Consider the following 66,981-nt stretch of genomic DNA (forward strand, 5'->3'; position numbering starts at 1 on the left):
CGTATTCTTTTCACGTTGTAAGGTTTTTTTTTTTTCCAAAATCTTAACTTTATTTCCAGCTTTATATAAATTGTATATCTAAATGTTGAAACAGATTTTCAGGGTGGTCTCAGAATTTTGGATCCCACCGTATAATTTGAATTATTGATTTTGTTTAGATATTTTGTTCTAAATTCTCCAGTCTTTTATGGTAAAAATGTTATAGTAAGTTTGATTGACATGTTTCAGAGTTCACTGAATATAAGTAGACGGTTACTCTGGTCTACTCAGGGTGTCCGGAAGCCTCTCGATCTGATTCTGTACACATCCTGAATGTTTGAAAAGCGAATTTTTTCAACATTTCTCTTTTTGTTTCCTGCTGTCAGAGGCACGTGCACCACCCCTTGACACGTTCTGGCCCTGACCCCTGCTGGGTGGAGTGGGGTGAACTTCCTTCCTGTGGAGACCCACGAAGGTTCTTCGAAACAACAGTTCTTTCCTGACATGCCAATGTTGTCAGGAAATTAGTGGATACACTAAACAGAGTTTGAGACGTTTCCACCCGCATAAGCTGGAAATGAAAACGGAGACAACAACACTAAATCACCTTCATTCTCTTTCCTCACTACTCTCACCTTTATCTCTTTATGAGATCATGACTATAGAGACTGAAGACTGTCATGTGTACATGTTCACCTACCACAACCTTCAGACTCAATGTTGCTGGCAGCTGAAGTTGACATAAATAACAAGTTAAGTTGATGCAATGTTGATATTCTTTCTCCTATCCTGGGATATCGTGAAGAAATCCCCAAAATATGTAAACTCAGTGGTCTGTGGCACTTTTAGCATTGCTCCATTTGTGCCAATTTGTGCTCCATGCAAAATCGTGTGCATTTATTGGTGGTAATTGAGACCTATGTGGCTTTAAAATCCTGTTATCGCCATTTTACCATTAAGTTACAATGAGTTCATTGCGGTTCAGTAGTGAGCTTGAACTGGTGCCAAACACTGTCCTGCAGTTCTATATGTTGGGAAACATCCCTCTCTTAGTTTCTCAACAATATATTCTTTCCTTTTTGTACTTTTGGTCTCCTGTACAGGCTGATACATTTATGAATTTGGCGTAGAACAGCGTATATGATGCAATCAGGGTATATATTTTATACTTGCATGCATTCCTTGGAACTCAAAACCATGGCTGTGGCATTGTTAGCGTCATGCTCTATTGTTTGAACCACTGGAACACGTCAGAGGCGTTGGTCAAAACATGAGAAAGGCTTTTCATATATCAATCTACCTGAGCTTTCTTTTTGTAATAATATTTTTCAGAAGTATCTTAATTTTTTGTTTCGATTTTTTTTTTTTTTTTTTTTTTTGCTTTGCCTTTCTTTTGCCTTTTGGTTTGCTTTGGGTTTTATTTTTTAAATGTATTTATTTATGCTATTTTTATTTTGTGTACCGGTAGTTTACATTTGTTTGTATTGCTTTGATTGGTTTGATTTTGCTTTACTTTTGCTTTATTTATTTTTTTAATTTTAGGTACACACTTTTTAAATTTCATTTATTCGAGTTAATTTGATTTGTACACACTTCATGAGCAAAATTAAACAATCATTTTCCTTTTTAGCAGCCAAATTCCAGACATTAGACAAGTGCCTCTCACGACCCATGTGACCAGTTTTATCTATTTACTCTGCTACTACAGGGCTTGAATTACCCAGCTGGAGCTCTGGAAGGCCTGATTCCTGACCCTTAACATTTGCACTGTAAACCTGACCGACAGCAGGAGGAGACACTGACTGGCTAACCGGCCGTTGGCAAACATCAAGCACACCTCGAGGGTTCCAGTGCATACTTTGCCCCGCTGGTTGTTAGGGGTGATTGTCATGGCATAGGGTCTGGTTTATGGGCGGAGCCAAACATCTGGTGTGTAATACTGTTGACTAAAGATTTGAAGGATTTTCAGTTCCTTAAAGAGAGAGTTCACCTAAAAATGAAAATGCTGTTATTGCTACTCACGCCCATGCCGTTCCAAGCCTGTATGATGACTTCTGTGGAACATACAAGTTATTCTAAGAAACAATATCACACCTCTATGCTTCTTTAAGTGTGTGCGTAATCTTGATTCGTCTTTGAGCATTGTTTATTTCATGAGCAATAAGACTTTCTGCCATTTCACATCATTGGCCTCTGCTCAGAGTTGCCTCTCTGTTCACATTATATAACCTGATCTTAGTGACGTCTGTGCGATTAAACGCCAAGTTCAGGCTTGCTGGGCACTTGTCAGATGATATTGTTTTGCAGACGAGCAGGCTTACATTTCTTCAGCACTATAAATATACACAAGTCCACCAATACTGATACTCAGAACTTTCACACACGTACTGTAATATACTGAAGATACCATACTGCTCACCACACTCTCTCAGGCATGAGATGGGGAGGTTGCACTGTGAATTTAGGCCTTGTCTAGTGGGTGTATTTATAAGCGGTGAAACCCGCCTAGTCCTGCGTGCCGTGGATGCCATGGGTGTTACCAGAGCAGCCACCAAAGGCCACATACATTCCCAAAGCCTCTGGCATTAACGAAACTCGACAGCCATCCATGTCTTATGTTTATTGCTTAGACGTTAAAGGGATAGTTGACTCAAAAATGAAAATTATGTCATTAATTACTCACCCTCATGTCAAACCAAAACCAAAACCATTTGGTCATCTTCAGAACACAAATGAAGATCATTTCAATGAAATCCGAGAGCTTTCCGTCTCCGTCCATTGACAGCCTACGCAACTACCACTTTCAAACCCAATCTGTTGGTTTCTTCCTTGCCATATCTCTGTTGAAAAAGTGTAAAAGTGGTAATAGACATTATATTGGGACCAGGTTGCACATTGTGTCCTCTTTCTCTCTCTTACACAAGTTTTTTTCCATTAAGCTTTCTGTCTCAAATAAAAGCTGCATTCATTTTGGTTATTTTTAGGGCAAGTATCCATCCTGAAACATCATTCCTCTGTAATTCTGCACAGGATAACAGAGAATCGGAAAACCTGAGAACACTTTTGAAATGGCAACAGGAAACAAGGAGAAATGAAGTGAGATCCGTGCCAGGGACCCTTTAAAGGTCCAAGAGCCCCATCAACAGTAGCACAGAATGGCCCATAAACCCAGCGTTCTCCACTCAAGTTTCCATCTGCTAAATTCTAGTCTGGTTAAATGAGAGACGGAATCTTTTTTTCCAGAGACTTTTATCGCTTGACATTTCCTTTTGTAAAATGGGCATACCATCAGAACATCACAACAGCATTCGCTGAGCATGCAAGAGTTAAAAGACACTATACATCTAATGAGGTATGTGCAGAAAGGCATTGGCACTGTTAAAAAAATGTTTTAAGATATATTTATAGATTCTGTAACATTACCACAGTCAATAATTTTGAGTCATCTAACAGTTTTGTATACAGTAATTAAAGGTCACATTTAAAACAATTTCACTTACAATGAAAATCAAGTCATTGAGGCAAGGCATTGAAAAGCAGAAATTTTAAAAGCTGAAAATTATTGGAGTAGTAAAGTTTGTTTAAATTATCCTTTTTTTATAAGTTATACGAGATTCAACTACATTTTAAGTCAGTTTAATGCCATTTAAGTTGTAACGACTTAAACATCCCAAGTTGATTGTACTTAAAACTTTAAGGAAGCAACTTTTTTAAAGTGAAGAAATGGGATAAACTTTCACAGGTGAAAATGTGTTGGTTTGTGTTTTTATATGTATTCATTCAATATTACATGTTTTTACTATGGTACTGTGTTTACTTAAAATATAACTTTTTAATATTGCGTATTGCGTATGTATATTCATACATCCATCTAACTATGATTCCTGACACTCAGTCAACTTGCTCTCGATTGTTCACAGACCGGCTTTGACCGTTCCAATATGGCGGACGACTTGCGCGTAGCATCTCAATGAGTTATACAGTACACTGTGAGAATTGGCTTCACCATTTATGACCTTCAGGGATGTCAGCCCACATACACATGCTTCTTGGCAAAGCAAGCAGTTTGTGATAGATTAATCTTATTTTATTGCTTGAAATAACGAGAGATTTGGGAGAAGGTGTGACAAATCTGAAGTTTTAAAGAGCTACTCCAAAAGAAAACCTTGAGCGGTTTATATTTATGTGTGTCTAGTATGAGTGTGTGTGTGATGGTGACTGAACTTTATGGTCTGTATGTGTTAGTTAATGCAAGGTTCCAGTGTCCTCTTAAGAGTATCAGAAGACAAGCGCTGTCCTGTCAAACTGAATCCGCTCAATCTCCTTTAGTCTGGGACAATAAGAATGTCTCCACTAAGATCCTGGATCACTGACAATCAAAGCACCGCACCAGCGTGACAGAAAAGTGCTGACAGACCAGCTGTACCCCCTTCTGGTGCGTGACTGCGCTTGAGTTTGATGCACATCATTCAACTTGTCTCTTTATTTGATTTGCTTTCAAAGGCCTCTCTCTTGTCTTCATTCCCTAGATTTGATTTGCTTTCAAAGGCCTCTTTCTTGTCTTCATTCCCTAGACTTTTTTTCCCATAGATATTTTAGAGGAGATGGAAGATGGAATACAAGCCCTGAACAGAATTGTCCTTTCTTTTTTTCTTTTCTTTTTTTTTTTGGTTTCCCGCATCTAATTTTGAAGACAGTGGATATGCACACATAGTAAGAGTTTCACCGAAATCAATGTAGGATGATGGTATGATATCAATGTTTGTGGTAGGAGGATGAGTGGGCAGAACAATATGGCTGCCCTATCTTTTTTTTGTTTGTTTTTTTGGCATTGTTGGTTGAAGCTGAGTGGACAGAGTTTAGAAAGGGACTGGTGCTGTCCGTTGAACTGTGACCACTCAAACATAGAAAGCAAGAAAGAGATTGTTTTCAGTTGAGGGTTGTTTCACTTTAATTCCTGTTATGTGGGTGGAATTCTTTCAGTGAACCAGAAGTATAAACAGGACATTTCCGAAACTGTGCTCCTCAGCGTTTAATCAGCTTTATCACACCTCTCTGTATGTCTGAGTAACGCGTGACGACAGAGTTCATCCGAGGTTTTGGAGAGCTCACACCACAGTGACATATTCTGCAGTGAGTTCATTTAGGAATGGCACACACGTGAAACAAAAAATGATTTCCTTTCAGCTACACAGTCTACAACATTTATGCAATGTTAATGATACCTGCATTTATTGATTAATTATTAATGTCAATTGCATTGCAATCTATTTCACTTTTGTGGAGTGTTTCAGAGTGTTTTTAGTGAAAAAGTGGACATTTAAAAAAACAAATTGCTTTTATTCACATAATTTAAGAGATTGTCTGATATATTCCAGGCCTTTAAATGATCAGTCAAAGAAAGAAAGTCATAGGTTTTGACTGTGGTTGAGTAAATGATGAGTGCAGAAAGTATCTATTCTTGTCTTTATGTCGCCTTTATTGCTTTTATCATTGATTATGATTTCACTTTTTTAACTTAGTTAGTGTGTAATGTCGCTGTTTGAGCAGAAACATCATCTGCAAAAGTTATGAGGCTCAGTTTAAAGGGAGATATCTACTTTTACAGAAATCCATTTTTAAGGACAACAAACGGCTGGGACTACAACGAGCTTCTTCTCGGGTTGGTGACATCACAAACCCTAAAATTTACATAAACCCGCCCCCGGGAACATGCAACAAAAGGGGCGAGGCCATGTTGGGCTGCTTTAGAGAAGAGGAAGAGTTGTTGTCGCTGTCTTGTACACCCCAGAAAAAGTTTTGACCTAAGGCTGACGAACTTAGAGAGGTTAAAAATGTATTTTTAACGCTGTTCCTGAACATTATAACTTCAACGTTTGTCTGTGCGCTGCACATTTTATGGAGAACAGCTTCTCGTAGAGAGTACAATGCACAAAAGCTTCTCCTGAAAGACGTAGCCATTCCCATTTTGTCGAGACAATCTGTTGTTTATGGATCACAACTTGTATGTCTTATTATTTGTAGTTGTGTTTTCTATTAACAGTTCCAGTTATACGTTTTATGTAGTTGCTAAGCTATGATGTAAAGGAAGCCTCCGTTAACATTACAGTATTGATGTAGTGTTAACTTTAGCTTTTGTAAGTTCTTGTTTTTGTAAGATTGTTCACCGCCCCTTAGGAAAGTTATCCATGATTTTATGATCGATTACTGTTTGTATTACCATAGTTTTCTGACAAATATAATTAAATGGTGGGTTACATCCTATCTATAAGAAAGAAAGAAAAAAAACATAGCACTCTGAAACGTCCTGTGAAATCAGTGCTTTTGCAAAGTCCGTGCTTGAAATCCGTTCAGCACAATCCTCTTGTTTGATAATGTTGTCAGGGTCTGAATCGGGCTCGAAATGGTTTGAAATTGACTCCATCATTGATATTTACATCCGAGTAGAGCTTGGGGTTATGAAGTGTCGTGACATTTCTCGAACACGCGCTGAGTGCTGCCAATCGCGTCACACTGGACCAGCTAACCAATCACAACACATTTCGTATTTCGAAAAGAGGGGCTTCATCGAAAATGACGCGTTCAACCGACTAGGGAGAGAGGAGCTGTAATAATGTAAAACATGGGGAAATAATGCGTTTTTTTAACAATCACGCATGAAAACATAGTCTAGTACACCCCAAAAACATAATCAAGACTTTGTAAAAGGGCATAATAGGACCCCTTTAAAGCAAGCATACTGTACTTGGCATGTGGCTCCTGTGCTAGTGAGAGCATTATTAGAGATGATAGGGTGTGTAATGTGGCTTGGAGGATCAGTCTGCGTGATAGAGTTTCATGCACAGCACCAGTAGACATATGAAATGGACTGCAGGAGAGTTGGCAATACAGTATACAGTGTGCCATACAGGGACAAACCACAACTGACCCAGGAGACCACGTTCCTCCTGAGCACTCGTCTCCATAGATGGAGTGAATCCTGCAGCTGCTTCTAAGGGCGGGAACTCCTCTGAATTTCAGCAGGTCATTAAAATACGGCCATGATTACGCCCCTGCTATCCCAGGCAGCCGCGGGGCAGAGGTTAAGGGAGGGCTCTCTGAGGGAGCTCCATCGTGGGAGGCCCGGCCCGACTCGTGATGGGCACGCGGAACAGGAACGCAGACCAACAACTGAAGGTTCACCGCAGCAGTTAGTGTTTCACTCCATTCCGAGCTAGAGGAAGAACCACACAGGAGGAGAAGGAAAAGAGAGGGAAAGAATAACAGTATTTTAGCACAGTTCAGTCTGGATGAAATTATGGCAATATTTCGGTTTCCAGATGCGACTCCGTTGGAAAGGCCAGTGGTGCTGCATGGTCTAGGACCAGCATTGGCATGAAATTCACCAGAATAAAATGTTAATCATCTAAAATGTTCTTTCTGATCAAAGTGGTTTGATTTCGTGGTGTAGTAGGTTGTTAATCTGACATCTGGTTGTCAGTGGGTTTACATGTTTCCTGGTAGAGGTGTACAGCACACGTTCTCCTAAGGTTTGCGTTCACATACTGGAGCTCTGCATTCTCAGCTGTTGAGATTCTGTCTGTCTGCACACTATGAACTAAAACCATGAGCTAAAGTGGAGACCCAAATTATCTTACAACTGTAAGGAGCAAACACCTAATGCACAATGTTCCATTAAATCCGTGTTTGACTTCAAACATGGATTTAATCAACTTCAAAGCTTTAAGATTATATATGTAAAATTAGGCTATATATATCTTTTTGTCTTTTTTTTTTATAACTTTTTTTTTTTTTGGTAACATCACCAGGTTAACAGATGTGTGACCCTGGAGAACAAAACCAGTCACATGGGTCAATTTGTTGAGATTGAGATTGATACATCATCTGAAAGCTGAATAAATAAGCTTTCCATTGATGTATGGTTTGTTAGGATAGGACAATATTTGGACAGTATCTGGAATCTGAGGGTGCCAAAAAATCTAAACATTGAGCAAATCGCCTTTAAAGTTGCCCATTCACGACTGTGCTGTATTTACTCACAAAAATAAATGTTTTATATATTTACGGTAGGAAATATCTTCATGGAACATGATGTTTACTTAATATCCTAATGATTTTTGGCATAAAAAAAATCGATAATTTTGACCCATACCATTTATTGTTGGCTATTGCCATAAATGTTCCTGTGCTACTGCTACTTGTGACTGGTTTTGTGATCCAGGGTCACATATAAGTCATTAAAATATATAATTAAATATAAAAATTAATATATAATATATGAAATATATATATAATTTTATATGAATTAAATTAATAATATTTTATTCCATTTTTATTATAATTGTATTACATTTTTTGACAAAATTCAAATATATAATTTGATCTGGTGAGAAAAAATATATAATAAACGTATATATAAGAAAATATTCTGTTTTATGTATATTTAGGGGTTAAAAACATCCATAAAACACGATAAATTCATCTTTAAAATTGGTTAATAATTGTTAAGCATTGATCTAACAACATTTGGTTAATGCTGTTTATGCTCAAAACAAGAAACAAATAAACAAACAAAACAAATACATTTTTGTCTTGTTTAATTTATGTTTACATCTTTACTGGGGGAAAAAACATACAGATTAAGAATTTATTTATTATTTATTTTCCTGTTTCTAAACGGAAAGTGACTGAGCATATGGCAAGTTTCCCTCATCCAGCTTGATGATGATGTGAGATATTTGGTGTGTTACAATTGCCTCCTGTGTCCCCAACTACCGTTCACTGTCCTCACAAACACTCATCCTTCATTGTCCAGTCACCTCAGAGAAAGCGGTATCAGGACGGGATGGTGAAACAAAACACTGTTTTAATGAACCAGCCCTCCCTCCCAAATTTCTGTCCTCCCTTCTGGCTGAAAGAGAACCTCTGTTCTGTACCGGACAGCATGGTGCAGATCCAACAGGAAAAGAACAGAGACACATGGCATTTCAGAATCATAGACTGAGTGGGTGGATGGATGAAAGGGTGAAGAGGCTGGAAAATTGTCACCACACAAATAGAGACAGCTACAGGCTCAAATGTGTTGTCCCCTTAATGGACCACAGACATGGACATTCTTGTCCTTGGATTTTGACCAGAACTGAAGAATGTGAAGGGAGTGCTGGCCAAAGTATAGCATAGAACTGAATCTTTCCAGACAATTGATGTCTGTTTTCTGGCTGAGAGATATTTAAGAAGAAAAAAGAAAAGTTGAATCTTATTCATATAGGTCACGGAACTATGACGCACGTGTGCAGAGCTATATATATATATATATAGTTTGGAATAATCTTCTTTTTTTTTTTTTTAAGTGTCATTCTCAACAAGGCTGCATTAATATGATCAAACATACAGTAATACTGTTTTCTATTGGAAGGTATTTTAAAATGTAATTTATTCCTGTGATGGCAAAGCTGAATTTTCACCATCATTACGCCAGTCTCCAGTATCACGTGATCCTTTAAAAATCATTCTAATATGCAGATCATGCAAGGACATGGCATTTGTGCATTTTGCATTTTTCACATTTATAAATCGTCATAGTTTTATTTACAGCTCTAAAAGTCTATTATTAAATGCAATGTGCAATAATAATGCAACCTAAATCCTAGCAGGATCAAAAAAGCCACAGCCATAATTCCAGATGCCACCTAATTATCAGGTTTGATTGACAGACGCACGGGGTGCTGTCTGGGTGTGTCTAGGGGCTAATTTGAGATCATGCTCGTAAATTCATCCAAAGCGTTAAACGTGACCTTCTGTAACGTATCCTGCCACTGTTCGCTGTCAGTTTTGGTGGGTGTTTAATCTATACATGCATAATATGTCGAGTACGTTTCGCCTGTATTTTGTCTGCAGATGTAAAACTGAGTTTTCTTCTCAAACTCATTTATACACTCATTTGACATGGTCTGGCACTCTGTGTGTGTGTGTTGGGGTTTGATCTGGGCAGCCATCCAAGCCTGTGTGCGGATGGATGAGCAAACCAGACCATGATCTGCTGAAGTCAGCCACTGACCAGTTCAGCAATACATACCCCTGCTGTTTCACTGTACAGTATATTACAGTAGTTTTGCTCAGTCACATGGGTTTGGAGAAACAGCCAATATCACCAGCACAGAACTATGAATCTGACCAGTGGTTCTCAACTGGTTTAGCTTCCCAGATTAGACTCTCAATATCTTTTAGGCCCAGCTATTTACACAAAGTATAGTTGCAGATGCTATTTGCACCAAGTATAAATAGCAACAAATGTGTGTTGTTTACACTAAGTGCAAATAATGATGGATGCTATTCACACAACGTGTAAATATTTGTACAATGCTACATGTACTAAAGGAAAAATATTGAGTGGGTGGAGTTTGTAAAAGTTGCATTGGCCAAAAAGTTTGTCTCTTGCACTGACTGTTAACCTCCTGTTAGGCCTATCATATCAACAACCCTTTTGAGTGACTTTTACGTATGGTCCACAGATGTGATTTTACTTTTTAATGATTCATACACAGACATTTTGGTGCTTTCCATGAGTTATGATGAAGGTATTGCAAAGCTCAGTCCCAAAAAATGTGGACAGAATTACTCACATTTACACACCAAATAGTTTTCTCATGTACTCAGAGCGTTGGGAGAGCGGTCCACACCCCTTCCACGGTCACACCAGCCCACAGTCCAGCTCGAGAGAGAAAACACCCACCGTGTGTCTGCTGAGTCAGTATGAGTTACATACTTCCATGACAACCATAAGGATATCCCACTCGATGCTAATTTCCAGGAACTGAGTAAGATATCCTTCCTGAAAGTGAAAAAAGCAAGCTCTAATTTGATATTTGGTGACAAATTGCACAAAGCAATGCGTTTTTTTTTTTTTTTTTTTTGCAATGCGATTAATTTGAGATCTGTCATTATGATTCTGTCAGTAAAAACAATAACAACTGCCATGCTAGAGTAACAGTTCGGTTTGAGAGACATCATATTACACATCATTAGTATTTTTGGAATTATGTGTAATATAGTATGACTGTAAATCACATTAAGAGCTCAGATTATCTGCTCCTCTTTTGCATGTAGAATTGTGCTGGATGACTCACTCCTTCCACAGCTGGCTGAGATCCAGTGATAAAACGGAGTTGCCCATCCCTTCTGTAGTAACACTCACTCGCCACAGAGGGCAGAGTTCCTGAAACAAAAACCAGACAGCATTGATTTCCTGTGACAATTCAAAACTGCTTGGTTGCAATGCAATGCCAAAACAAGATAGCCCTTCCTCATTTGAATGCACTTTAAGGCAGCTGAAGGGAAAAGTACCGCAAGATGGACACACCCTCCAAAATATACTCAATTCAGCATTTTATCTGATGTAGTGTGCTAAATGTTTTGAGGTGGAACACCCATGCATGACACTTTATGGGGGGGTTTATGCACACAATTAAAGGGCGTTAAAGGTCTAAACTACATCATCAGATATTTATCTTACTTGAAGGAGAAAGTTTATGGGGACACAAAACGTCTGACATGTAAATCCTGTATACAAATCATGGTACACATGTTAATCATTAGGCCTACTGGTCCATTGAGTCAAAAATCAAAAGGCCATGAAGGAAACACAGAGCATGCTATAAAAATGCTGCATACATTTCATAAACAAATAAACGACAAGTAACACATTAAATTAAACATGAAATAGTTAAGTAGAGAAAAAAAAAATATATATATATATATATATGTGTGTGTGTGTGTGTGTGTGTGTGTGTGTGTGTGTGTGTGTGTGTGTGTGTGTGTGTGTGTGTGTGTGTGTGTGTGTGTGTGTGTGTGTGTGTGTGTGTGTGTGTGTGTGTGTGTGTGTGTGTGTGTGTGTGTGTGTGTGTGTGTGTAAAATATACATAGTCTTTATCTTTCAGGAAGACAAAGCAAAAACTGTACATTTTAAATAATATTTGATATAATATGATATCATGATAATATATTAGAATTTCTCTAATGAGAATGCCCCTCCGCCTAATGATCATAATAATATAATATAGAATCAGAAGTCAGTAGCTTGGTCTACTAGGAAAATGCCAGCTGTAATATTTTGTCCATTATTTATTGTCTGACTTTTACTGCGGAACATAAAACACTATTGTAAGTCTGTTTTGTAAGTTTTGCTGTAGGCCTATGAATCATCATGATTCGATTATAGCTACAAAATTTCTCAACATAATGTCTATTCTGGTTAGTAAAACTACCATTTACCATGATAGTTTAATCTCAAAATGAGTGTTTAGTGACCAAGTGATCCCTGTAGACTACAATGCGCTTCACACCTACGTCAGAGACAAACCGCCGGACAATGAGCTGTGACATTTTGGGAGCATGACGGGGTTGTTGGCAGGGCCGTGTGCAGACTGGATGTATTGTAAGGCAGATTCTGGCCGGGCTCCACGGCTGCTGCCCTCTCCTCCGCTGGGCCGTGTGGCTCTGAAGGAATGTGATGACTGGGACGGGGAACAGAGCCCTGCATTCATGTTCAGCAGGCACAGGAACTCTGGCTCCCTGACTCCTGCCCGAGCGAGCTGTCAGACATGTGTGCTGGGCTCTGTCTGTCTATGCTTGATATCCATCTCTCAATCGGATTTCTTTGTCTGTCTGTCGGATCTTCTTCTGTAGCTCTTTTCTCCGTCTGTTGTCAAACTTTGTCTGTGTCTGTTTACATTTGTATCTGTCGGCGAGGTAAAGATCTGAAATGTGCAACCGAACAACCGAACTGAAACTGATACTTCATTCACATATTCGATATTCATTTTTTTTTTTTTTTTACTTTTTTTAAAGGTAAATATATTAGGTTAAAACCTTTAATTAATATTTAATATTTATGTTATTTTCTTTCATTACGTTTTATATGATATTCCATATTTTGATTTGCTTTGCTTGGAAGGAATCAAAATTATTAGGCCTACTTTACAGCACTTAAATACTTACCATAAATATTAATTAAAGTTTTTAATTAATTCAGTCATACAGTGATCATATTTAGTATTTTCCTTCATGAAACTAAATTATATTTGACTGAATTTTAATCTTTTTATTTGAATAATTTTTATTTTATGTTGTTTTAAGCTTTTGCTACAATAAAAATAAATGTAAAATACATTTTAAATACATAAACAAACAAACAAAACTTTTTTGTGTTTTTTTACTCAGGTCCAGTCCTCTGATTTCAAACTTATTTAGCTTTTTCCTCCATGGAACAAAAATGTTTTGCAGATTTATTTATTTTTATTTATTTTTTTAAGCTTTTACACACAATAAAAATACGGTAGTCATTTTCCACATACAAAAAATATACTGTATTGTACCCACAAGTGGATAATAAACCATTGGTAACATGAAACCAGATAAATATTGAAGACATGCAATTTTATGTTAAATGTATTATTAATAATATTAAGAAACTATTATCTGCCATATATATATATTGCTCTACATGTTGTTTATGGTTGCCAAGCAATGTTGCAACAATAATAGAATGCATGGGGAAAAGTTATTGAGATTATTATTAAATCATAATTTCAATTGATGACAATTGCTAATTGGTCACGCCTTTCTGTGGTCCACCTGCATATAAATGCTCATCTTATAGCATAAATATAGGGAAATATATATATATATATTCTGTCACGTAGTAAATCTGGTTAATTTGTTCTTCTTTTTTGTTGGCTAGTAGAAGTCCTGAATGGCCGGTAACTTAAAAATGTAGTAGCCGGTGGGTGAAAAAGTTAATTTCAAACCCTGAATATGAATATCAGTAATGCTCTGAACAAGGAATAAGTACTTAGCAGGGACCTGCAGTTCAGATATGCAGTATTTTGATGTATATTGACCATGACAAATGCTATATCATCTCAATTTATATGCATTATTTACACTTACATTATTTACACAACTAGATGTCATCTTCTGTGGTCCAGATGTATGTCTAGACCAATTATTAGGACCTGCACTTTTCAAAAGCACAAATGCATCATGCTAAGGTTTATCTGCCATCCCTTTCCCATGTGGTTTAACCTAATCTGATCATTGGCGCCTGTGCTGTTCCACTATGTAATCCAATACTGTACCATTCTTGGTACCTCCACAGATTTTCCAGCAGACCTACAGAGAAGAATGCAAAACTACTCCAAACATTAACACTGCATGATGGTCTAGACAGAGGCCTATCTTAGTCTATGAGCCAAATTAGGAGCACTAATGAGCCATTGCTTGCCAGCTTTCTGCTGAAAATATAAAACATGTAAGATGGGAAATTGATCTAAAGAGATAGCAAATGTGCTTTGTTATACACAAACCTTAATTAGGATCTCCTCAAAGTAGGAAGAGGCTTTGGCTTACTATGCCATTAAAGAGACCACCCATTGAGAATATTTATAGGAGATTCACTGAGGCTTAGAAGGTGGCAGTTAAGTATCTACATGGCACATGATCCAGCACCTGAACTGTGACATTCCAAACATCACATAATCACATAATGCGTATCACGTCTTCACTACGTTTTCCTTTCAAGACGTTTAAGGGTTTTTTAATGCATTGCTAAGAAACAGATTTATCTAGACAAAAGCAAACACGCCAAATAAAGAGCAAATAGTAATTATGCAAGAGCTCAGCACTGACTGTCATTGTTGACTTTTATAGTATACCAGATTCCTATGTCTCAGTATGGGGCTACTATTGGCCAATCAGATTTAATGCCTCGTTTACTCTCCTATTCAGGTGTGATGGTAACCCATAGCAACAGTGAGAAAACTATGGTTGCCATGCTGCCAATCCAATCACTGATTCAGAGATGTTATGGGGGATATTCGCATTCTGTAAAACAGGTCGCATCATTTCCAGGTCAGGTCTTTTGTATGTGCTTCGTTTAAAATAGAGCTTTTTTTATACTCAAGATGCCTTCAAAAGAGTGAGCAAAAATTTGCATTTCCATCACATATGCAGATTGATAACTGAAAAAAAAAAAAAAAATCTTCTTCTCACTAACATTCGGATATTAATACTGAATAAAACGCCAACAATAAAAAAAAAACTAGCTGGGTTAGCTTAAAGGTTAACTGTTGCCAAAATTTAACCTAGGCTCTTTTTGTTAATCTACCCGAGTCAAAAGCATAGCTAGAATGGAAACGCCACTTTTAAGATTGACCGTATTTTCGTTTTAGCTCAAAATGCCTTTTGAACGGGAGTGCGTGGGGCACTTCTATGGTACCATCAAAATTGCTATTTTTAAAACACTAAGAAGCCTCGACACAACATGAAACTGTGCTCGAACTATCACCAGGGGGCTCTACACATGAACTTGAGCATTGACTACATTGTTTGTGTAAACAAAGTCTACTAAAAACAAAGGTTTTGTACGACTCACTTTATCAGTTAGTGTTTCCGGTGGCTAGAATTTTGTCAGTCAAAAGTAGTCGATCTCCGAATGCAACGTAGTGAACTGACTCCATATGAGGAAATGTCATGAACTTGAAAAGCATGATAACTTAGACACTTAGAATTTATATGGAAACAAGCTTTAGGAGCTTTCCATCTTTACTCTCCTCATGTTACGTTGCATTCGGAGATCGACTACTTTTGACTGACAAAATTCTAGCCACCGGAAACTAACTGATAAAGTGAGTCGTACAAAACCTTTCTTTTTAGTAGACTTTGTGTACACAAACAATGTAGTCAATGCTCAAGTTCATGTGTAGAGCCCCTGGTGATACTTCGAGCACAGTTTTATGTTGTGTCGAGCCGTTTTAAAAAAAGCGATTTTGATGCTACCATAGTAGTGTCCCTAGCACTCCCATTCAAAAGGCGATTTGAGCTAAAACGAAAATACGGTCAATCTTAAAAGTGGCGTTTCCATTCTAATTATGCTTTTACACGAAAGTTTGACTCGGGTAGATTAACAAAAAGAGCCTATAGGTTAAATTTTGGCGACAGCTACCCTTTAAATGTCCATATATATTGCCCAGTTCATCATACTGCTGTTTACACTTTCTCTGACAAGCAGATCCAATGGGACATGTTTTCCTGTTTGTTCATGTGACGTTCGACATAAAGCCTGTTCCAAAAAGATGTACACATATCTGGGAGCAGCTTCCTCCCAAATCAATATTTTGTTCATAATACTGAATCAATACAAAGCTAGAGAGGAAAGAGAGGCCCCTAGTTTAACAAAGCAGGATGTTTAAACTTCCGTGACTGACACTTGATGGAGTCAAAGAGGAAAGGTAAACACAGACCCTCCCAAAATTTCTAGAGACCCGACCGAGCCCTTTCCTCATGCAATGTCCCTGAATTTCAATGGTGTTTAAATAGTAAATAGCATGACTTCCTCTAAGCCAGAATTTCCAGACTTCACGTGTTCTGTGTGGAAGTTCATGGAAGAGGTGAATTACGAGTTATGTGGCCCTGTAACGAAAAGGAATAGATGGAACGGTTCATCCTTACCTCACCTCAGATAGCCAGCAGTCAAACCCTCTGCGGCATGGAAACCTGAACCCTGCAATGCCGTCATTTGAGTGATCAAGAGTCAGTTCTCTCTCTCTCTCTCTCTATTCATCTGATCCTCTGGAATACCAGACTGTGTCAGGTCTCATAGTGTTAGCATGAAAACCAACCTGCCTAACCCGAGAGCATTGATTCATAATAAAAGCACAGCATTTTATCCATCAATATCAATTTTGCATGCATGTTGCAGTTTAAATCACTCCTGTCAATTATCATTGCAAATAGTTTTTTGATGACCCAAAAGAATAAGAATCAGTAGAGGCAGCTCATAGCTGTCAAGCTCAAAAAGGACCAAAAAACACCAAAAAAATGGTGTGACAGCCAAGTCATGTGACAGCCCCCCCTCCCCACTACATTCTCAAAGACATACAGAGACATGCCTAATGGTAAGTCCGCCTATGCATATAGATCTATCCAGAACACTTTGAATATACGACACGTATCACATGGGATCATTCTGTGTTACTCTTTTATATTTTTAAAAAAAGCTTAATGCTTGTCGCTATTTACTGCCATTACCGATATGGATGAGTTCGAGCGGTGCATTTTCGGCATTAGAAGAACGCAGGGTGAATAATTTATGACTTAAGTTTCATTATATTGTGAACTATCCCTTTAAGAATCGATATTGGTTATTCAAAATGAGAATTGCTTAAAATAAATCAATATTATTTTAGCCCATCCCTGATGATTACATAGAAAATTGATAATACAAACGGTAACAGTGAAAAAAACACAATGAACAATGTAATTTTATATATCTCATGTGTAAGTTGCCCCTAAGAGTTCATTCTGCAAAAACTATAACCGCAATTCAATCTGCATTTCACATTCATGCAAACTCAGAATACTCTTTGCAAGACTCCAAAGTGTTCATAAAATGGGTTTGCCCTCTCAAGCATTCAAGGCATGCAGTAGTACACCGCAGACCCTCCAGACGCACAGTACTAGGGTAAATATAGGATACTCTAAAGTTACACTCACGTTCTAGGCTGAAGCCAGTGGGCACTGGGGAGGTGTTTGCTGTTTAGAGAGCAAAGGACGTCAACGTGGGTTTGTTCTTCATGCCTTTGCAGGGCATATTCAATATGAGGAGAAGCAATGACATGAGGTCTGATGTGTGTGTGTGTGTGTGTGTGTGTGTGTGTGTGTGTGTGTGTGTGTGTGTGTGTATTTATATAATTTATTAATTTATATAAACTGGGAATTCATGCAATGGTATTTTAGTAAAAGCACAGACATCAGGAAGAAAACCACAGTGGGATAACAGAGGGGGGCTCCGCTTGGGGAGGCTCACGTTGAGAAACTCTGATCCGTTGGCAAAGAGAGCAACCGGAATGGAGCTAAAGTCAAAAACATGTCGCATGTGTGTGTGTGTGTCAAGAGATACAGTAGATCGCTGGCACAATGCCCTTTTGAATCTCAGCTTACTCTGTTGACATAGAAAACCAACGGTCGGGATATTAGACCACCTGGTGAGAAGCTGCGACTCAACAGCACAAAGTCTAAATGTCTTTATGCTCAAGTTAGCAAAGTATAGAAGTCCGTTTCAATCTCTGAGTAAACAAATGCTCATTGAAATAAGAAAACAAGTCATGTGATCTTATTAATTGTTAATTGTTAACTCACAACAGTAAACTTTTGTAGGCTAATAGCTGGCCTAACTGGGAATTCATGCAATGGTATTTTAGTAAAAGCACAGACATCAGGAAGAAAACCACAGTGGGATAACAGAGGGGGGCTCCGCTTGGGGAGGCTCACGTTGAGAAACTCTGATCCGTTGGCAAAGAGAGCAACCGGAATGGAGCTAAAGTCAAAAACATGTCGCATTACAGCGCTGAGGCTGACAATTGTTTGACTTAGGCCTACTGAAAATGCTAACTTGCTGAAATGCTTCTCCTGACTCTAAAATGTTGGACTCTATCTCGCTTTAACTCTACGTCCTCCAAACTCGGGTCAGACCCTCAGACTGTTCTGACTCGGGTTGCTACATCTTTTGCTATCTAACTGATCCGACTTACGGTTTTCCTAAAAATTAGCGTCAATACATTTATTCTAAAAACAATCACTACATTTTCCAAAAGAAACGCTATATATATATTTTTTTTTTTATTGCTACATTTTTCAAAGAATCCCTTTTTTTTTTTAAGAATCGCTACATGTTCATTATTATTATTATTAATGTTTTAATTAATGTTTTCAAATCTCCACCTTCATGGAAAACGTCTACAGTGTTTCGGCTGTAGCTACAGGAGCACATTTAGCCAGAGAGTCCCTAATTCGGAACATCCAGTTATATAATTCATCTCTCTTTTAATTTTTAATAATGTATTATTATTTTAAAAATCATGTAGAATTTACATTCATTTAATTAATTATATAAAGGGTTAATCTAGAGAGAGTGTATAATGTTTTTTTCAAACCGATCGATTGCACAACAGTCCAGTCCAGTAGGTGGCAGTAATGCACCTTTAAGCTAGTTGCCAACCACCAATCAAATCAAAGCACGGCATGCATAACAAACTTTAGTTCAAGCGGGACAGGCAGAGACGTAGACGAGGCATACGGGCAGCGAAAGAGTGTATTTTTTTTAGAGGTAAGTACAAAAAGATGAATGAAGGTCATTGCACGTTTTAATCTTTATGTCTTGCAACTTGTGTGCTTTTCTTGGGCGACTCGAGTGAACTGCTGCGCTAATAGAGTCACGCGCGCCGTACACAAACATACTGTCTATGTACACAAACCAGCGATCAGGATTTTCCTTAAAAGCCCCCCCTGTAGTGAAAATCAAGTTTTTAATGTTGTATGTCTATGTGGGTGTTTTATGTGCATCACGACAAACCATGTGCAAATTCATGTCTGAGTATTTTCTGATTTTTCTCCTTAAAACAAGGTTTGAAATCGACGGTGTCATAAACTACCTAACCAATCCGGGCGGGCTTTAGCTTAGCATACTCTGGGGGTAACGTTACGTTTACACGACAACGAAATACTACGTTTTTCCTTTTCAGTTTTTCGTGTACCGCGACAATATTGTCAAACGATCCCCATTCACACGGATTCGCGAAAACTAACGTTACTACAAACATGTCTAAACATTCTGCCATTAGATGGCGATATAGACTGAAATGATAATATTATGCATGTTCATGACGTCATCGTCTTCAGATATTCGCGTTTTTTTTGTTTACACGGAGACCGTTTTCAAAAACTTGCACTTTGAAACCTGTTTTCAAAAGTTAGATTTTTCAGGCACTCAAAACACCGTTGTCGTGCCAAACGGCCAAAACGCTTAAAAAGCTTTACGATTTTAGTTGAAAATGGTGCATTGTAAACAGCCCGTCTGAAACCTGGTTATCCTTGTAAGTTAACTTATGTTTCTGTTGATATGAAGTCGGCTACATTTAGCAGTATAGCAGTGAATTATGTATTTAATGCACACATCCATAAGCAGCATATTCTAAAAAGATTATTTGTTGTTTCACTGTATGAAAGTCAGAGTGCCTGACTTTTAACATCTACAGACTTTTTTTTGATAATTTTGCCTCTGTTATAGACAAGTCTTTTTTTTTTTTTTTTTGTAAAACGTGTAAAACCATCAATATACAATCAAACATTTATTAGACAAGTCTGGTATAGATTTGACTCCTTGAGTCAATACGTCACCACAATTACAATCAATGTTTGGTTCAAAAGCTAATGGCTGTTTTTCCCCTCATCATTTTTCCCTTTTTGTAGGCTCATCAGAGGGACATATTTCTCAGGTTTGCTCACATGGTAAATACATTTCTGCCAATTGGTACCTGTGACAAATGTTGTTGAATATTATTAATTTTTTTTCTTTTTATAATTATAGGACAGAGAATGGAATCTCCTGAATCAGTGCAGAGAGTTAAAGGCAAGTAATTAAAGGGATACGTCACCCAAAAATGAAAATGGTGTCATTAATTCCTTGTTCCAAACCCGTAAGACCTTCTTTGTTTATCTTTGGAACACAAATTAAGATATTTTTGCGGAAATCCAATGGCTCAGGAGGTTGCTCCATTGACAGCTATTTAATAATAACTTTTGAAAGCCAAAAAGGTAGAAAAGGCATTGTTAAAATAGTCCATGTGACTACAGTGGTTCAACCTTCAGTTTATGAAGCGAGGAGAATACTTTTTGTGCACCAAAATAACGACTTTATTCAACAATTTCTTCTCTTCCGCATCAGTCTCTGACACGCGTTCACGAGAGCACCACTGCTTGCATCCTCTGCTTGTAAATGCAGCCCTGCGTTTCCGTGAAGGAAAGAAATTGTTGAATAAAGTCGTTTTTTGCTGCAAAAAAAGTATTCTCGTTGATGACATCATGTAAAAAAGTTAATACGATTTGATGATATTATTTATTTTAAGCTGTAACGGTAAAAAGTCCAATCCTCAGGCCCCCCTCCCAGAATGTTTTGGATGTCTCACTAATTAAAACACCTGTTACGTTCCACGTGTTTTGTATTTTTCTCTTTTGTGCTTTTGTTTCTGTTTGTTTCCTCAAATTATTCTTAGGTTGCGATCATTGGACTAAACGGCTGTCCATCATGACCGGCATTTGACCAATCCACAGACGTTCTGGCAGGAAGGACAAGGAGTGAGCAGATCAGCGCCAGATCATTCAACACTCGTGCTTTGAGCTGAAATGTTAATTAAGTCATGATCATATTATATTTGTTTATGCGGTTTGTTTATTGTTGCTGCTGATGTATTATTGCACTATTAGTTCTGTCTGAGAGAATGCTCTATTTCAGCGCTTGATCACTCAAGACTGGTATTAAGTGTGCGTGTGACCTTGTACTTCACGCGGATAATCTGATTCAAACGCGGTGCGTTGTATGTTAGTAGTAACCTTACTACTTGGCATTTTGATTTGATTTCCGTTTGTCTCTTGATTTTGTACAATTTCTACTGATTGTGGCCTTTATAAATCCATCTTTAGAACAACGGTAGATGGCACTATTTATTGTTAGGTAGTTGAGTGTTTGCCATCCGCTGTATCTTTTTCTGTTTTAGTCAGCGTCGTTTAAGGCATCGTATACGTTGAATATATCGGGTTTATTTCTGCATTTTTGTTTTTGTTATGATTCTTTCATTGATTTGGCGACATTCTTGTTTCTGTTTATTTTTGTTTTATATATATATATAATGTATTTTGTAAACTCTTGGCACCTTTTCAATTAAAACATACTTAATGTTATTTTTTCTGCTTATTGGTTGTCTCTGCTACTTGCACACACTGCAACTGTTATTACACTTAAAGGGATAGTTCACCTCAAGTAGTTTCAAACCTGTATTCATTTATTTCTTCTGCTGAACACAAAGAAAGATATTTTGAAGAATGTCAGTAACCAAACAGTAGTCTGTACCCATTGACTTCCATAGTATTTTTTTTTTCCTACTATGGAAGTCAATGGGTACAGACTACTGTCTGGTTACTGACATTCTTCAAAATATCTTTCTTTGTGTTCAGCAGAAGAAATAAATTAATACAGGTTTGAAACAACTTGAGGGTGAGTAAATGATGACAGAATTTAAATTTTAAAGTGAACTATCCCTTTAAATGTTGCGCTATCATCCCATTAACATCAAGCACGTAACAACCTGATTAAACTTAAACATTCTGGGAGAGGAGCCTGAGGACCAGAGTTTAGAAACTCTTTGTTTTAAAGTTTATGAAAAATGTAGACTGTGTATCATAGCAGTTGTTGACATACTGTGCCTTTTTCAAACCGTTTCCCTTTCAAGACATTGCTTCTTCTAAAAAGACAGAAACACTGGCTGAACTAGTGTCTGAAGTGAAAGAACTGCGTCTAGAGATCCAGGGGTTCATGAGACTGCAACTGCCAATCATTGGTTGATGGTTCGAAGAAGCTGAGCGGATTCTTTGAAGTGAAGATGCCATATGTGCGATGGTAATTTAACTTAAGTTTTTTGAGGAAAGCTAGTTTTTCATTCAACATGACAGGCAAATTTTTTTAATTTTTTTTGCAGCAGGTAAAAAATACATTCCCATATAGACACACTGCATTTTTTGTAACCTATTTGTTCTATGCAAATTCATAACCCTGACTAGGTTGATTGTTTTGCTGTTGTGGGAGGAGCATCAGTTGAGGCGTGCATTAGAAGGATCCTGAGATGTGAGCTGGCATCTCAGATGAACGGGCAGGTAAGAAACTGAAAGATGAGCATAAAACAAAAAAACTGCTTTTAGAGTAGGGCTACAAGATATTGGAAAAAACGTACGTTGCCATATTTGTTTTTTCCTACGTTTGAAATTATAAAACCTATAATATATATATAATATAATATATATCTGGTAAAATCATACCAGATAATATAATATATTATTAATATAAATAATTAGTCATTCTAGAATAATCAGGGTGGTTTTGTAGGGGAGTGAATCTGCATAGAAAATAAACAAATTACAAGCTACGATATACAATAGAAGAAATAAACAATTGAAATAAGCAGTGCTTTGTTTTTCAGGAAAATTAACAGTATTCAGGTATAGAAATGTGTTACTCAAATGTAGAATAACAGTCTTCACTGTATAAATGAAATAGAATTAATACAATTTATCTTTGTCTAAGTGATTTTCTCTTTTGTTATTGGTGACACAAACCGTTGCATGCACATTAGGCTGCTGTCCCTTTACGACGTATACACAGACCTATATAAATGACACGTGTCACTTTTCTTTCTCTGTTTACAAAACCGACTGTTCACGAGGATACTCTCCGAGACGGGCATTTTGACTTTATTTTGCATGCACGTGTCCGTTTAAGCTCAAGAGAAAGAGATCTGAACTCGGCGTTCACGTGCTGTCTGCGCAGCTCTGTGTGTGTCTCTTGAGTCCTCTTGTGCTTCATGCCTGACTCGACTTAAAAACACATGCAAGTGATAAACTTCACTCAGTGATGGTTAAACTTTGCAATTAATCCGCAAATCGCATGCGTTCCAAACCGGGAGACAGCTCGTATGGATCAACTAGCCCTACAATGTGAACCTCAGTGGCGGGCCGTGCATCTCACACCTAGGCCTCCAATCTGAATTAATAACTTTTATCGTTATTGCCTGCTAGATGGCCCTGGTGCAGTCAACTCGAAATCTGATTGGCTGATTAAATCTGACTGATTATCTGATTGGTTAAAGCAAGTTTCATTGCCATTCATTGTAAGCTACAGGTGCCCGCAGTATCGATTCTGAAGGCCTCGAGGCAGATATATTTGACCCTGGCAACACATGATGGCTGAAATATGATTGGATAAAAGAGCTAAATAAAATATACACAACTGGAAGCAGCGCAACCAAAAGAAAAGCTATGAAATTAAGAGAATGTACTAATTGGGAATAATCTAATACTCATTCATAAAAAATATATATATTAAAGTGCAAGTCAGTGATTCTGATAGTGTTTAGGCCAGCAGAGAAAGCCTTGCTGGCCCACCACTGGTGAACCTTATACCTGAAATCACACATCCTGCGATATGACTATCGCGGATGCGCAGGTCGCGATATCGATGCTAAAACAATATATCGTGCAGCCTTTACCAGACACAAGGCTCAAGATGTGCATGTTTAGTAAGTCAAGGTTTCTGCGGGTCCTTAAAGTCTTAAATTTATCAAATTAAATCCATAAAGATTTAAATGTAAAGACGCAGCCTTTTCCGATTTGATAAGCGCACTAAGTATAGAAATTTCTAAATGATTTTCTGCCGAAAGTTTGACCTTTAATTTGACCTTTTCAAAGCAGTGGCACAGAGCATAGCAAGATAACTTTTTTGTTATGAGAAGGTAAAAATAAATAAATAAATCGGTTCATTATGAAACTGGCTAGACTATGGCGGGCCGTCAGAGTTCTGGGTATGGAATGGGAAATTCTGTTTTCTGGCCTCAAATTTAAGATCTTAAAATGTTAAAGCTTTTGTTTTATCATTTTAAGATATTTTACATGACCTTAAATTTGCAAATGGGGTCCCCTACATTCACACACATCCTCATTACATTTTACAGTTGTTGTTTTTTTTTTTGTCAGAAATGTGAGTATTTGTTTATCTGTGAGTTAACCCTGTTAATTATCTTCCTATTTACCGTAAATCTACTAAAACTTGTTTTTTCATTCAGTCCTTTAATGGAAATGTCTATACTAAAATTCATTAAATAGTCTTGAGTTCAGCATGTTTTTTCTTAAACAGTTTAGCAATTTACAAGCTTCACTTAATTTTTTAGTACATTTGTATTGCATTTGTTCAAATAGAAAGGAAATTTGGAAATTAGTCACATTTCCAAATGTTTTCTAACTTCTCTTTTTGTTTTTATTTGTTTAGATGCCTTACAAGAAGTGAAAACTGGAAAAAAAGGAGGCCTCAGATTTTATCTTTGCTGCTACCGTGGCTCCGTTACGACCCTAAAAACGGCTTGGAGACATTGCTCGTGGTGGAAATCCCTGAGTTCATCAGAGTAATGTTATTCATCAGAGAAATGTTTCATTTCTTTCTTTCATTTCTTACTGTGCTGTTTCTAAAATGCTGTTTCCATTTGCATTCAATTCCAATTTTCAACAGCAGGTTGGTATTTTCCAGATATTGTAAGCTTTATAATGTCAGATATAACAATTCCATGTAATTGTTTTAAGTTATCCATTTTATTATATTCTGTACTTAATTGTATTTTAACATCTTTGTTTTAAAGTCACCATGAAATGCCATTTTGTTCTGATATGTAAATGTATATACATGTATTCCTGTTCAAACAGTTTGGGGGCATAAATAAATGTGTATGTCATCTGTAAATATGCAGAGATTAAAATGTCTTTTTGATTTAAAACCATATTAATTGCAGCTCTTCATTGTCTTTGACTGAAAGGAATTAATTAAAAAGACAGGTATAGAATCTTGCTGTACATAAAGCAAGATTGATTTTATATTGGTTCTATGTTAATTCAATGGTTAAAAAATGTAAATGGAAAAAATATTGAAAAATAATACATTTTTATAATAATTTATTCGCTGATTTAAAAAACAAGAATCACTACTTTTTCGAAAAAAATCACTACTTTTTAAAAAAAAGAACCATTACTTTTTCAAAAAAGAATCATTACTTTTTCAAAAAAAGAATCGCTACTTTTTTCGAAAAGAATCGCTACTTTTTCAAAAAGAATCGCTAATTAAAAAAAAATGAATCGCTACTTTTTAAAAAATGAATCGCTACTTTTTCGAAAAGAATCGCTACTTTTTAAAAAAGAATCGCTACTTTTTTCGAAAAGAATCGCTACTTTTTTCAAAAAGAATCGCTACTTTTTTTAAAAGAATCGCTACTTTTTAAAAAAAGAATCGCTACTTTTAAAAAAAGAATCGCTACTTTTTAAAAAAGAATCGCTACTTTTTCAAAAAAGAATCGCTACTTTTTAAAAAAAGAATCGCTACTTTTTAAAAAAAGAATCGCTACTTTTTAAAAAAAGAATCGCTACTTTTTCAAAAAAGAATTGCTACTTTTTAAAAAAAGAATCGCTACATTTTTAAAAATGAATCGCTACTTTTTTAAATACACATATTAAAAATGCATCCATACATCAGTACAATGAGTAATATACAATCAATCAATTCGCTACTTTTTCGAAAAGAATCGCTACTTTTTTAAAAATGAATCGCTACTTTTAAAAAAAGAATCGCTACTTTTTAAAAAAGAATCGCTACTTTTTAAAAAAGAATCGCTACTTTTTCAAAAAAGAATCGCTACTTTTTAAAAAAAGAATCGCTACTTTTTAAAAAAAGAATCGCTACTTTTTAAAAAAAGAATCGCTACTTTTTCAAAAAAGAATTGCTACTTTTTAAAAAAAGAATCGCTACATTTTTAAAAATGAATCGCTACTTTTTTAAATACACATATTAAAAATGCATCCATACATCAGTACAATGAGTAATATACAATCAATCAATTCGCTACTTTTTCGAAAAGAATCGCTACTTTTTTAAAAATGAATCGCTACTTTTAAAAAAAGAATCGCTACTTTTTAAAAAAGAATCGCTACTTTTTTAAAAAAAGAATCGCTACTTTTTTCAAAAAGAATCGCTACTTTTTAAAAAAGAATCGCTACTTTTTAAAAAAGAATCGCTACTTTTTCAAAAAAGAATCGCTACTTTTCAAAAAAGAATCGCTACTTTTTTAAAAAAAGAATCGCTACTTTTTTCAAAAAGAATCGCTACTTTTTAAAAAAGAATCGCTACTTTTTAAAAAAGAATCGCTACTTTTTCAAAAAAGAATCGCTACTTTTCAAAAAAGAATCGCTACTTTTTCAAAAAAGAATCGCTACATTTTTAAAAATGAATCGATACTTTTTTAAAATACATATATTAAAAATGCATACATTTTTGATACAATTGATACAATCAATCAATTTAAACACTACATTTTTCAAAAAAGAATCGCTTCTTTTTTCGAAAAGAATCGCTACTTTTTTCGAAAAGAATCGCTACTTTTTTCGAAAAGAATCGCTACTTTTTCAAAAAAGAATCGCTACTTTTTAAAAAAGAATCGCTACTTTTTCAAAAAAGAATCGCTACTTTTTAAAAAAGAATCGCTACTTTTTAAAAAAAGAATCGCTACTTTTCAAAAAAAGAATCGCTACTTTTCCGAAAAGAATCGCTACTTTTTAAAAAAAGAATCGCTACTTTTTCAAAAAAGAATCGCTACATTTTAAAAAATGAATCGCTACTTTTTTTAAATACATATATTAAAAATGCATCCATACATCAGTACAATGAGTAATATACAATCAATCAATTCAAACACTACATTTTTCAAAAAGAATCGCTACGTTTTTGAAATACATTTATTCAAACTGCATCCATACATCAGTACAATCAGTATATACAATCAATCAATTTAAACACTACATTTTTCAAAAAAGAATCGCTACTTTTTCAAAAAAGAATCGCTACTTTTTCTAAAAGAATCGCTACTTTTTTTTAAAGAATCGCTACTTTAAAAAAAAAGAATCGCTACTTTTTTCGAAAAAGAATCGCTACTTTTTTTTAAAAGAATCGCTACTTTAAAAAAAAAGAATCGCTACTTTTTAAAAAAGAATCGCTACTTTTTTAAAAAAAGAATCGCTACTTTTTTCAAAAAGAATCGCTACTTTTTAAAAAAGAATCGCTACTTTTTCTAAAAGAATCGCTACTTTTTTTTAAAAGAATCGCTACTTTAAAAAAAAAGAATCGCTACTTTTTCAAAAAAGAATCGCTACTTTTTCGAAAAGAATCGCTACTTTTTCAAAAAAGAATCGCTACTTTTTCGAAAAGAATCGCTACTTTTTTTTAAAAGAATCGCTACTTTTTCAAAAAAGATTCGCTACTTTTCAAAAAAGAATTGCTACTTTTTCTAAAAGAATCGCTACTTTTTCAAAATGAATCGCTACTTTTTTTTAATACATTTATTCAAACTGCATCCATACATCAGTACAACCAGTTCATACAATAAATCAATTCAAACACTACCTTTTTCGAAAAGAATCGCAACTTTTTTTTTAAAAAAGAATTGCTACTTTTTCGAAAAGAATCGCTACTTTTTTTTAAATACATTTATTCAAACTGCATCCATACATCAGTACAATCAGTATTTTTCGAATTAATCAATTCAAACACTACATTTTTCAAAAAGAATCGCTACTTTTTTGAAAAGAATCACTACTTTTTCAAAAAGAATCGCTACTTTTTTCAAAAAGAATTGCTACTTTTTCGAAAAAAGAATTGCTACTTTTTCGAAAAAAGAATTGCTACTTTTTCTAAATGAATCACTACTTTTCCAAAAAGAATCGCTACTTTCAAAATACATTTATACATTTATTCAAAATTAATAATTTTGAATTTGAAAAGAATACATACAATCAGTACCAAACACTACATTTTCGAAAAGAATTGCTACTCTTTAAGAGCCGCTGCTCCTCCACATCGAGAGGGGGGCAGCTAAGGTGGCTTGGGCATCTGTTGCCTCCTGGACGCCTTCACGGGAAGGTGTTCCGGGAGCGTCCCACCTGGAGGAGAACCCGGGGAAGACACGCAGGAGGGACTATGTCTCCTGGCTGGCCTGAGAACGCCACAGTGTCCCCCCCAGAAGAGCTGGAGGAAGTGTCTGGGGAGAGGGAAGTCTGGGCATCTCTGCTTATACTGCTGCCCCGCGACCTGGCCCCGGATAAGCGGAAGTAACAGTATGTGTATGTATCACTGTAACAATATGTGCATGTATCACTACTTTTTCGAAAAGAATCGCTGCTTTTTCAAAATGCATTTATACATTTATTCAAAATGCATCTATACATACAGTACTACTACATTTGTATGTATGTATGTATGTATCAATCAATCAATCAATACCAACACTACATTTAAAAAAAATGCTACTTTTAAAAAAAGAACTACTTTTTCGAAGTAGAATTTTGAAATTAAATGTTTAATTACATTTATAAATGTTATTACTACATTTATTCATTGATACATTAATTTAAAAAAAAACTTTATATTTATTCAAAATGCATTTTATTTAAAAATCGATTGATACATTTACATTCCAGGCCATGGAGGTTCTGAGACTCAGAGGCAAAGCAATTTTTCCTTTTGCATGAGTCAATACATGACACCCTGTGCAGAACTGAGAGACACGAGCCCAGCGCAGGATAAACACACGACACCCAGCCTGAGTCCTGGACGCACTGGGCTGTAACAGGACACACGGATGATCGTGCTGTGTTAGACAGCCCAGTGTTAGCTCTTCCTGTTGAATGAATCATTGATAAAGCAGCTGTAACCCATCCTCGTTGAGGGGGAGTGGAGGTATGGGGGCCATGCAACACATACAGAAGATGTCCTCTCAACTAATTCACAGATTCATAGCTCAGATTCCCTCCATTCAGGATGATGATTGTATACACAAATAATGGTAGCGACAGTGTGGGATTTCTTGATTTATGTCACCAGAGAGAAGTCTGTAGTTTTCATATGAAAGTCCAGTTATGACATCTTGATTAAACGATTTCATGTGACACTGAAGACTGGAGTAATGGCTGCTGAAAATTCAGCTTTGCCATCACAGGAATAAAATACATACAAATAAATTCAAACTTTGACTTATTTCATTTTATATTTTATCATTCATTAAAACTGATATTTTTATGTTTTTTCAGTTAACCAAAATATAATTTTGAGTAAATGTAAAATATTGTTTAACTGTAAAATCTGCTTCAATTGTATACTCCGTACTTTCCCGTACAGGGAAAACTGTAAAGGATCTATAACCAGACATTTAACTAAATACTGTTAAATAAATAAATAAAAAGAGTTTTTAAAACAGAACAAATCGAATTATAATTTACAGTGAAAAACTGTAAACTGACTTTCCTAGAATTCACTGTGGACATTTCATATTTAAAGGTATTTTGTTGTTGTATATTATTTTGAAATGTATAGAAACATGGTTTATAGAAATTACTAGACACTGGACACTTCATTTCAAATACAAGTAATGCTCTAGACAGGACGAAGCATCAGTCAACACATACAGCTTTCTGCAGAGGTGCTACTCGCTTTGCACTCAACATTTACATTCACACTTCCAGCTGTGTTTCCTGTCCAGATGTGCCACACCTCTGCGGCGAGAACTCGAGCCCATTTCATCTGTGAAATATTAACTGTGCCGTTTCCTAGTCTAAAAAACAAAACAAAAGTATATTTTCACTGCACATAGAAAATAGACCCATCCCCATCTTCTCTGGACATGAATTGCTTTCTCATTAGACCAAAAACCTTGGGTTAGATAGTCAGTTGAGACCAAAGTATAAACAGTACTGAAACACTCAGGATCTACATTTGAAATGTTTGAGCGATGTTGCAATGTTTCAATGCACTTTTTACAGTTGCAATTGAAAACAGAGTGTGAGACAACTGGGTTCGCACAAAAAAAAAAAACAATGATGGCAAGACTCGCAGTGTGTAAAGTGCTGTGATGTCAGGTGTAAACCTGCCTCTGACAGTGCTTAAGAGGTGAAACAGTCCCAGGAAAAAAAAACAAAGCTAAGTAACAAAGAAAAGAAAAATGGCAAACAAATCCAACAAAGAAAAGACATATCGAGTCTATATCTAGAAGTATATACACGCAAACTTCATCGAAGGTAAAGAATTGCTCACGGCACCACAATTGCATGCTCACTCGCCATACATTAGTTTGGATGAAAACGAAATTATGAAAATTATGATTGAAAACAAATCACATTGGACTTTAAATGCTTGGCATTCAATGGCACAAAGATAAACGATAATGTCTCTCAGAGAATCACAATGAACCTTTGTCCCAGTAAATCCACGGCTGATCATTTCGACCCTGTTGAACTATGTTACTAGTTCATGTATTCTGAATGGTTTCTAGACAGAGATTGCAATAACTCACTAGGGGGAATGGCTGCCCAGAAAGCATGACGTGAGAATATTTTGTGTTCAGATAATTATTTTAACCAAGAAATGTTTAAAAATATATATAATTTGATCTTAAAAGCTATATTTGTATATTTATATTTTGTAAATATCTATATTTTTCCACAGGCAATATATTGTGAATAGGCTATATATTATTTTAAATAAAACAAATTATGTACATATGTTAGTTAAATGTTGTTTTTTTCTTCAGGTAACTAATATATATATAGTATGTGGTTGCTATACCTGCCTCTAAACCAGATTGGTTGAACTCTTACAGAAGTGATTCGCGGAATGACGACCTGTGAGGGACTTATCTATAAATAATGCACAACAGTGCCGTTCGAGATCTCTCGCGCATGCGTAGAGTTCTCCACTGTTCATGCACACAGGTGCGCGCATTCACCTGTCAACGGTGCACAGACTGCACACATGTGCGCGAGCGCTTCATGCGAATGACACATTCAAACACACGGTGAGTTCAGAACGTTATTTTTATTTAAAAACTCATAGCCTATAAAGATGTTTACAGATTATCTTGCTCGAGTTAATTGGTCGGTTTGATTTTCTTTGATTTCGCGCATTGTGGACACAATATTGGGTTATAAAACGATGCCATGCAAATGTATGTTCTGTGACGATGTTTAATTTTAATTTACACGTATCAACGTATCAGCGACTTACAATTAGGCGAATATTGTCTCTTTCAGCACTTAAGTAGCTTGGATGCAGATACACAATTAACAGATACACAAATTCATAAAATATATTACATTTACGAGCTTAAAACTTTACTTCTAAGCGTATGGATATTAGTGGTTCTCCAATGCCTTGCATGTCATCAGTAGTAACAAGTTATGATAAGTTTAATAACATTAACAGAATGCACATTCAAATTGCTAAATTAAATTACTTTGATATCTATATTTTCCATAGGTAATACTGTTATACCATGGTATATAGGCCTACCATAGGCTAGTTGTCACATTTTTACTGCAGTGAATATAAATAAACAATTTAATGAATGAATAAATGTTTAATTTCCTCTATTTTACATTTTCACTTTAACAATTTAATGCAGTCTGATGTTAAGGCCAGATGACACACACACACACACACACACACACACACACACACACACACACCAGGAATGCTAACCACAAAGTCACCATACACGTATTCCAAAGCAGATTCTGTTCTATTTTCCAGGGAAAAGGTGGCTAATTGATTAACACATGGAGCTAATTGGATCCACCCAGATGGCCACTTATGCTCGGCCCAAAACCAGCCACTTCCTGCCGGCCATATCCACCACAGCATCCAGTTATAGGAGCCATCAGCCGGCCCTTACCCTCAACCAGAATTCAAACATGCCCTGGAGGACTAATTCTTACTTTAGAAGTGGCAGCGCTATCCCGACCGTATCAGCTCTTCAAAGAGACAACCTGGACTTAGTCCGGGCCAACACCATGTTCTACCCCTCTAACAGGACGGCTCTCAGTTCACGATACATGCCTGAGGACTGGTACAAGTCTAACCAGAGTAACTACAGGGAGTCAGAGTCGTCTCGGAACAGTGCCGAAAGGCTTCGGAGAGACACGATACGACTGATTCAGGATAAGGACCAGCTGACCCGCAGAACTCAGGACTCCACCAGCAAGAACATTGGAGAAAGACTGAACGACATCAGCTTCTGGAGGTCTGAGCTCAATCATGAGATAGACAACATGGTGACCGAGATATCAGTGCTGACGGATGTGAAAAGAAGGCTGGAAAGAGCACTAGCTGAGACAGAAGGGCCACTGCAGGTGACATATTTATATATACATATAATAAATATGTATATTTATATTTCATATATCAACCTGATCTCATGAAAATGTGTCTCTATAGCACGCATTGTGTTTATCTTTATCGTTATTGTGTTTATCGCATTGTATGAATTTATACACGAGATATAGTTTTTACGTGCATATGATACGCAGTATGCAGGGAAAATACCCTGACCTGCCCATGTGTATCCTATGCACATAAAAACTAATTTCCACGTATAAATTGCACGATAAACACACTATAGAGACGCATTTAGTGTGACCGGGTTGAATATATATAGTTTACTACATCAATTTAGTGTGATTAATCTGCAACAGCATGAAAGACAATGGTAAATTGAGTTATTTAACGTTGATTAACATTAATTAATAAACAAACATAATTTCGCCTCTCGAAAAATAGCTAAAGGCCATTTCTTGTTTTTACTATTGTAAAAAATCTTCCATCAGTGCTTGGAAAGTGTCACAGCACAGCTCTAGTGGTCTGTAGTCAGTTACACACCTGATTTGGGTCATGGTGATAGCTGAAGACCCAGTAACTAGAAAAGCCCACAGTAGAGTGTCAGGTGACCCATTGTAAGAAACCACTTGGTAACAAAACCTATATGGGTGTAAGATATACACACTCAATCACACTGAGCACTAGATCTACAATGACCTCAATGTGTTCCAACTCTGTCTTTACAGAGTTACCCGTCTGAGTCACAGTAAGAGACTGTTTCCATAGAGACCGCACCAAAACATTGTGACCACTAGTGTTGTGCTGGATGAGTTCCAAATTAGTGTAGAGTCACTGCCGGCACCTCGCAGGACTGACCACGAGAATGATCACAAGATGTTTCCATAGTGACGTGATTGCTTACTAGAGCTTCCGTGGTCACATTTCGAGTGAGGAGGTGTATTACGTAATGGCCTGCCATTATTAAAACTACATTTGTTATTTGGTGCTGTTATATCTAGTTCTGAAAATACATATATATATATATTATTATTTTTTTGTTCAGAACTTTTTTTGTTCATATATATATATTATATATATATATAAGAACAAAAAAAGTTCTGAACAAAAAAAAAAATATATATATATATATATAAATATTGAATTATCTACATTACTTACTCTCTTTCCTCTCCAGGTGTCCCAGGAATGTTTGTTCCACAGGGAGAAACGGATGTCCATTGATCTGGTTCATGATGATGTAGAGAAAGATTTGATTAAGGTGAGGTCACCTGAGCCTTTATCTAAACCAAAAAACAAGCTCAAATATCGGTAATGAATCAAGGATTATGAGGAGCTTTCTTAATCAATGTGTTTTCCATTCGATTACATCAAATGTAACACACTGCTCTCTGGAATATGTGATTCTGATTGGTCAATGGACTCTTTTCACAGACTGTGATGTTGCGTTTTTCCACAGTTAGCAAAGCTTTTTATTTTTTCAATTAACTTTCCTTGCCAGCTTTTTTTCCCCTTCCTAGCTTCATGCATTCTTTTTTTTTAATCAACACTTAGGTAAGATTCATAAAAAAAGCAACCTTTTGTACAAAAAGCTGAAAAAATCATGTTTTTGTCAAAGTTGTTGCCTGGATTAGAGCCAGAACGAAGATCAAAAACATAGAGTGAGTAAATCTAGGCAAATTTGACATCTTTTTATTTTTGGGAACAAAAAATTGTTGTAATTTCTTATTCACCATTATAGAAGTTTACTATGTTAACTATGATGACTTCCGCTTCTGAGAACCCCCAAAATGTGAAAAATTGTCCATTCTGAGCCTTATGAGGTCAAATAATTTATATGACCACAAACTTGTCCTAGGCAACTGATTTCAAGTAGGCCTAAGCTGTGTTTGTTTCATGTCTCAATTCTAGATCAATCCATTAACTCGCATAGAAAAAAAAAGTAGTCGTAATTTCTATTTGCTAAATAAAATTGTGCCTTTTTTGCAGGAAGTGGAGGTGATTAAGTCATGTCAGGAGAGAATGAGGCGACATTTAGAGCGAGCTATTGCTCAACTAGCGTGAGTCTCTAAATAACCATACAATTACTTATAAATACTTCTAGTTTGACAAATGATCATGTCGTCTTTGAAACACAATGCATGTGCTTATACTGATTAATATCCTCAGGTCGAATCGTGCAACACAGCACGAGCTGGAGAGAGATTTGAGTGACAAGGTAACAGCTCAGAGAATCGATGACCGGTGTCACCATCTCAGGAACACCTCTGATGGGATCAGCTACTATAGAGGAATCGATCGCCTGGACCCATCGTGAGCTTTATTTTATTTAAAAAAACAACAATGAAGTCCAATGAATGACATGAGTCTGTTTTTAGGATTTTTCTAAATAATAAATCAATGTTCTAATTTACTTTCTGTATGGTCTCAACAGTATCAGTCTTCCAGACTCCTGGTCGAAGTTCACCGACGATAACATCCTGCATTCTCAGAGCCAACGCGCCGCATCTCACAAACTCCGTGATGAGATTGAGATTCTGCTCAATGCCACTTCAAACGAGATGTGGAACCAGTTTAACGCCGTAAACGTGTCATTTACCAACCGTATCTCTGAGACGGCAGACACCAAGAACAGTCTGCAAAGTCACCTGGCCAAGGTAACTACAGGATGCCAATGTAAGGGGGGATTTCCTGCAGCGGTTCAGTCTGCAAGACCGCCGAATGACTAAAACGTTGTCAGCAAGATGGTAGAAAACTGTACATTTCTTGTCTATTCCACCCACTGCCACTTAAACCAATGACGGAAATAAGCGCAGTTACAAAAGCTAAATATGTGGGAGAGCGTTGCTATAGATAGTGACAATATTGTATTGCAATAGGTAGCACTTCAAAGTCAATACCAAATCAAAACTAGTTAGCAGATTATTTGTAATTGGAAAGGTAAAATAGTTACAAAATAAATGAATGAGATGATAACTTATACCATTAATTGTACCCAGCATATGTAAAATGTTACCTGAGAGATAGAGAGAGAAACAAAGAAAAGAGGAGACAAAGGGAGAGAGCCCCAAGAAAGAGAGCCAGAGCATAAGAGAGAGAGAGAGAGAGAGAGAGAGAGAGAGACCCAAGAAAGGGACCCAGAGATTAAAAGAGCCAGAGCACCAAAGAGGAGAGCATAAAAAGAGACAGAGCAACAGTTTCAATCTTCTTTTATCCCTTCCGTGACCAATGAAATTGAAATGTGAGACATTCAACCTGACCAATCAGATAATTACAACTTCCCCCATTTGTGACAATATCATACCTCCAAAGTACGCACATCTTAGGCCTACAGGTCTTGATCACTATCAGCACCTCGATGCCTTTAGGGACTCCAAATGGTCATTGGGGAAAGAGGGGGTGAAAAACAGTAAAGCAGATGTCTTTGTTCATTTCAAATATCTTGGATTATTTTCAATCCTACACTGAACACTGCGTCTTTGCCTTTAACTGCTCATTTTGGTCCTAGTTCAAGTCAAATCAAGTGAAAACTGGTTTATAAAACAGGTCTATAGCAGTTAGTTTTTATTTAACCTTATCTCAAAAGCAATGCTTTATAGTAAATATAAGTAGGAATTTGCAAATTGTAAAATATAGAAGTCAATAGTCAAAACAGTCACAAATAATAATTATTATAGATTTTAAAAAAGTATGTTAGTCGAGTTTTTTGCATAAAAAGGTCACAACAGGTTCACAAAACAATCCATACTGCAAAGTGATTTATTGATTGATACATTAATGTATGTCAGTCTAAAATGATCCAGGTCCTTCAGTCACTTTTGAAGGTAAACTTTTATCTTAGATGTATACGAACTGGAATAACATAGTATTATTCTCATGTTGTTTAGTAATAATAGAATATATACTACTTCCTCACTTACTTCACATTGACCGGATAGGACCCAAAGTAAACAGCCTTTTCCTTGCTTGCTTGCGTATGCTGTAAAGATGTAGACGCGAAGCTCTATAGTAGATGAGGTTAATGAAGGACATGAAGAAGCTCTGTCAGCTGTCCATAATGTTTAAGCCCTTGACGGCTGTAATCAGAGGCATGAGGCAACCAATAAACAACCATCATTCATGATGATGGTGATTGGTCAAAATGAGATTACTTCAAAAAAATTGTCGTGAGGGAGTGTGTCTATGTAAGAGATGTCTCTGTAACTAGACACTTGATCCTGAATATTTTTTATGACCATTATATTTATGTGGATAACAGGAGCCAACTGTAACAAGGAGAACTATAAAATCCTTTCAGATACCTTACACATCAATCAGTTTAATGACATTTTGAAGTTAATTTAACATTGGTTATAACTTTCTAATCTGGCATGCTTAAATGTTGTATATACAAATTGACTCTATAGCTTGGCAAACCAAATAATAAGTAAACAAGTTCATTTGTAGAATTACATTTTCTGTAAAGAACAAATAAGAAAATTTTAAAAAGCCAAATTTATCCCGCTTACCCTGAGGTAAAATTTCTGCTCTCTCCGCTTTGTCCTGGCATGGCTGTGTGGGAAATTTGCCCAGAAGAGAGCAATACCAACCTAATTTCAGATTAAAGTGCTTTAGACTGTCAATTATGATATACAGTAGAAATAAGTGTACCTGACTGGACCGCTTTAACTTTGAGAAGGGTCGAGAAGTCAGACACGGAGAATAAGTGACTTTGTCACTTATTCAATCAACGCTCGTTCTCTCTCTTGCTTTCTTGTTTCCACATTCAGACTCTTCAGGAAATCTTCCAGACTGAGATGCTGATTGAAGCTTTAAAAAAGGCAATCCGAGACAAAGAGAACCCACTTAAAGTGGCCCAAACCCGCCTGGAAGAGAGGACTCGCAGACCCAACGTCGAACTCTGCAGAGACAACCCTCACCATAGGTAACCTATTAAGTCAATAAAAACAAGAAAACAATATTTGTGTCATGAAAAGGTATCATACATGTACAGACAACTTATGTTTTGTAAAATCAAATGCAAAAAGCTCTGTTCTCCTTGTCTTTCCCTTTGGTCTCAGGTTGATTACAGAAGTGAGGGAGATTGAAGACACCATTCATAAGCTGAGACAGAGATTGATGGAGGCCGAGAACACCCTGCAGACCCTGGTGAAGACGAAAGTTTCTCTGGAGCATGACCTGTCAATCAAGGCCAACTCTCTGTTCCTGGATCATGAAAAATGCATGAGCATGAGGAAGAGCTTTCCCAGCACTCCTCGTCTAGTCGGATACACCTAGATCCTCCAGAACCTTCTCTAGAAGCTGCTTAACCATTAATCTAGATAAAAAATTTGATGTTTAAAACATAAACTGCAAGATTAGTGTCAAACAGGTTGACAGTTTATACTTAGTCCTCTTAATTAAGTGGATTGATATCTTATTATACCTCACTATTATTGCTTCACTTACCATTAGGTTAAACACACCATAATGATTAGAGGCTTTCGCACCGGAGGAACCTTTTCGATTGGCGGAAGTACCCAGTTTTTGGCATGTTCGAACAAGTTGATAATTATGATTGGGAAGCTCAGGATTTTTTTTTACCCCCGATCTTTACGAGTTGGGGTGTGTCAGTGAGAAACATGGAGGAATACCACAATACTTAAAGGTATTTAGCAGTGATATTGCTAGACTTTTCCATTTACAGCAACGTAAGCTAATTGCCTGGACAGAAAATGATGGCTTTACGGTAATGTAACGATAAAGTTTGCAGTGGCTTCATAAATTAATTAAAAACGTTTAAAAAAATAATCACCTGATTTCTTTGTTCTTCATTTTCTAGAACTAGAAACTTGCTGTGTTTTTGTGTAATTAAATAAGAGAAAGTACACCGCCATGATCTTACTCCGACAAAATGACTTGAACGCACCTTCTGTCATAAACACGACTTCCCACGACTTAAAAAAAATATATATATATATTGATTTTTTTTTAACATTTCAACTACAGTCAGGGGCGTACAATGAGTAAACCAACCAAACAAACAAACATAAAAATACATTATAAAGGAAACTGAACGCACCATATCCCCGTGACGTAAGTATACACTGACTGGTCAAACGCACGCGAAAGAGCCACAGATTATAGCCTATTTTACTCCACAAACTAACTCTATGAACATGGAAACAGTGATAGATGGGCCTCTTAACCTTTATGCTAAGGAGAAAATCCAACGCAACTTTGAGCGGACCAAAATAAGCGTATTTCTGCTCATCTAACAACATTGGACATCAACCACACTGCAAACGCTTTTCATATAGGCCTACTATCTACTATAGTGTAACAGTTCTATCTAATAACGTGTAAGACAGCTCGTAAACAAACTAATGAACACTGCGAATGCGAGACCTGTATGCTCCGGCTGGCGTTCTGGTTCTCAGCGCCGTCAAAATAAAGGTCCACCGTGCCGTCAAAATAAAAGTCACAACAACAAGCGCGGCTCAGAGTTCCTACTGGCGGTGCGAAGTCAACGAACGCAACCAGGAAAAAATGTCCTAGTGGAATCATTCGTTCTCGGGAACCTCCTTGAAGGCTAGTTCCTAGAATTAAGTTTCTAGAACTAACCGGTGCGAAAGCCCCTATTGTAATGATTAGAAATGATTGTCACTTGTACTTTGACTGTCTGGATTTTAAACATCAATAATCCCTGAACTGCTAGAAGATAGTAAAATTGACCTTTAGTGAAGTAACTTTATTTGCACTACTCAATATTATATTTACCATGCATAAAGCCTCACGTTGATTGTGACATGGATATTAAAATTCTTTAAAAATTACTGGCCATTAAGGGGGGAAATAAAGTGATTTGAGCGTTCATGCACCTTTAATCAGATAGTAGTGATCCTTGTTAGTCTTATTAGAAAACACTAATAAATTTAATACAAAGCTAAGTTCAGTTATCTTAAGAGCTCCAGACATCTGTTGAACTGAGGTCTGATTTCTACACCAGTTGTGACATGATTCTGGCAGTTTGCAGACAGTGGACACGACACCTTGCTTTTGTTTGTTTAGTTCAGAGGTCCACTTGAGGGCTGTCACTGATAAAGTGATCTTTACTCCACACTTCCCTGAGTTAACCAAAGCACAGAGGAGCTGTAGTTCTCATGTTCTTCTGAAGTACAAACACACACTTCAGAAGCAGATGCCACAGACAAGCAGACTCATTGTTAAGTATACACACAGCATCTGGGTTTATTGATTCAGAGGGGGAACGTGTTTTCTCCTGTATACAACACATTGGTGTTCTGCTCAAAGACACACTCCAAACTCTTTACATATTTATCAAAGTCTGCTCTGTAGTCTGAATGTTTTACAGTAGCCTACAAGATGAACTTGAGATTAGGTTCATCCCTAAGAACAGTGTGTTATGTGCTTTTTGACATCTAAATATAAACACAGAGCAATGGAGACATAATGCAAATCTATGCTATTATGTGTTTGTTAATTGTTACAGTTCAGTTGAGTATCAATTTTGTCTCTGATCTTTCTCCTAAAAGTCCTAAAAATAAACACAAATTTGCTTAAATACAGCTAGGATTCATTAAATTGATCAAAAGTGCCAGTAAAGACATTTCCATTGTTATGAAACTTTTCTATATATAAAAAAAGAAACATTCTAATCATCAAAGAATCCTGAAAAAACTGTATGTTTCCACAAAAACATTAAGCAGAACTGCGTACTACGAAGATATTGTTACCACAAATTAAGAATTTGTTCTCGTTTTAGTAAATCGTGGCCACGTTGAACTTATTTGTTAGCTTGTTTTGATTTAACTAAAACGAGAGAACAAATTAGTATATTGATTTGTATATTAATGGCTTTGCCATTACATTTAAAATACATAAAAATTGGGAGTTATTTGAAATTGAAATAGTATTTCATAATATTACGCGTACTGTTTTTTTTTTTTTTTATCAAATAAATGCATCCTTGCTGAGCATAAGAGACTTCATTAAAATCATGCAAACATCTTACCGACTAGGTAGTGTAGGTTGCATGCAAGTCATTTTGATTACATTTTCATCCCAAGTAACTGACAGCAACAGCCTCTCTTGAGCAACCCCATGCAAATGCCTATTTTGACTTCTCGGGTTGCTCATTGTGGGCCCTGAACCTTCAATCTTCTGGTTCCCAAATAACACCACATTTCATCAGTTTTCCTGTTCAGTGACTGACTGTTCTCTATATCTGCTGCTAAATAATGGAATGCTCCAAGTAAATATTAAAATCCCCAGTTCTCTCTTTCTTATCATGGCTTTGAAAGCCTTCCTGACTATATCGAGGACACAGTGGTCCTCAGAGTCTCAGATGTTTGCTACAATCATCAGACAGGAGCAATATTGTTTTCCACACGTCTGAATAAGAGCTCCGTTTCAGAGCCTGATCCAAATAACCAACCTTGACCTTTGAAATATTGCAGGAATGTGTTGCTTAAGACAAATATGACTCTGTTTGATCGGATGTTGACATAAAAAGGAGATTCTGGAGACCTTGTAATGTGTTACTTACTGCTGAATGGTTTGGCAATTTTCTCATAGATAATATTATTTGCTTTATTTATGAAATCTTCATGCAGAGTTATGAGAAGGTTGTAAAACCTGCTGGCCAGTTTTCAGTGTCAGCTTGGCTTCATTCGCCACCTTACTGTCACATCTGAAGTGTGGTTCTCATGGTTTCCAGCAAAGAAAACATACAGATAAAACATTCGAGTGGGCCCTGCCAGCCCAGGAGAGTCATCCGGTGGCCAGCTGTGCCTGAAATTTAAGTTGGATCCCACGGTTCTCTTCTCATTGAGTTTTACACACAGACCACCACTTTAGACCATGAAATCTGCCAACAGTACAAAAGTCTAGATGTATTCATGTATCAGTTAGAATCTCAGTGTGGTCCAAACACAGCTGGACACTGAAGAAAATGTGCAAACGTTCGCTTTGCGAGTTTACAATCTTGAAAGTCGCCCAGGTCAATAAAAATGCCACTGTTTGTGACTTGCAACTTTAACTGAGGTTGAAGGGACTCTGCATGACTCTGGTTCTGATTCAAATTCCACTTAAAGATTCTGATACCATTATTATTCTTTTAGCACTTTTGATGGAGCAAATGACTGCTTTGCAAGTCTTTTTGACTGAATTATTAAAAAGAATTGGCTCATAAGAGTTGTTCATGAATCACCATAATATCATGAGGTGTCGAATTAACAGTTAGTTATGTTCCTCGAGGAGGATTAGCTGAGTGACGTTCCAATATTGCTGATATCCAACAGCACTGGGACTTTTTTGCAAGTTATATGTGACATCTGAAATCACATTGTAGGCGAAAAACAGTATGTGACAAAAGAAGTATCTCCGAATTCACAGTGCTCATAAAAGAGTAGGAAAAAAGTACCCGGATGACCTACTACTTCCGGTGAGATTCTGAAGTGCGCATACGATGGACACTTTACAATCCCATGATGCCATGGCAGAGGATTTGTGAATGACAGTGAAGCGACACAACTGACACTGGTAGGTCACATGATAATGACAAAATGGCGAATTGGATTACATTCATACACACATTCATATAGAACATATTTTTAACGGTCACGAAGTAGTCACTTATTTAAAGTAAATACTCAAGAGAGTATGTAATTTCGGACGCAGCCTTATTGATCCAGGAACAAAAGTGACTTAAGCGTTAGCATAATGATTGCATATCATTCACTCTGGCATTTATTCATTCATTAAAGGGATTTGTTCAAAAACACATTCATTTAGGAATAAAAGAGACTTTTGTGTAAATCATTTAATTATTCACTCAAGCGATTTGTTCAAAAACAGATTCAATCAGAAACAAAACAGACTTGTGAGTCGTTGAGACATTCAATCGACCCGTGTTGCTATGAGACACATACGTAACAGTTCCGCCGTTTCTTTGTTTGGAACTATTTGAGTTGGTGAAACAAAAATAGATATAGTAACTTGCAATATTGTGTCAGCTAGTTATGTTTTCAGCTAGCAAAGTTTTAGTTTTGTGCTGTATAGAGTCAATAGTGATGGAAACACTGCAATTTAGTAGTGTTCTTTTCAAATCCACCATGAAAACTATTTGGTCGTGTCAATAAATAAAGAAGCAAACGATGTCAATCCCTGGTCAATCAGTAATGTAGCAAATGTAGTTTTGAGTAGAATATATTTATGACCGTGAGGACAAGGAAGATGTTTCCATTCCCAATTATCACTCCCCTGACATATCTATCCTCCCTTCTCTCCATTCCAGAAAGCAATGCAGAGCCCACTCGTTCTGAAACAGCCTCTACCATTGTGTATTTCACATTACCGAGCTCTTAAAATCTCTCAGCATTACATAATTAGAGTTACTGACAGAGAAGAGGCTCTCTGGTTCCACCTTCTCTCTCTTTCACTCTTCTTCTTTACATCTATGTCAAGACCACATACCTTAAGCCCGGACTTTAGCTGGGGACGTGCATGCTTTTCTCTCCTCAACAAAACATATGATTCAGTGGACACAAAAATAACTGGCCTTAGCCCTCTCCTCTTAACCCTGTCCTCAGAGAATGCACTCTGGAATCTTCACTACAGTCTTGACATATATCAGCCTTTATTTTTAACCTCCAACCAGCAAGCCAGCTCTTTTCTCATTAGAGTCTTCTCATTAGATCTCCACATCTCTCTGTAGAGACGACAGGGATTACAGTATCCTCTTTCATATCAATATTTTATCATTGATGATTTGGTGTAGCTGAGAAAACTGCTAAAACATCATTTGCCAATTTTATTTAAAGGGCCAGAACTTGAACTCACCCACATGAGCACCACTGCTGAATGCATTTAGACTATGAAATGCATTAAAAAAGTAATTATAGAAAATGACTGGTTTCACCACGTCTTTGGACATTGTAACAGAATAAATGTATTTTTTAAATACTTTGGAGAACCATATAAATACCATGGTAGGCTACATGAATACGGTAATCATTTAGCACCATATCTAAAACACTATTGCATTATCATATTATATATTTTTGCTACTCTGCTTAGGAACAATATTGTAAAAAAAAAAAACACACACGCTGAAATTGAAATAGATACCATAATTTGAACATGGTACTACCTATGTTTTTGTAAAGATTCAAAAGTTTGGGGTCAGTAAGATTTTTTAAATTTTGGAAGAACAGTAAAATACATTTAAAATGTTACAAAAGATTTACATTTGCTGTTATTTTTAAATTTCTATTTATCAAAGAATCTTGAAAAAAAATATTTAAAATGTATCCTCAACAAAATTATCAAATGCATCAAGAAATATTTATTGAGCATAAAATCAGCATATTAGATTGATTTCTGAAATATCATGTGACTGGCGTAATGATGCTGAGAATTCAGTTTTGCCATCACACAAAAATTACATTTTAAAATATATTAAAATATTTATATTTTATAAATATAATATTTCACAAAATACATAAGCTATTTAATCCGTAAATCGGAGGTGATTCCCTAAAAACAGCACAAAACGACCATGCGTTGTGCTTAAATTCCTGCAAATAAATATACAGGCTCTTCCACATTGTCATATCTATCTATTAAACTTGCTACCACAGTAACAGTGGTGCCAGTGTATGCATAATACAATATATTTCAGCTGCATCCAATAATGATAATGACCTCAGGGCTGAGTGAGCGCAGGGCTGAAGTAAAGGATGCATTCTGTGTCAGGAAATAGTTCACATTCTACAACAATATAGCTGTACAGAGTACAATGAAAAGGGAGAGAGAAAGTTTTCCTTGAAATGTAGGCCCTCAAACCACAAAATTATTAGTCGGGACATGTCGTTTGTAACATAAAACAGGAAATCTGAAGTAGACAAGATATGCAGACCCAACTGCTCTGTTTAACTGCAGTTAGACCACAACGGGTAGAAAGGGAATCCCTGCCATTCGTCATTGTGTGACCATTCAAGTTAGTGTTTTCAACCTTCTAGATCTCTCTCTCACACACTCTCTCTCACACACACACACACACACACACACACACACACACACACACACACACACACACACACACATACACACACACACACACACACACACACACACACACCACCTCCTATCAAAGGTGACGTTATATAACACTAACGTTATAGCCTCCCAGCTAACAAAAAATGTTCTAAGAACTTTTTGCTGATGTTTCAATAAAGTTATTAAAACGTGATTTCTAACTGTTCTCTGTACGTTCAAAACATCCACTTAAGGGAACCGTTGTGTTCACATGTGAAAATGAACACTTATCATGATCAAATTAACGCTGCATTTTCAGAAGAATGTGAAGTTCACTGCACATACTCTTTAAAATACACAATACACAAAATTTTTACACACCGGTCTGTTATTGTAGGGACATTGACTTTTCACAACCCTAAACATGATGCTGAGCAAAACAAACTGTGATGGATTGCTTTACATGTCAGGATGGCATCTTGGGCAATACTTTCCCAGACAGCAACATAGTGTCGTCCCAGATCCGGGCCACATCTGGTACAGTACATGTGGATTCCACGCGTACCAGATGTGGGCCGGATCTGGGTCGACACTAGTTGCTGTCTGGGTGGCCATGAGTATGAAGGTCACGAGACTTAAGTTTAAATAACGTTTTTGAGCTAATGTTTTGAGAATATTATTAAAGACCAGATGACTTTGAACAAACGTTTTATTAAGGTTACATGAAGAATGTATGTTCATAACTTTGAGAGAACCTTCTATGAACGTTCCCCGTTAGCTTGGCCGGAGACAAAAGTCTACAGAAATGTCTACTGGAAGTCTGAGGGCTCCGTCCGATTGATCGGTTAAATGAATATCATATCGACAGCCAGTTCAGAAGAAAAGGAAGCTAAATTTGCAGACGCTGTCTCTCCTATCCTCTCGGTCTCCTGCTGAATCATGCTGTGGGATGATTCAAGAGTCCAGTCTCTTCTTTTATACTGTCCGCTGGTGTTTATTTATGGCTTCGTCTCCAGGGAAACTGCAGGAAGTGTGACACACAACATCAGAATGGAACTAGGGGAAGTGAGATTGAGATGCCAGATCAACAAAAAATATAAGTCTAGCTTGTGTTGGGTTGGTGGATCAATTTGTACACCGTCTAGGTACTGTATGTGTGAGCTTATATTGCTCATAATGAAAACATGATGACAGGTCTGAATGAGTATAATAGTAGCCAAACATCTGTGCAGTCCTTGAAAGTCCTTTATTTACTCTCATCCCTCGAGTCATAAAAGGAATCGGTTGTTTTTATTCCCACAGTCAGTCTGCTCGTTGTTGTTTTTTATCATGCACACTTTCTTTAGCCACTTTCTCCTCATGATGTTTATTCCCTGGTAGGTTCTTTAGAGTCTGGCTCATACAAACCCCGCTCAGAGTGTGAAGTTGATAACCCTAATGAGTTTCCTGTTATTTTACTGTGATAAGTCCCTCACTTTTGGAAAAAAAATATCATAGCAGATATGAGGATTACTGGGAAATAACATGTCGATAAAGTGGTGCAGGTTTGACGTCAAAACCTGGAAGACGAATTCGTCACTGATTCCTTCGAGATTTTCATTTGGGGTTTTATAATGGGGTTTTTCAATTTATGAGTAAAATAAAGCCTGTGGTAAACATAAATTGACAATACTTTGACGTTTTCTTCTACAATGTACACTGCACACACTCACATCCCAAACTGCCGTATAGTTATAAAAACATACATTTTCAAAAATGAATATAACTGCTTCAAAATTTGCGTTTTCACTATGCGTGTAATTTACGTTGTAGAACAAAACCTCAAAGTATCGTCAAGATTTGACAAGATTTCATCAAAGCAGAAAGTCGTAAGTGATACCATTGTTAAAATAAAAACTATAAAGCAAAAATAATGCATTCAGACCAGTATCTAAACTAAAACTGGAAAAGTAATATTGCTAAGAGGTTTTGCAAAGTCTGTATGATGTCCTGTTCCCTTGATGGCCTTCAAAACAAGACCCATTATCCAGAGTGAAATCAATGTCACACATGGCCTCACGGGGTTTATTTTGTTCTGTTTCCTTTGCTATGCGTGAAGGGTCTTTCTGATCCAACTTGAGCTGTTGCAGGGCATGCCGAGTTTCTCTAAACTATAATAAAGTATTGTGCCTATCTGTCTTTGTGTTTGTATAGGCATGTATACAGAGAATCAAGTACTTTTGTCATGGACACAACATGATGTTGTTGGTCTCCAATCACCAAAGATTTAGAGTCAAGGAGTCAAAACCACTTTACAAACCCAAACATGTCCGATAAGTCCTGGATAAATCTCTTAAAATGTGGGCACACACAAACACTCAACCCACATACTCCAAAACACACACCCCTGCATTTAAGTCAGGCCTTGTCTCTCAGTGACTCACAAACATAAATCACACTCTTAATGGCTGTAGAGTGTAACATTAGAGCCTGGTCGGGTGTGTGTGTGTGTGTGTGTGTACCACTACATATATATGGGACTGCATGCCTTGGTACCTGGACAAATACTCAAAGATCCAGTAACCCTCCAGTTACTATCCCTGTACACCTTAGATAATGCTCAGCTCTTCTATAAGCATGTGTCACATAATGATGTACTTTACAGCAAATATCAGTGAAAATCAAAACATTTCAGTGAATGGAATTTTGGATTGGGAAAATGTCTTTTATGGGCGAATGCCAACATAATGGATGCAGCATTTTTCACATAATGGAAGTGCATCTCCAAAATACGTCTGTTCTAATATTGGAGATAATGGTCTGGCAAACAAACAGAATGGAGGCCATTCAATTAAATATGTGGGTTGTCTACTAAGGATAATGCCATTTGACCAAAATGTCCTAATTTGTCTTATATGATTACTATTACTAATTCAATAATATTTAACCATGTCTATGCAATTAGTTTTATGGGTAAACACTCTAAATAAAAAAATAAAAAATGACTTAAACTTAACCGAAACACTAACTGATGATGACTGATGGTAAAAGTTTAGTTGAAAACTGGCATGAGGAATAACAGACATCTGGGAAAATTATAATGCAATATTGCAGCTGAAATAAACTAAATTTCAAAAAAGGAATTTATTTATTCTCAAAAAGTGCACATGTTTTTATAGATGCACATGCAAAGTGTTGAACAGTACAGTTAAAATCCCAGCAGTCCTCTCTGATTGAGCAAAGGCAAATATAATGGAAGACACAAGGCCCCGTTTACACTCATGTCAAGCTTGCATTCCCCATGTTATCTCTAGTTTGTGTAACTGGAACGCCAGAACATTCCATAGTACCACAGGGATTATTGCTCCTTCCGCGAGTCAATGGGTGATAAGCAAGAACAACAAGCCACTGTCACACTGCTAGCAGAAACTAAATGTGTGGACTCTCACAGATACGCAACAATGCAGCATTTTGATCAGTTCAGTTCCCATCCTCATATTCCATGGCCTGAACTTACCGAACAATCAACATCTACATCTGTCATCTCCTTATATTTGCTATGTATCTGTATGGGTAGATAACCCCCTCTAAATGTTTTCCACAGCATGTCAACTATTAAAATAGCATGTAAACTCTAGGTAAATACTATGTAAACCAGCAGAGGTACTGTGATGCCTTACGGACACCATAAAGAGCCTCAGACAACACAATTGACCACTGATAAGACTGTGGAGGACGAGCAACAAATCATGTAATCATCTAAACCTGACAAAGCAGTGAAAGAAAACCGCCACTACCACAAAAAAGGGTTTAAATAATTATCTGATTATCTGAACACTATGAACTATCTCTCATACCAGGAGGAGAACTCAACACTCTTTCGGTATCTCTCTGCCCTCCCTCTTTTTATTGACTTCCTATTTGATGACTGATGAGAGAGGGGAAGGGAGGGGAATCTCTTGTAGAGGATTTCTGCACATTCCTGGAGGCCTCCCAAAGGCCAGCTAATGGGCATACACTCATTTTCACACAGACGGTACCAGGGAGAACTGAGTATTTAACAAGTTTGTATCGCCTATAGCAACAACCGGAGAAAAAGAACATCCTGCAACTTCCCAAATGAGCCAAGAAAAAAAGCCTTGAAACTGTTTTTGTTAGTTTATTTGAATAGCCACTTCTGAAAACATACAGTACAGAGAGTGGATAAGTTTATCTCTTTACTACCACCGGCTCTATTGCCTTATAAACAATATAGAGTTCAAAGTCAAACTGCAGTGATTATGTGATCATTAGTTTGACCCATATGTTTAACCATGTCTGCAAAAAAGGATAAAGAGATTATTCCAGTATAAAGTAACACAGTCATATTCAAATATAGGCTATTTATAACTATAGCACCATAGGCTATTTTCTTCATCCACGTTGGTATCCATGAGAACCAAACACAGCTATCGTGAGTGTGTATGACTAAGAGCCTGGTGGTTTTCCTGAGCCCTTACGCACAGTGTGTGCTGTGGACATTCTGTGTGTGGAGCCGTTACAGGGGCGCGCCCTGACGTAGCAACGCAGAAAAGGGCGTAGTACTTCCATAATGAGACTCTTTAAAGCTGCTGCTCCGTAAAGCATGTTAATCTAGTCGCAGGGATCTGGACTTTTGGAAATACGCAGTACTTTTGAAACGAGTGGCGCGACTGCATTTCGGCGTTTTTCACCCATTTTTTGTGGACTTACTTTCTCTTTGCTCGCAGTAAGTTGGATTTATATTGCAGAACAAAAGTACGTTGACTGTTTATGAGTGTAAAAAGACCGGAGCTGATCAGAAGAAGACAGTTGCCTAATTCTTGCCTTCGGGATAAATTAAGTCACTTTGGCGCTCTGGCTCATCCATAAGCTGATATCTAACTTTGTAGAGGGACACTGTGGTTGCTTTATTAGTTACAGCCGCTAAAACAATCCGTTTTGCTCTTGTCAAATTCGTTGTGACACTCTTTTGCGCCAATTGATGGTGAAAAATGGTGTAGCCTACATTGTAAACTAACTGCGTTCTGAGTACCTGCGATTGTCGGTCGATCAGCGACATTCTAGTTCATAAATAGCCTGTAGAAAGTTTGGTTACTTATTTTAAGTTTATTTTAAGTTGACGTAGTTGCATTGAGTAAGTAGGCTTCTGGGTAATATTAATTAACTGCATACTTACTAGAGTTGCGGTTAGGGTTTGGGTTAGGGTTAGTCACTGGTAATTATGCATAATTTACTTTTTCTATAGTAAGAACATGTCGTAACGTGTAACTACGTCACCTTAAAATAAAGTGTACCACAAGTTTTAATAAATCAGACAATAAAAATACAAGGTTATATTAACCTTGTATTTTTATTACAAGACGTAGGCTACCATGTAACAATCAGCTTTTGATGCACTGGTTAAAACCTTGATAATAAAAACGTATATTGCAATGACTCCAATGACACATACAATAATCTAATTTATTATTATTTTTTGATAAAACTTTGACATATTTATTTATAATACCAACATAAATTCAATAGCAAACATAATGTTAAAGGACTATATTATAACTTTTTACTGGTCATTGATGTACTTTATCAATAAAATGTTCCGGTGTTTGTACAGAACCGTAAGGAAACATCATGCTGGTCCTCTTACTGGGAATCGTCATCTTGCATGTGGCAGCACTGGTTCTGCTCTTGGTCTCCACTATATTCAGTGTAAGTATTCCGCAGCTTTTTTAAATTTGATTAATAAAGATCTATCTATCTATCTATCTATCTATCTATCTATCTATCTATCTATCTATCTATCTATCTATCTATCTATCTATCTATCTATCTAATATAAAAATGACAAATTATGTGATAGCTATTAATTATGCAATTCATTTGATATAATTATTAAAGTCGAAGTCTGCCAATCACAGGCTAAAAGCAGCTGTAAGATAATATTTTGGATGTTTAATCCCTGCTAATGTGTATTCTTGCATCCTCTATCAGGCATGGGTTGTTAACGACAACAGCAGTTCAGACCTCTGGAATAACTGCACAATAATCAATAATGTGGACCGTTGTGACTCTGCTGACACTGGAGGTAGGATCCTGCTACATTTTTATATTTAAGAATGAATGTATGATGAAACCAAACATTTAAAGTGCAATAATATTCATTTCAAGCTTGAAAAAGGTCTGCTTCTCTGTCAAGGGTTAAAGAGACACTGTCGGTATGTTACACATAGGCTAGTGGTTATTCACAGAGGGCTTGATCCTGGCATTACTGTCAAAGCCCCTTTGCCTGTTTACCACTCTTATGGTGGGTGTGCCCACTCTGCCTCAAACCTCGGTACTGCCATCTAGGGGTGAGAATGCAAGCATGCAGTTTCAACCCACAACAGACCCCTCTTAAACATCAGCTCAAGCAGACTGTATAAATAGTCTGGTTGCCGGTGCTGAGCTTGGGCCCCTTGTTTGGGAGTGGAGAGTGCTGGGTTGCAAAGAGGTTTGAGAGCTTTTGGGGTGGGGCAGAGCATTTGAAGCAGCTTAGATTTAGACTGATCCGTGTGATGGCGTAGGATCAGAGAGCCGTAGGCCGAACATGGCGTGATTTGAGTCACGCCCACGAATCAAAATGCAAGCGACGGTGTGTTTAACAATAAAAGAATGAAGGCAATTTAAAAGAGAGAGAATGTTTACCAAGTTTTCAGTTAAAATACAAGCGAAAGTTGCTAATTTTGAGTTTTATCTTTCCATAAAACATGTATATAAAACATGTTACATAATATTCGTTTCAAAATCATAAAAAGTACTGCACATTCCCAATCAGTTCAGTGTTACACTGTGGGCTGTTCTCGGAGGGTGAGATGATGTCATAGTTTTCGAGCGAGAAACGCCTCTCCGTGCACTTTGGAAATGAGGCGGGACCAGAATGCTTTGCTGTGTTATTTCATAGCTCTCAGTCAGTTGGCGTAGCACCTATAATGTGCTGTGTTTGTTTAGGGTGTGGTGCGGGGTGGGCACATACTGAAGGGCTTTTCTGTCCTGATCTCCTGCATGCGCTCGCTCACGTGCAGTTGCTACGGTGCTGGAGGGAAAATGTTTTTATTTAAAAGTTTGCACTTTACTACTTCTTAAGGTGGTATTTGACGGTCATCTCTAGGCTGCAAAGAGGGTCTTTATTGGTGAATGACTAGCAATATCTTTTATTAGATGACATTTAATTTGCACACAAACAACAGTTAAAATGTGAACCTTTATGTACTGTATACTACAAGTGTGCTTTGGATTGATCAAGAGTGACACTAAAGATTTTAACATTGTTACAAAAGGATGTTTCTATTTCAAATAAATGCTGTTCTTTAGAACTTTCCATTTATCAAAGAATTCTGAAAAACAATTATCACAGTTTCAACAAAAAAATTTGAGCAGCAAAATGTTTTAAACATTGATAATAAGAAATGTTTCTTGAGCAGAAAATCAGCATATTAGAATGATTTCTGAAGGATCATGTGACACTGAAGACTGGAGTAATGAGGCTGAAAATTCAGCTTTCATCACAGGAATAAAATAAATGCTAAAATGTATTAAAATAGAAAACTGAAAGTTTTTAAATTATATTAATATTTCACAATGTTACTGTTTTTACTGTATTTTTGATCAAATAAATGCAGCATTGGTGAGCATAAGAGACTTATTTAAAAACATTTTTTTTTAAATCTTACTGACCTTTTGAACAGTAGTGTATGTCAGTCACTGTAAAATTTATATTCATAAATCAGGTAACAGGTAACACATTTTAGGTAACACATTTTAGGTAACACATTTCATAAGGTACATGCCAACATTAGGTAACAGAATAGTTAGCATGGAAAATACTTTTACAGGTTTTATTCATCTAAAATGTTCAAATATAAATATGGTAAAAACATTTTTAATATTAAAAGTTGTATATTGCATTAGGAAAAAAAAAATGAGCTAACGTTTTGAGCTAAAACAATTGCCCTTAATTCTGTATAAAATGTTTGTGGTGAATCAAAATGGAAAATGTTCTTCTTACTATTACATAGGATAATACACAAACATACTGTGCTTCAGTACTAAAAGTGTAATGCAAAACAATTCCTGCAGGGTCAGGGAAAAATCAATGGGGTTAAATTGAACCCGAGTTCAAAACAAGAAATCAAACCAAGCTCGAAACCATCCTAAGATTACCTGAATGGTGTATTTTACAGCGGGAGTGATGCGGAACAGCTGGCATGGTGAAGCTACTCAACACTGGCAGCTAAAGCATGCGTGAAATCCTATTCATCATCCTGATATAGAGAACTGTTTCATGGACCAAACCGGGGTTAAGGCAGTCTAGTATTAGCGCACATACTCGCACCCCTGTGTTATGTTTCCCCGGTGCATATTTATCATCTGTTAAGCCACATTCTTCACACCCAGGACCATACGTACCCCTCTAAATGCAAACACAAGGCCCCCGCTTTCCAAAAACGATACCTTCTGTCCTGAAATACACATCCCCGCATGACTGCTGACAGGAATACATAGGGTGTTGTCAAGCACAAAATGAGTACAGCTGCACCCTTTTTTCAGGAAACTGCAAATGTTTACTTCATGTGAGGATAGATAAACTGAGGATAAACTTAGTAACAGTGAGTAAATGGACTGTATGAGGGGATGTGCTTCTATTTTTACTCTATTGTTGAGAGATAATTGCGAGATTTGTTGTATAGTCTCCTCGAATGGCCTCTGATGAGATGTTCCAAAAACAAATGCTATTTTCCACAATTGTTTCCATTCTGAGATATTTACAAGCTCAAAAACGCGTTCTTGTGCTCTTAGGGTTATCCTAGAATTTTGAAGCATTCATATGGCCAAGTCTTCCCAACAAAAGTGAAAAGATGATGATCTTGTTTATGATCTTGAGTAGTCCAGATTTTCCAGGACTTGATCAAGTTTTTCTATATTCTTTTCCTGGGTCTCAGGCTACGTTTACACTAGTGCTCAATTCCGATTTATTGCTCAGATAAATTTTTTTCTTTGTATAGCTGTTCACATTGTTGTTTTAAATGTGGCCAGATCAGATTCCAGTGTGAACAGATCATGGTCCTGAACTGAAAAGACATCACGCAGCACGCTGTCATATGGAAGTAAACACGGAGGACATTAAAGTAATCTGGATTATTTTAAGTGTGAACTGCCGCAAAATCCAGCGAATTTATGCGTAGGCAATATAAATAACAAGACAAGGATGCGAAAAAATAGCATTTATTAACATTTATGATCCGAGCCCTTGTGTTTTGCTTATGAGCTGTCACTGTAATACTTATGAGCTCTGACGCATCACTGTCCTTCACTGATTACCTTCGTTGACAACTTTGGGTAAGTCAAATCTTTGAAATGACTCCCATGAGCACAGAATTGTGACAAATGTTGCTGTTGAGTGACGTAAAAGACGCATGAATTCCAACATGACTGTTCAGACTGAGGTCGCATTGCAAAACATCTGACCTGTATCAGATTTAGGACCACGTATGGAAGTGGCCCAAAATAAGAATTGAAAAGATCAGATTCCATGTGGTTTGTGCCGTTCACACTTGTAATGACAAAAACCGATCTGAGCAACAAAAAAATCAGGTTAGGGCAAAAAATTATGATTATTTTCCTGCAGTGTGAACCTAGCCTTATTTTGCATTAGGCAAATAAGTAGAGGATCTGGTTGTTCTCATGGCTATAGTATTGGCTCTGATTTTGCTTTATGGGCTACGACAGTTCTAGTGGCTATAAGGAGCGACAGACACAGCTGAGAGAGAGAGAGAGAGAGAGAGGGAGGAGAGAGAGAGAGAGAGAGAGAGAGAGAGAGAGAGAGAGAGAGAGAGAGAGAGAGAGAGAGAGAGAGAGAGAGAGAGAGAGAGAGAGAGAGAGAGAGAGAGAGAGAGAGAGAGAGAGAGAGAGAGAGAGAGAGAGAGAGAGAGAGAGAGAGAGAGAAACATGATGCTACAGGAATGACCCTTGGATAAGAAATAGACATGCTGGACAACCCATGCATTCCACTTATTACTGCTTGGGCTCGGAAGAGGTAGAGACTGAGATCAACTACGCATTTCCTACATTATCAGAGTAATGCCATAGAAGAACCATTTTAGGTTCCTCAAACAACCTTTTAGTGATTTTTTTAAAACGACCATTTTCTTAGTGTCAAGAGCATTTTAATCATCCAAAGAACAAAACCCCTTTCTTCAAAATATCCACGTGTTCAGCAGAAGTCATGCAGGTTTCAAATTAAACTAGTGAGTAAATAAATACTGACAGATGTTGCATGTTAGATGAACTATCCCTTTAAAACTCGATTGAGGATAGCAATTCTAAAACAGAAACAATTATTTGTACATAAAGGGACATTTCTAAAGCCAGAATACACGCTAAACATTAAACTAAAACATCTGCCACAGCGTTCTTCATCAATCTCAAACTCACACAAACCAGTCTCAAAGCATGCTAAGTCTTGCAAATCACTCTACATGCCTGTTTTAAAGTTTGCAGGCAGTAAGGTTATATTTTTAAATAAATAAATAAATGTTTCCTGCTATTCTGAAAAAACTAATGCAAACATTTACCTTCTGCTATCCACACATGGGTGGAATGGCTCTAATGCAGGATAACGGGAGGCTTTTAAAGCCATCAAATGTAGGTAATATAGAGTTAATGGAGCTCCTTGCGAGCTGCCGTGTTTTGGCCCTGCGTGGGACGTCAAGAAAGGATCGATATTAGGTGCTGGTAACCTGCTAAGAGCTTTTAGGAACAGAAACCTCATTATGTTTTTTGCACAATGCATTAAGGGTTCCTGGACTCGCCGATGCTCTTGAAACAACCATCAAAACTTAAAAGTATCATATTTGCAAGAAGAAGAATTCATTATGAACTGATATTCGGTGTTGTTGTTTTTGCCGACTCACCTCTGTCGTTATCAATAATACATATCTCCAGTTGCACGGCAATGTAAAAGTGCAACTCTGCTGTGATCGATCGAGAATAGCAGATGAGAAAAGAGATAACGACCCGCTTAATGCCCATTCGTGCTCATTTTAAATGACCATCTCCTTCTCAAGAGAGAACGTTTTTATTTCTGCAAAGCTCAATCTGCCCTAAGTGGATTCAGGAATAAGTAAATGCACTAATGTTTTGAAATGCTTTCTGTTTTTCAGTTTGGATCCAGGCAGTCCAAGCCCTCATGATCCTGTCAATCATATTCAGCTTCATAGCTCTCGTCCTGTTCTTCTGCCAGCTCTTTACACTTCAGAAGGGTGGACGCTTCTTCATCACCGGAGCATTCCAGATCTTTGCTAGTGAGTATCGAGACGTCATGTGAACAAAGCAATAGATCAACTTGGTTGTTTGCAGATGCTAATGAGGTTGACATAGCATGCTGACACTCTCATGCAGTGTTAATGGACCCAAAGCGCTCGCAGTAGAAACAAAGGGGAATTCATATTTGTATAGGCTTTTGAGCTCGTCGGCTCAGGTGAGCTGAGATCAATTAGCATTTATTAATAAAAGATCATCTATATGACATCGACTGATCTCCTCTGTTCCTATGGAGGTGTATCTGCTTTCATTCGGCTAGATGAAAAGACCTTTGGCCTTAGTCTTGTTACTCTAATGAGTCCTGTCAACTCTCATTAAGCCACAGACGGCCCAGGAAACCCTTTAATGCGCTCAGCCGCGGTTACAGGCAAACTTCCTGCAGATAATTCGGTTATGATTTCTTGAGATTAAATAATGCAGCAACGTAGAGTTAAAAATAGGCAAGGCCACCAAAACAAAGCGTTTCTCTTCATTTACGGTAAACAATACGCGTAAAAGATAAGATACGGGAAGATGCGTTTTACAGTAGTTTACTGCAGCTAATGTAAAATGATAGCTCTCCTTTGAAATGGCTCTTTGAGATGTAATGAAGATGGAATATTATTAGAATCATTACTGTTCCTGGATAATGAATAGCTCTGTAGGCGAGATGAATGCTTGATCTTTCGGTACGTACTGAAACCGAGGGCTTTTAAAGTTCATATCTGCGACTCTCATCAGAGAGGATGGACACTAATTGAAAGCTAAATGTCAGAGGGGAGCCGAGGGTGTAAACAGGACAAAGCCAGGCAGTTACAGGTGCCCACTGAGTTGGCACAGGACACACAGCCGCTGCCACAAGACGAAATGTCAAGACTCCCACTCTGAAGGTGGTCTGTGGTCCGTCTGACATAGGAGAACGTGCTGAAAGTGCTTTGTCATGCTTCCTTCCTCTCGTGCGGACTTCGTAGTCAAGACTAGGGCAAAATGAGTTGGGGGATTGTTACTTAGTAAATATTGTGCGAGTTTCTTTGTTGTTAATTGTTGTACACAAGCATACAAAGACGTTATTCTCAATTACAACCACGGCCGTCAACCAACCATCTTGCTTTCATTCATTAATGCTCTGCTTCTTTAAAAGTATTACGGTAATGCCCAGCATCGTTGATTTGATTGGCCGTCTCAGTCATTTTGACATTGAAGAGCGCTAAGCGTCGTACAGAATATTTGCAGCATCAAAATAAATGTATTATTAGGCAATTATTTCACAACTTTTATTATATACCTTGGAAGAATACAGAGGTACTGAGGAACCTCAGTGGGGGTCATGATTACAACACACATTATTGGATATTACATGTAATATCCTGACCATAAAAGTGTTCCCAAAGCCTTAAAATCAACATTTATAATGTAAGAGAATAAATAAATGAAAAAAGCTTTAGTTAGTGTGTTTTATTTTTTCAAGAAATACTTTAATTTACATAAGATGCATTAAATTGAGCAAATGTGATAGTAAACGCAAAGGTACAAAAGATAAATGCTGTTCTTTTTTTAACTTTCTATTCATCATAGAATCCTGAAAACATGGTTTCCAAAAAATATTAAGCAGCACAACTGTTTCCAACATTGATAATAATAATAAATGTTTTTGAGCTGCAAATCCACATACAGTATGTGACCCTGGATCACAAAACCAGTCACATGGGGGTAAAAATGTTTAAATTGAGATCTACACATCATATGAAAGCTGAATAAATAAGCTTTCCATTGATGTATGGTTTGTTAGGATAGGACAATATTTGATCGAGATACAACTATTTGAAAATCTGGAATCTGAGGGTGCAAAAAAATCGAAACATTGAGAAAATCTCCTTTAAAGTTGTCCATTTAAGTTCACGATTGTGCTGCATTCACTCACAAATATAAATGTTTTATATATTTACGGTGGGAAATTTACAAAATATCTTCATGGAACATGATCTTTACTTAATAGCCTAATGATTTTTGGCATAAAATAAATTTTATAAATGATTTCATAAAATTTTGACCCATAAAATGTATTGTTGGCTATTGCCACAAATAATCCCGTGCAACTTATGACTTATGATTTCTGAAGGATCATGTGACTGAAGACTAGAGTAATGATGCTGAAATTCAGCTTTTACATCACATGAATAAATTGCTCTTTAAAATGTATAAAAAATATATATTTCACAATATTACTGTATTTTTGATCAAATAAATGTCTTTCAAAAACATTAAAAAAAATTACAAACCCAAAACTTTGCAAATATTCTTTATTATTGCTATTTTCTACACTTTGTAGTGACGTCATAAAAAGCATGAAATAGCATAAATGGAAGTGTGGAAATTATGTAATGACCAATATATATATATATATATATATATATATATATATATATATATATATATATATATATATATATTTATTTATTTTTAATAATGTTAAACAACCTTGGAATTCAAAAATATATTAATTTTTCTTGTCTTCCTTCTCTCCCCAGGTCTTTTCGTTATGAGCGGAGCTATCATTTATACGGTAATGAACACCATGTGGGTCCCTGAGACTCTGTGGTTCTATGGCTTTTCCTACGTCTTGGCCTGGGTAGCCTTCCCTCTCGCATTCATAAGCGGGTTAATCTACGTCATCTTGAGAAAGCGAGAGTGAGGTGGCACTGCCTTCTCGTGGCCGCTACCTGGAAATACAGCTTCCAAGCCAAAGTATCGCTCTGCATTCACAGAGAAGTGAAATCACACAGTATCTTCTTCACCCGGGGGTCAGTCAAAATCAACCCCACTGCCACCCCGAAAAGACATATTCAATACTGTCATCATTTAAAGATGTATATAGTATCTATGCTTTAAAAACTATTTATAACACTTTTTACATATATGTACATAGTATTATGTTTGCTCTGTTGACAAAGTACCTCTTTTAGCTAATAAGTGCCTAGAGCGTGTTTGTCGCAGAAACGTGCATCATTAGCCATAATGTGTTTGTGTCATTTTTCTTTTTCTTTCCTTATACGGCCAAAAAAATACTTATAAAAAGGTTTTTGATGTATTTTAACCAAAGTGCATGTATTTAACTATAGGGACAGTGAAATTAAGTGTTTTCAATGAAGATGCATAGAGAATTCATAGATGAAGTAACTAAAACACCATGGTTAGATCGGCATTTCTTGAAAGCTTTTTTTTTTTTAAAGTTTTTTGTTTTCCAACAAAAAAAAAATGGTGCTATGTATTTACCATTCCTTTAACTAATAGCCATTTAGCCTTTATTTAGAAGGACATAACACAAATGAAAGTCTAAATCAAAATGCCATTGAATATATTGTGCTTGTGCCTATAACACAATGCTGTATATATACAGTACTCACCAAAAAGGTTAATTTTTATAATAAAACAAAGAAAATGTGTTCTGAGTAACACTGGGTTATTAGTTTAGTTTTGGGAGACTGTGATGGAGGAACTGTAGTAAAAACACTATTGGTTTTAGTTGGATTTAGTTACTTTTAAGAGCAGTATTAGCAGCAGGATTTGAGAAAGGCAGTAATTCATTTAAAAAGTTTAGTAAATGTTGCTTATATGTTACATTCAAATCCAAATACAATTCAGATGTATAACAATGATGTATATTCAAATCAGATGAGCATACAAATATGAAATAAATGAGAATGAATGACAGCTCACAGTCCTCTTGTATATTACACAATGTATCCGGAAAAACATTTAAAAGCATCGAAGTGGCAGTTTTAGGTAAAAATGTGTAATGAACTGACCACTGATAACATGACGGTGGACTGATCCTAACACCTGCATGCATTAGAAATATTTTTCAATACTTGAAATATAACAAGCTGCATTGTCTACCATCTTGAGATGCTTTGTTTCTACTCACAGTAATTCTCAACGTACTGTAATAGCATGTGATTGTATTTAACAACTCATTACTTACAATTAAAGGCCCTATTCTGAGGACCATGTATTAGATTACTTCTCCTGCAACACCAAAAAAACAATAAATGTTGTGTTATGATGAACGGAACATGTTGGCTGTTTTCATGGCTGTGTGGTGAATATTGTTTATCTGATGAATGTCTAACTAAATCCCATTCTGCTTCTTTTTTTCTGTGACTGAACAAACAACTTTTATGCTGCAGTAGAATCATTTATTTTAGCAGCAAAACGTGTGTGTAAAGGGATTTCTGTATGTAGTGATTGATAATCCCCTTAAAAATATCAATATATAATCAATATGTGGTCTGTTCTGACATGGGACCAGCGCTAGAAAAATGTTGCATGTGCTCATTTCCCAACATTAACACATTTTAGACTGCAATTGGTACTTGACATTGTAAGACATTGTGAAAACACCTGTACTGTAAGTTGTCTGAAGGAGTGTGAGCTCTGATGAAGACTGTTCATTCACAAGAGCCCAACTCTGTGCCTCTGACTCGCCTCTCTTATCAAAGCTTGTGTTTGTGTGTTTATTAAAAGCTATTAAAAAGAAATACTGCTTGAAAGAAAACTGTCTCTCTTTTTACTTAATTCAAGCGAAAATGCTAATTAATTCAAAAAGTTTGCATTTGCATGAGAAGGAGTGGTGACCGAGAAATGGCTATGATAGCACAATGGCAAAAATGCAAATAATAATATAAAAATTATATGCTTTTCAGTCTATGTATATCAAATAATATTTAAACATATTTCATGGCATTGTAATCTTGTAAATTCTGGGCAACCAGCTGAGAACCACTGATATTAAAAAAAGAAAAGTCAGAAAATACTGCCACATAGTGGTGCAATTTAAATAGTGCAGCTTAATATGTGACAAAATATGCAATCCATTAATTGAATTCCCTTTTAAGCAGCATGGCAATTATGCTATGATTGACATTTATTTCTAAGGGAATATTTTAAGATTTATGCATGGCTGTACTTTTTTTTTGTTTACAAACCTATTCTTTGTAGTGCCACATTTAAACCTTTTAGCGCCACATTCAAATTCTGAGATACATATCTGATAGCTACAGGTCACAAATACTAAACTCATCACTAGATGAACCAAGTCAAACATTAAATTAAATAAATTTGGAATTGTGGATATTTTCCATCAGATTGTGAAAAAAAAAATGTCTCTTCTTCTTCTTCAAAGCACTGCTGCCCTCTAGTGAGATTCGGGATAACTTTGTAAGATAACTTGCAATACTCTTCTAACACAAATATATCTAACAAAAAGAGTTAAAGACTAAAAGAGTTTAAGAACAAAACAGATTAAGGAAAAGAAGCACGAGAAAGAAAATGTTACAGACCATTTCACAAGGTGTCACAGTCCATTTAATCCAATTATACCGTTCATGAAATCATCAGCAATGGAATCATCCGTCTTCATTTAGCTGGGCTTTGTTTGCTGGGTGATTTTTTTTTCACGGGGTTTATCCACCTTATTTCCAACGCGGAAGTAAAAGCTGTTTTCTGTGAATGTGCTAGACTTTCGATTCATTAGCGAGAATAATATCAAAGTGCAGTAAGTTAGCTAAACTGCAAAACTGTTTGCACTACAAAGAAAGCAGTGTGCTTATAATTAAGCCAATACATTAAAATTATATGGCAAGAAATACTAGTTTGCAATATCAGACAAGCAGGAAAGCAGCATAACTAATTGTTTATGTTTACAGCTAAAAACAACTGGAAGCCAGTGAGACCGGAAGCCAGACACGTTCAATTTACAAATGGTCACGCCCACTCTGACGTGAGAAATAAGGTGGATACAATCACTGAACACATTGATGTGAATTTCACATGTTATAATAGAATGATTCAGCAGGAGATAAATGTGTATTGAGATTTACATAACAATGTACAAATATATAATATTTATAAATATAGGCGAACTATTGAACTTCTACAATTTAGTTTTATATTATTTGATTATTTATATTGTATAACTTAATAAATGTAAATATATATATATTATTTATATTTAAACTGGATACTTTATTTAAATTTCATGATAAAAAAAAACTCAAATCACCTTCATTCATAAATTATAGATCTAAACACTCAAAATGATTATTAAAGGGAATCCGATGATATTGGGCTCTCTTGGGAATGTCTGTGTAAGGCAGACAAATTAATATTACCCATGTGTCTTATCTTATAATGATGGTAATTAATGTATGTGACCACAAAACCCTGCAACTTAAGTCTGTCAGAATGATTTGCTGCACCTCGTCCTGTTTCCAAAAGCCCAAATCCCTATGAAGATCTGGAGATGTTGTATGTTACAGAAAATATACAACTAAAAAAAAAAGTTAATGAAACCAAATTAAATGCATATGTCCACATTTAACTGTTGTAAGAAGCCTTAAAAGGAGGGGAAAAAACAAGTTGTAAACCTAGTTGAAAAGGTCTTATACACTCAAAACAGTAGGATTAAAAAAACAGGATAGTAAACACACCCTGTCAGCTTTAGACAGCACAAGCTTTGTTTATGCCCCGTATACCCCTCCTCTGTCGCCACCGTAATTGTTTACGTCCTCCGGGTCAAGAACGAGACTACAAAATAATGACATTATCCATCGTGTCCCTCTCTGCCCCCCCGCCCATGTCTCAACACTTTAATTCTACCCACCCAATGTCATTAACGCCTCCGCTATCCATTCTCCAGTCTTCAGGGAGATAATATTCCTTAATTTCTGGAACACAATGGGAAAGGACGCAAACAGAAGGTCCACCTTAATCTATCAGGCCTCCTTCATGGCTCTGAAGCCCTCTCTGACAGGCATGGCATCGCTGGACCATGGACTGGGGGAAAAGAGACACAATTAAACCTCATGAAATGCAAATGGGGCCTTTTTTAAGGCTAAGGATGGGGGTTATTTTCTGCCTGAAACCACCATCTGCTGGCTATCACCTGCACAAAGCATCACCAGGTCGGGAAATTTGTAGCTGTAATATTTTTTTTTCATGTTAATTAAAAAGAGAGAGATATTTGAAAGGGGGAAATGTTTTACGAGAACACAGCTGGTTTTGATCAGAAGGAACGTTCAGCGGTTTGACTCCTTTTACACACATGGAGTGTCCAAAATTAACTTTTTTGCCATAACCGGAGAAAATGGACTTATTAAATAAATAATAAGCTATGTATTATTATACATTTTATTTATATATATATATATTAGCATTGCAATAATTGTAAAAAAGGGAACTCAATTTTATTATCAGATTTCTGTCTGTATTCCACCTCTATTCGAGATTTCTTTCTCTTTTTGACATACTGGAGAAAATATACCGGTCATAAATATTTCGTATTTTCATTTGAAATTGATATAACAATAAAAATATATAATATCTAAATAGTATTACTTATCAACAAATAATAATAATAATAACACACACACACACACATATGTGTGTGTATATATATATATATATATATATATATATAGGATATATAGATATATTCTTTTTATATATACATCTTATGGAGAAAGAGGAATAGACCAAATTTACAATGAGGTACAAATTTATCATCAAAGAAACAACAGATGGTTTATATAGTCAGTAGACGCTTCTTTTACTTGCCAAAAAGCCTATTTATACTCATATTTTGGAACCTGCATGCTAACTCGAGCCAAAAAACCCAAACCAAACAAACACAAACATAAGCATGCACACGCCAGTGCATAAACACATTTATGTGCTCACAAACAATCTGGAACAACACCCCCTTGACCCTTCACAAATGCACAAACATGGCCTTTCACTCACACACACACACACACACACACACACACACACACACACACACACACACACACACACACACACACACACACACACACACACACACACACACACACACACACACACACACACACACACACACACACACACACACACACACACACACACACACACCACCTCCTATCAAAGGTGACCCTCGCACCATTGCCTCAGTCCCCCAGCGGCTTCATAAATCCCGTAATATGCGTGTGCTTGTTTAGAACCTGATCCCTCCTCACCCAGAGGTCATCCACGAGCTGTACCCTAGAAACACGTCTGGACGCAAGCCTTCCCCGGGGCAGCGTTCCACCAGGGTCAGGACGGACCTGCTGTTTTATTTTCTCTCCTCCTCTGTCCGTCATTCTTCACAGTCACAAAAGGCCTTTCGCTCCAGAGGAACCAGATTTGCCCCCCAGTGGCCCGATCGCAGGGGTCTCAAGGTCAAGACCAGGCTGAAGGTCATCAAAGCCAGATCTGCCCTCTGCACTGGAGTCTGTCCATCATGGTGTCCAGATGAAGGAAACACTCGCCGCTTATGGAGTTTCAGACTAAATCGAACCCATTCAGGCCCATCTATCACACTCAATCACGCTAATGCTTGAGAACAGGCGATCCGGTCATAATAAAGGCTTTGAAAGGAAAGCATTCAGGGGTGATGAGACAGACAATATATTTCCTCTGTTTAACACTCAAACTATGATGAATTAGGCAAAGTGACAAAGACTCTCTCTTAAAGGAATAGTGCAACCAAAAATGAAGCTTTTGTCATCATTTACTCACTCTCGATGTCAGGACTTTTTTTTATTTATTTTTTTAGCTGAATATCCAAGCTCCTCAATCAAGATTTTAATGAACAACAACGTAAATGTCATTTTATAAAGCTATAAAACAACTCCGAAAGACTTTGAAAATAGCACAAACATCACATGGACTACATTCATGATGCTGTATGGTGCTTGCTGTCCTTTTAGGAGCTTGCATCAATGTTATTGTTTAGTTTAAAGACAACTAAAACGAATAAATTAAAACATTTCTGTTGACTGAATACTGGGAAAAACTGAAACTAAAATATATTTTCATGATTTAGCGAACATTATAAAATAAAATTAGTTTTAGTCTAAATAAAAAATGTAAAATAATACAGATTTAATTAGTTTTTAAACTTCAGGAGCTCTAAAATGCTAAAACAACAGCCTCTAATTGGCCACGTTATCACCAGAGCCGTTGAAAAACAGAGTTAAGACACTCTTGTTGACTTCCATAGGAAGTCTTATATTTACCGGCTTTGGGTACACCTTGCTAGCACCGGGTTGGACCCCCTTTTGCTTTCAGAACTGCCTTAATTCCTTAATAATGTGATGGAAACCTTCCTCAGAGTTGACATAATAGCATCACGCAAATGCTGCAGATTTTGTCGGCTACACATCCGTGAATCTCCCGTTGATGCTCAATTGGTAATAAGAGGCTCAAAGTGTGCTAAAATATTCCCCACACCATTACACCACCAGCAGCCTGAACCGTTAAGGCAGGACGGATCCGTGCTTTCATGTTAGTTACGCCAAATTCTGACCCTACATTTGAATGTTTCAGCAGACATCGAGACTCATCAGACCAGACCAATCTTCTATTGTCCAATTTTGCTGAGCCCGTGTGAATTGTATCCTCAGTTCTTATCTCTCAGAAGTGGCACCGGTGATCTTCTGCTGCTGTAGCTCTTCTGCTTCATGGTTCAATGTGTTGAGCGTTCAGAGATGCTCTTCTGCAGAGCTCGGTTGTAACCAGTGGATATTTGAGATATACCGTTGCTTTTCTATCAGCTCGAATCAGTCTGGTCATTCTCCTCTGACCTCTGGCATCAACAAGGCATTTTCACAGAACTGCAGCTCAGTGGATATTTTCTCTTTTTCTGACAGGTCTCTGATGGTTGAGCATGAAAATCCCAGTAGATCAGCAGTTTCTGAGATACTCAGACCAGCCACTCTGGCACCAACAACTATGCCACGCTCAAAGTCACTTCAATCACCTTTCTTTCCCATTCTGATGCTCAGCACATCGTCTAAAAAAAAAAAAAAAAAAATCATTCAGGCCTACATTTATTTTTATTATGTAAAACTGCCCGAGGATAAGTAAAACTTTAATGTGAGAAATAATGTGAACTCTTTTGTTCCCTGCAACAACTTTTTTATGATTTATGACCACATACTCACATATACTGTACCAAAAAATGTAGCCCAGCATTTCCATTATAAGGCTGTATATCTTGTTTTCTGCGAGTGAAGGATTGTGTGGGTCGGAGTCTCTGCCCTTATACATTGTTCTCTGAGGTGTGAATAATGCCAGCCTAAACACACACGCCGTTGGGCACATGCCACCGAATCAGGCCAAAACATACCTCCACTATTGCTCTTGGATTTCAAAGCAAGCCACATTGAGCCGGGAGAGATATAGGAATCTCACACTGCCATATGTAGCAAATCACACTGGAGCCATGCCAGCAAAATTACAACCAATCAGAGACAAAACACGGTATCATGAGGACGATTGAATTATAAAAGTCACACACAAGAGACCGTCTTGAAAACATTCAGATATTCAAGATATTCCACAAGCTTTGGAACATTGAGTGATCATCAACAAACATGGATATTAAAATAATTTTTTACCCTATTGGAAGCCCATCTTCATATGATTATTGCTTCTTTGCAACAAACACCCAAAAACAGGAAGTAATGAGATACATGACAGACAGTTTTTAAATGGTAATCACTACTAGGCCTGTTTTATGGTAAATAAAAGGTTGCACTGGAAATAGGGTTGCCACCCGTCCCTTAAAATACGGAATCGTCCCGTATTTACAAGTAAGATGATGCGTCCCGTATCAAATCAATAAGGGACGCGATTTGTCCCGTATTTTACATTAGGCCCACATATAGTTGAATAAAAACATAAGGATTTTGCAGTAT

General features: G+C 36.8%; 2 protein-coding genes and 2 long non-coding RNA genes across 9 annotated transcripts; 3 read left to right on the forward strand and 1 right to left on the reverse strand.

Moving 5' to 3' along the window:
- The first annotated feature begins 18,979 nt into the window (after window positions 1-18,979).
- On the forward strand, window positions 18,980-25,462 carry LOC306989939. 5 transcript variants are annotated; one of them, XR_013795780.1, is made up of 6 exons: window positions 18,980-19,141; window positions 20,284-20,309; window positions 20,402-20,443; window positions 22,344-22,486; window positions 22,648-22,740; window positions 24,905-25,430. It is a non-coding gene; the product is annotated as an uncharacterized lncRNA (long non-coding RNA). The 5 variants fall into 5 exon arrangements; XR_013795781.1 differs by having other exon boundaries at window positions 22,320-22,486; window positions 24,905-25,424; XR_013795782.1 differs by having other exon boundaries at window positions 18,993-19,141; window positions 20,284-20,322; window positions 24,905-25,406.
- A 3,839-nt stretch (window positions 25,463-29,301) lies between these two features.
- tekt3 (tektin 3) lies at window positions 29,302-39,694 on the forward strand. Of its 2 annotated transcripts, none has more exons than XM_079594505.1 (8): window positions 29,302-29,404; window positions 32,249-32,847; window positions 34,008-34,091; window positions 34,820-34,890; window positions 35,000-35,143; window positions 35,265-35,487; window positions 37,600-37,754; window positions 37,891-38,252. In XM_079594505.1, exons 2-8 carry the CDS (start codon window positions 32,275-32,277, stop codon window positions 38,105-38,107), a joined length of 1,467 nt encoding a protein of 488 aa, XP_079450631.1. In that variant the 5' UTR covers window positions 29,302-29,404; window positions 32,249-32,274; the 3' UTR covers window positions 38,108-38,252. The 2 variants fall into 2 exon arrangements, with proteins under 2 accessions (XP_079450631.1, XP_079450630.1); XM_079594504.1 differs by lacking the exon at window positions 29,302-29,404 and adding an exon at window positions 31,377-31,514 and having other exon boundaries at window positions 37,891-39,694.
- On the reverse strand, window positions 36,783-37,620 carry LOC306989128. Its single transcript, XR_013795584.1, has 3 exons — window positions 37,481-37,620; window positions 37,339-37,381; window positions 36,783-36,906 (listed from the first exon to the last, which is right to left on the reverse strand). It is a non-coding gene; the product is annotated as an uncharacterized lncRNA (long non-coding RNA).
- A 9,589-nt stretch (window positions 39,695-49,283) lies between the features above and the next one.
- On the forward strand, window positions 49,284-60,229 carry pmp22b (peripheral myelin protein 22b). Its single transcript, XM_079594723.1, has 5 exons — window positions 49,284-49,595; window positions 50,481-50,575; window positions 50,858-50,951; window positions 56,065-56,205; window positions 58,732-60,229. The coding sequence occupies exons 2-5, from the start codon at window positions 50,498-50,500 to the stop codon at window positions 58,893-58,895; spliced, it is 477 nt and encodes a 158-aa protein (XP_079450849.1). The 5' UTR covers window positions 49,284-49,595; window positions 50,481-50,497; the 3' UTR covers window positions 58,896-60,229.
- Window positions 60,230-66,981: the final 6,752 nt, after the last annotated feature.

Source organism: Phoxinus phoxinus (genome assembly GCF_949152265.1).
Source record: "Phoxinus phoxinus genome assembly, chromosome: 21".
Taxonomy (NCBI): Eukaryota; Metazoa; Chordata; class Actinopteri; order Cypriniformes; family Leuciscidae; genus Phoxinus; species Phoxinus phoxinus.

What these genes read in the sequence shown, in the direction of transcription:
- tekt3 (XM_079594505.1), top strand. Translation starts at nt 32,275, where the DNA reads ATGGAGCTAATTGGATCCACCCAGATGGCCACTTATGCTCGGCCCAAA. An exon ending in AGACAGAAGGGCCACTGCAG is followed by an intron (nt 32,848 to 34,007) that starts GTGACATATTTA and finishes TTTCCTCTCCAG; the next exon opens with GTGTCCCAGGAATGTTTGTT. An exon ending in TGCAAAGTCACCTGGCCAAG is followed by an intron (nt 35,488 to 37,599) that starts GTAACTACAGGA and finishes TTCCACATTCAG; the next exon opens with ACTCTTCAGGAAATCTTCCA.
- pmp22b (XM_079594723.1), top strand. Translation starts at nt 50,498, where the DNA reads ATGCTGGTCCTCTTACTGGGAATCGTCATCTTGCATGTGGCAGCACTG. An exon ending in TGACTCTGCTGACACTGGAG is followed by an intron (nt 50,952 to 56,064) that starts GTAGGATCCTGC and finishes TCTGTTTTTCAG; the next exon opens with TTTGGATCCAGGCAGTCCAA. An exon ending in AGCATTCCAGATCTTTGCTA is followed by an intron (nt 56,206 to 58,731) that starts GTGAGTATCGAG and finishes TTCTCTCCCCAG; the next exon opens with GTCTTTTCGTTATGAGCGGA.